Raw genomic sequence first — 67,431 nt, forward strand, 5'->3', positions numbered from 1 at the left:
AGCCTATGACTATCTGAATTGTGTATTTTATCAAAGATTCTTTAAATGTTTATAAATTAATAAGTAAAAAACAATTTGAAAAAGTGTCTGTTCTTTCCAAACATCCGTCAGGTTTGGAAAACAACACAGCACAATAACTGTTGCTATTAATGTAGGGAATGACAATGCTGAGACAATGGACTGTGTGTTTGAATCCGATAGTGTGTTTTTTAAATCAATAAAACTGTTTTTTTAATATATTGCTGCATTTTGTATAAGTTCATACTCAAGTTTAAATAAACAACAACACTAAAGCTATTCTGTTATACCTGTATGTAAAAAATACACTGCACCCAAAATATTTCATAGTTCAGCAACACTGATCAATCTAATAAACTTAAACCTGCTCAATCCTTCCTATTCTGGTATTTTAAAGAGTACTTAGGTTGCTTAATATTTCTGCTAACTAATAGGGTTGCAAACTCCCAGCAAAAAAAAAATAGGGAACCACCCCCCACCTCCTGATGCTTAATCGACATAATCAACTTTAATTTGATGCAGTGTGAAAAAAAATGCACAGAAATAAATTATTTTTCAGGAATAATTAAATAGATTCAACATCTTTCTTCAACAGAATTGCAGACTGCACTCTTTCTGGTGCGAAGTGGGCCAAAAACAAACAAGAGAGACGGACTCGCGTCAGAAAAGCCGATCAGCTGATCATTGATCAGTTTCATGATTGAAGTAGCAGCAAGAAGAGGCAGTTGCTCCATGTTAAGCTTAACGTGGGAATGCTTTACAAACATTCAGAGATGAACTTACACACTTGCTTTACTTCTCTCTGGGAAAACTTCATCGGAGATGAAATGCCAGATTGGTAGCGAGGCTACAAATACACACAGCCGCTCTATCACGTGAGCAAACTGCTCTGATGTGCTAAGGTTATGAGCTGAGTTACACCATGTCGCAAGTTTTGTGAGGTGCTTTTTTGATATTTAAAGGATCGGATTACATTTTTTATTTCTCTCCGATATCCGATCCAGTAATTTACGTCAGTATTGGACCGATACCGATACGTAATATCGGATCGGTCCATCTCTAATATATATATATGGATTTTTTAGTTGCTGTTTTTGTAACGGTATAAAAAGTGGTAGATTGGCCAGATGCTGGCACATGTGTACAAATAACTCTGGTGTTTGGTGGTGGCTATGGCAGAGCTTCCACAGAGGCCAGCACGTGGATGAGAGAAAGGGGAGGCAGGAGGAGGAGAGCCCCGTTTCCCATCTCTCTTGTTTGTTTATCGGTCACTTTGCGCCAGAAAGAGGAAATATTTATTTATATTAATTTCTAGTATCAGCTGATGTTTGCTGGAGCCACAGCTGTAAAAGCTGCTGGTCATGATGTCGGTTTGGATATGTGGTGAGAGGGAACCATGAAGATGAAACCAGGAGACGTCCTTACTGAATCATCAGAGCTGAACAGGTGATGGAGAAACAGGTTCAACTTTTAGGTGACATGAATGAGTTGAAGGGAAGTTATGAACTGTTTCTGAGAGACAAATAACACCAGGATCCTTTTTTTTATGTAGCTGACAGCTGGTAACTGTGGAGGGGCGGGTCTAGCAAAGTTTTGCCAGGGGGGCAGGTAGAGCATTAACAGGAAAAGGGGGGCACAAAGAAATACTTTTCTTTCTTATTCTCATTTAAAATGTCTGGCTTTTATTAAATAATTATCTGAATCTTACAACCAAAGTTTTCATCTGATGTAAAATGTATAGAAATCATACATATACCAACAAGACAGTGTACATCACTGTCACAAAAGCGTTTGTTTTCATTCAAAGGTTTTATGGCTTTTCCTATAAAACCTGGTGGGCCGGTCTCTAGTCAAAATGCCTGGGCCGAATTTTTGTCCCAGTCCAGCCCTGCTGTCCTATAAATAATCTTTGTGTGTTTTCCCCCCTTAAGCATGGCTTCTTGTCAGCTGCCATTCCACTAAGACCATTCCTGATGGTGCTTCAGTGAACAGTAGCTGGATCAGCTGAAGGCCCAGATGCATCTCTCACCTCCTGTGTCAGTTCTTTGCTGAATTTTTTCATTATTTCTTAAGGACAACTTTGTCTGTGCAAGATAGTTTTTTTTAAGGCCTGACACTTATTCGTTTGTCCTTATCTGTCCAGTTTCCTCAATCTCTTAAGGACACACTGCACCAGCACTCTCTGGTAATATATATGGCACGTTTTCAGCTAATAGCTCTTTGGGAATCACCAAGTTGGTGCAAAAAAATCTATCACATACCTGTCAAACTGTGGTATCATTGGCATTTTTTGTAGATTCAACGAAAGAATGTGTTTTTGGAGAATGTGTTTTTGCAACAGGCTCCTAAGCGCCTAAAGATTTAAAACTAGTTGCTTTGCTAAGTTGTTATGTGTAAACACAACACTAGTTCAGGCAGGTGTGTTCTTATGTTTGAGTGATTCATAAACCAGTATTAAGTTAAATTACAATATCATGGTTGATGTGTAAAATCTGTAGGTTTTTCACACATTAATGGCAGAAGTTAAACACTTGAACGCTTTAGTAAATTTTTAGCTCACAGGAAAGAATGATTGTGCCAAAAAAAAAGAATCAGAACTGAAAGCTGAATCTCACCATTTTATGCAAAGCGTGGAATTCGCTGTAGCGTTTCTCAACAGCATGCTGTCTGCCGTTCATCAACACGTCAATTTTAAAAACCTGAAAGAAAAAAGATAAGTCAGCTCAGTGACTCATTCGACTGAAAATTTCTCCGCTCTACCCATACACTCAGCAGTGACAGTAACGTCGATGTCAGCATTAATTCCACAACAAGAGGAAACATCTGGCTGTTGTGACAGAAAAAACAAATAGATCTGTCAGAGTTACTGTTAACATCCCTAAACAGGCTGCCTTACACTTCCCTTCCTTCAGTAAGAGATTCACAGCACGCACGCTGCCGTTCTGGACAGCATTTTGCAAAGGAGGAAATTCACAATAAATGACGGCAGCGCTGTGAACACACACACCGCATCATCCAAGACGGAAAAGCCAACAAGTAATCATTATTAACAAATGCTGGAAGAATCCAAACAGGTGTTGGATCTTATTTAAAAATATATTTTAAATAAAATATATAATCATCTCATAAACCTGAACACAGTGTCCATGCGTGAATACTGAGAAATGAATTCAGAAAACTTTGTTTTTATGGGTACTACACAATATCTTGGAGGTCAGGAAGTCAAACTCAAAAGCACTGCTCTAAGTTCCTCATGACTTCCAGCAATAAAACATCATGACATTAAAACAGGAAAAAAAAGCCTTCCTCAAAATGATGCCACAAAACTGGGAACTGTTGCCTAATTGAACAGTGGTTCCCAATAAAGGGGATAGGACTCCTTAGAGCAGGGGTGTCAAACACAAGGCCTGTGTTTGACATGGCCCACAAAGACCCGCACAGCTGTGGAAAATGTAAAGGAGGGCATAGATTTTCTACTTTTAACTGTATTTTCATCGATTTTACAGCGTTTCCTACTGATGAAGTCCACCACTGCCATTCATTCTACACCAAAGTAATAAATAAACAATAACAATTAAACCACAGAAAAGTTTTTTCTTGCCATCTACTATAAAAATTAATATATATTTATATTTTCTTTTACAATGGGTCCACGGCAGGGGAAAAAGTTAATTTTTTGGGCCACCAGAACACATTTATTTATCTGCGCTGACAGATTTCTTACATTGTTTTTACAGCAGCATTTCTTTATTGTCTAGAAAAACTGAGATATATTGTTGAAACTGGTCTTCTTTTAGTATTGATTGGTATTAAATCCGCAGTCCAACTTCTTTACACTGACAGTGGTTTGGCCCACTTATGGTCAAGGTGGGCTGTAACAGTGGCAAAATGAGTGATGTGCTTAGATAAAATTTTGTAGTCACAAGATGAGTAAAAGATAGATATATATCTTACTGATTCTGATGTTAGAAGACTGCAGTACAATTAGTTTGATCTCTAAATTAGTAAATGACTGATTTTAAAAAGCTGAAACCACCCTTATATGTTTGCAGTGACAGCAGCCTTTACTGGAAGTGATTTTAGACAATATTTTACAAAAGAAAACATTTAAGGGTGAAGCAGTGCTGCCTGGATTAAATCCTTCCCTTTGTTTATTCCCAGTCAAGGACTCCCTAAACTATATATCTTTAAACTGAGCATATCTCAGCTACTTATAACCTCATTAAAGTATTTATCTTTATCTTATTCATTCCTTACTCTAGATTATTATTGTTATTATTATTTATTTATTTATTTACAGATGTCAAGATGTCAGCTGGGTGTGGAGGGCTGGCTTAAAACTCTGGAGCCTCTTTGATTAGACACAGATTCTAAAGTCAGAGTAACTTTTGCCTCTTTTCGTGCCTCATTTGCGCCATAAAGTGCGAATTCGGTGCTGATTTGAAGCGAGCAGAGTGACGTTTATGATCTAACAGAGAGAGAGACAGCGGCACAGTTGACATTAAATCTGATGACAGCGGCAGGACAGGCGACACACAGACACACAGGGTTTATTAGGGAGCAGCTCACCGTGTATCCTTTCTCCACCGAGCTGTTTTCTGAGCGAAAAGACGGGATCGACACTCGCACCGGATGCATCTTCACTCGAACTGAGGCGTGATTTTCAGGTAGGTGATGTTTGATCTTGATCCTCTGGCGCACACAAACACATAGACACACACACACACGCACACACTCACTCACTCAGTGCTGGTGGATTACTCCAGTTTGGCTGATAAAAATCACAGAATTCAAATGTGACGAAAGAGATCTCAGTGGTGCCCCCTGCTGGACCGGAGGGCACACCGTTGTAAGGATTATCTTGAAGAAAGCGCCACAGAGGACAGTTTAACCTTCAGGTGGCCCAGTGGGGTCATTTTTAATCGTGAATCTCTTTCCTTTTAATTATAAAACAATTAATTAATTAATTAACTTCGACAGGCAGTGGCATTATGTCAAATTGTGTATTTTTTAATGTTATAGGCTTCGGTTTTATTGTTATTTCGATAATTTAGCATCTGTGGTGCTTGTGGAGACAGAGAAGGCTGTCTGCTAGTTGGATGGTGGTTTGAGCCCTGGCTTCTTTAATCTACATGAGAAAGGATCCTTGGGCAAGATACTGAATTCTGAGTTGCCTCCGATCCATATATGTAAGTGTGTGAATGTTGGGTTAAAATATTTTCTTGTTCTTCTTTCAACTGCTCAGTTTATGGGTTGCCACAGCCCGTCATCTGCATTCATTTCACCCTATCTCTACCATCCTCTGCTGACACCCCAGTAATCTGCATGTCCTCCTTCACTACATGTGCGAATCTTTTCTGTGGTCTTCCTCTTTTCCAGCTCCAACCTCATCCTTTTCGAGACTTTGAAATGCTTGGAAGAACAGCAAAAACACAACTCTACTTTACAAGCCTCAGTTAGCATGTTAAGTGTTAAAGCTCACAATATTACAATTAGAAAAAGATTGAACAAGTATGGCTTGTTTGAAGGGTTGGCATCATGGCTACACCTTGCAAAGCTGCACCTGAACCTTGGAACTTCGGGAACAATGTCCTTTGGACAGATGACACCAAAGTGTAGATGTTTGGCAATAATGCACAACGCCATGCAGGAGGAAATAAAACACAGCATATCAGCACAAAACACCTCATACAAACTGAAGCGTGGTAAAGGGGTAATGATTTTAGCTTGTTTTACAGCCGCAGGACTTGGGAACCTTGCAGACATTGAGTCGACCATGAACTACACTCTATACCAAAGGTTCAATGTGAAGCCATTTCTCTGACAGCTACAGCTTGGCTGAAATTGGATCATGCAGCAGGACAACGATCACAAGCACAGCAGAAAATCTACAACAGAATTGCTGAAAAAGAAAAGAATCAATGTGTCGTTTGAATGTGTGAATCAGTGCTGTGGTGGGACCTTAAGAGAGCTGAGTATAAAGGAATGGCTGCAAACCTCAATGAACTAGTAATAAACTGATTGATATTATCAGTGAAATACACAATACTTTTAACCAGTTCAAACATCTATGAAGACGTATTTCATTGTGTGTCATTGAATATGTACTTTTAAACCAGCCTTTAGTATGGTGTTGACAACAGAGTCACCCAGGAAACGTTACAGCAAGTGCATGAAACTCATGAAAACATATATGCTCGTAGAAATATATATACCATTGTGAAAAGAGTGACTTCACTGACATCAGGCACTGATACCAGTTATACGTGATGTGTAGCATGTGGAAAGTTTCCCTCTCACTGAAGGAAATTTGCCAACTCAGGAAACAACTTTGATGACATCATGGTGTTTTCAGTAGTGATATTGCAGATTGACATTACAAATTTATTATGCAAAGCCTGTGTTACAAACAGTCAAGAGTGTATTTGATGGGTGCTCATCACTCTAGGAAGGTAATAGAAATCTATATTTCCAGTAATTTTCAATAAGAGGGACTAAATGTGAGGAAATGAGAGTCTCTGTTTTGTTGCAGTGGTTCTGTGCTGCTTTTCTCTGCTTTATATTAGGGTCACACATTAAAACAATCAGCTTTTTCTTTGCTATTTTCAGAAATTTTATCCAGTTTTAAAAAAAGAATCAGTGGCTTAATCAAAGACAATAACATATACATACATGTTGGAAACAAAGTCACCACGATCACAATAATCAGCCTAAAACTTCGATACAATGTTACAGTTTTATTCAAGTAAGTTTCAACAAAAGCTCTTGCGTAAAGAGAGTTTCATCTGTTGCATATAAATATATTTTCCTTTAAACAACTGGGTTCAATATAACATTGTGATATACATGATTTATGCTGCGATTTTTCTCTTTAAGGCTCATGTTTTTATGGATTTTATTTCTTCTAACAAGTGGCAGTAAAAGGCAAGCATACAGTACAATCCAACAGAAGTGAGCTATGAAAAATACCCCCCCCCCTCCCCCCCCTCTAAAAACGAAAGCAAAAAAACAAAGCTGAGGTTATATGATTTTCATTAAGGAGAAAAAACAAAGATTCCTTTTCCCACACAAGCAAAGAAAAATTCAACTTTATCTGCTGCTATAATAATCAGATGATTCCTACTTGTTCTTTCCTAAACTGGGAGTGATTACATTTTAAAGTGAATGCATGTCTTAAGAAAACAAAAAAACCCCTGTTTTTGTTTTTTTTTAAAATCTATGTTGCTTTATATGCCTTCATGTGCAGTCCTCTTCTTTGTCATTTACACAGTGTGTCCGCTGAGCCGCTGTGGATAACTGTCGTTCTTTAATATCTAAAAAAGTGAACACGTAAATAGTTTCTGTGTGAAAATCTGAATAAAAACACAATAACTGATGGAGACAGTGAGAAATATTAGGACTAAAAGTGTCACCTCAGACATCGTACTTACGTTGACATGTGACAACCTGACACGTAGGCATAGTTGCCCGTGTAGCGAACATCACAGCGCACAATATTGTTGCTGTAGTCCGATTCTGGAACCTGGTAGTAAGGATTTACACTGATCTGTGGACAATATGGTTAAAGATCTGTTAGTAAAAGAAGAAATATTGATAAATGAAACTCCTTTAAAGGTGCTTTGGGAGGAAGTTGTGGTATTTCTAACAAACCTTCAGGACATAGTTGCCAGGTTTCACATCTGTGATGTCAATCCACTGGCAGTCGATGTCTGCGTTGTAGGTATCATAACATCCCGGGCTCAGGCCCTGCGCGTTGGACAGCATCCATATAAAACAAAGTATAAGCAAACTTTATATTAAATCATTTAATGTCCTTTTACATGCAAAAAAACAAAACAGTATTTGATTTCAACCTGTTTTTCCCGTCATTATATAAAAAGAACGTTTTTGGTTTAATCCTGGAGGTGATTTTGGATCCAATGTCAACAAGAAGAGAGACCAAAATACAAGTTAAAATTACGAAAAAAAAAACTGATGGAAAATTTGTCAACGTGCTGGAAAACTGACCACAGACGGTCATGAAGGTGAATCATCAGGAGAGACAGGAAATCATTAAATCACCATCAGAACTGGCTCATGCAGAAAGGAAATTCTAAAGCTGTTCTCTCAAACACAGGAGCCTCGGGAAAACAGCAGCGCTTATTTATGAAGCCCAACTTTCCTTTTTAGACACTTAAGAAACCAAATAATACGTCAGATTCTTCAGAATCTAAATGAATCAGAGGTACTGAAGTCTGGGAGCCCACAGATATGTCTCTTATAAATGCAATCTGCAATGGAATTACAAAAAACACTTTTCAAACTGAATTGTGCTGTACTGGGATACTTGAGCATAACAGATCTATTGTTAGTGTGATTTCCTATAAAAATGAAGTTCCCACCAAAAAAGTAATCCATGAAATTCCAGTCAAAAATAAAAACTATGGTTTCTACAGAGGTATATAGTAAGTGAGCTTGTAAAGTAGCAGCTAGTTGCAAAATTCAAAGTTTTTCCAACTTTGTTCTAACAGGAGCTAACTGGATAAATTTAGTACACTGTGGCACTGAGGCAGCCAAAACAAATTGTTTACACAGTGAACTTGTTAGGAAACAGCTGTACATCTGGCAGATAAAGCATGAATGTTTGAGCTGTGTTTCTACTAAATGCTAACCAACGCTTTCTGAGCAGCTTAACCTGGATTCATTTTTATAAGGCGGCAGCAGACGACTTCTCTGTCTACAGAACGATCTCTTTACAGAAGACAGCGTTGCTGCCTATGTGTATTTGTATCATGAGTGAACTCAGTGAGGAGTTTACGGACTCAGCCGCTAGTTTCAGATCTTATTAAATACAAAATGATGGTCACCTTGTAAAACACACAAGCTGCTACTTTGTGATCTCACAGTTGCACACTTCTTTAAAAGATGTTGCCACAGCAGATGGCAGCGCATCAGCGATCTGGCAAATTTTTACACCAGATGCACTTTCTCATGCAACCCCTAAGGGATTTGTGTCTATTAATGGACTCAAATTGGGGATTTTTTTACATGTTAGGCGAACATTTAAACCACTGCACATGAAAGTAGCTTCCCCTCACTCATCACACAGTTTTCAGAAAAGAAGGCAACACCCAATAGGCTCAAACTAAGGCTTCAGAATGAGACTTCTTAAATCGTAATGTTGGTTGTCATGGTAGCTAGTACATATTTTACATGTAGTTTATGATTTTTAAATACTTTCATGCGTTAAATTGCTGCAGCTGAGCCAAAAGAGTGAAGCTGAGCTTTAAATTGCATCACCACGTATAACACCTTTCACGTATGCGCAATCTTGTCATGTGACCCTTTTCAAAGTAAGGTACAACCTTTACAGTTACATTTACAGCACTTATCTCTGAGACCTGAGTATGTGAAGTGCAGGCATATCGCCTGTAGTATCCATAGTCACAGGAAGTGTCCTCCAAGCAGAAGCTGGCCTTGTGGCCCTCTGCCACTGACCGATGAGTGGTGGCATCCAGCAGATCGTAGTGGCTGAACTCATCCATGCTGTGGTAGTGCCTGTGGATCAGCAGCACAGTGACAGCAACTGAAGAAACAAGTCATTAAACTCAGTGAACTTCGCATCAGTGTGAAGTTTTCAAAGGTTTTCATTTGTGAGCCAATAAACGCAGACTAGTGTGTCAAATACATTTGGGTCAAAAGGCTTCAAGTCACAGTGACTAAAACTATATTTTATTCCTCATGTAGACGGTTATAGGAATAAGCATCTGGTTTACCTCCAGTATCAGGAAGAAAGAGTTCGTTCAATGAAACAAAAGCAATCTGGTTTTTAAATACCTATAGAGTCTACATAAATGGTTTCCTGGCTCTCTGTCAAAAGTGCTCCATCTTGGGGAGTCACTCAGAGGACCGCTTGCTTCACAGCATAACTATGGACTGAGGTAGGTTTTCTGGAAACACCAGTCACATTTCTGTAAGTTCAAACATGGGACAAAAATACTAGCAGGTTTTCTTTTGGGCATAATATCCTCGTCATACAGCTTTAATGACTTTGCAGATGTAAATGAATGAAATGTTTAATTAGGCTACTTTAGATTTAGATTGAAAAGACCGGCTCTTTGTGTCTTAATGTTGAGCTTGAAAAAACAGAAGATTTCCTCTTCAAATGCCTAAAGATACAGCTAAAACTTGTGTTGAGACGTTGTTCCAGATATCAAATCTCTGCAAAAATATAAAAACAGCCAAAAGTAACACAGCTGTGGTTCAACAGGGGGTGCCATACCACTACTGCAGACTGCAACAGACAACCAGTAATTCTGGTAGCATCTCCTGAAAAACACTTTTAATGTCCAAACACCGCCCCTGTTCTTTAAATCATAGTCTTGATAAACATCAGCCTGGAAGTAGAAGAAGAGGTGTCAATGGAATGATGGATGGACTGAGACGTGACTTTCCAAAGCTTCTCACTTCACACTCAGGGCAGAATTCCCAGACTGAGTTTAGAGCTGTTTTTTGTTCATTTAAATGTCTTTTTAAAAATCCCTCCTAAGTTCATGTATTTATATATTAATACACTCAGTATGTTTGATATTTCAGCTGTGTTTCTGATGTTCTTATTTAGCATGCAGAGTCAAGCTGAGATGTACTGTAAATGCATCCAAACACCCATTTTTTTCTGAGAATTTCATTAATATTTGAATATTTTCTGGATCAAACCACTTTTCATCTCCCCCCCCTGCAGTATCTGGAGAAACAATCATCTCAAGCTTTTCTATACATGTGTGTCTTTTTCTTTTTTTGGTTCTTTGGGTTTATGGAAACCTCATATACCTGGAAAAACTGCAGTGCAGACACCTTAACAATTGTCTCATGAAGACAAAAAGGAGTGCATAAAGTCAGTTTGGGGTGTCAGTTTAATGCAACGACATGCCACAGAGACTCTTTGTCTGAGTGACGATGAGGTGGACAGCACTGGCATGACATTATACTCACTGGTGACAGCTGTGCCACTCCCAGGAGTAACGTGGCCTGTTGGGGAGGAAGTCTGCGGTGCCCTGGTTCTTGACTTTCTGAGGAAACCTCAGCAGCATGCGGCTATCGTAGTCTCGTGCTCTATAGGAGGAACTGTAGACAGGATACAAAGATAAAAAGATTTTAACCCCCCAAAAACACTATTATAGGTGGACACAGTGATGTCACTAAGATTTGTTTTCCCTGCTACATACCCTCTTCTGAGTTGAGCCAGTTCATGTGTAAATGGTGGGTGGAAATTTTTTTTTTAAAAGGCAAAGTGGTTGTTTGGGTTAGTTTTCAATAATGTGTTTACCATTCAGGCTTTCTCTCCCAGAGGAGGCTATGATTAAACTTTTACAGAAATCCTCCACACCACCCCCTCTGCACCATCAGCGGCAGGATTTGGTTAATTTTACCTCATCTCATGCTCCCACTGGGCAGCTTTCACCCGCAAACACTTTAAAGTGGTTGTTATGGCTGAGAACTCTCTGAATCACACTCAAAAGCGGTGCGCTTTTTTCTTTCATTTTTTTTTTTCCTCGTGGACCAGTCCTGACAGCAGTCTACCTTGACAAACAATTTTCTTCAGCCGCACATCTCAGGTTGTACATCGGGACTCTCTGGACGTAGGCCGAGGCTTGGATGTAGTATGGGTCAGGAACCAGATCAGGGAGACCTACAATACACCATAATGATGACACATAATCTCCATTATAATGCAATAAAAACGGATCAACAAGTAGGAAAATTTTCACACATAAAAAGCAAAAAATGCTGAAATTTAGAGGCAAAAGAGGCACTAATTGACAAACTGGTTACTTGAGTGACTGTTTTTGATATGAAACATGCTTCCATCTTATATTTTAATGTTAATATTTTGATATAGTAGCTATTCATATAGTTCCCTGCTCCACTCTGTGTTTAACAACTATCTTTCTGCTAATTTAAATGTCTTAAGGGCACTTTTCCCATTCTTACCGTACTGATGATACCTTGTGCCATATCCGGGTCTCGCTCTCTCCCTCGGTCTCTCGTAAACGTCATAGTAATTATAATATGGATTATCGGTGTCAATGGACTTGTAGGGATCGTATGGATCGTCTCCCACCATCATGTCTTCTCTCCTGACATCGACCTGCTCTTGGGTATCATTTACTCTCCGGCTCCTCTGCGTCCCTGTGCGCTCACCGGGACGCGCTTGGTGATGCTGGCGGTGTTCCTGGCCTCTCACGAGCCTCTGGATCGGTAGCGGGAGGCTGCGCTGGCCCTGCGGGTTGGAGGCCGGACGGGGAGGCTGCTGCTGGGCCACCGGTTGTCTCTGGGTGTCCGCATCCCGGATGATTGTGACAGGTCGCACTTGCACTTGCTCCTGCGTTGCGCCCCTGCGTCTGGCCGGCTGATACTCAGACCCTTGGCTTAGAATGCTAAATATCTTGCCGTTGTGTGACCACTGTAGCGTCTGCCGGAGGGCTCCTCTTTGGTTATTCCCTTGCTGTGTTCCCGGATTCCTTTGAGACTGAGCAGCCTGCAGGATGAAAACAAGTAAATAGACCCAGGAGTATGCGTAAAGCAGTGTGCCAAACACGCGCAATCCCATTGTGCACACGGTTAAAGGAAACCGACGGTGACAAAGCGACTGTTATAACGAGGTTGTCTCTGACTCAGTTATCCTTCATTTATGTCTGAAGGATATTCCGTGAGCAGTGAGGAAAAGCTAAGTTTCAGTGTATCCGTGTAAACTCATAACGCTCTGCAGCAGATGCGCTCTGTGAGACGACGGCGATGATGATGACGAGGAGGAGGAGTTCAGCATTTGGAGTTGCTGGTTCTGTTGCACAAGTCTAGTGCTGCTGCTCATATAACAACTGGAAGTGTGATCGTGCCCAGCCAAGAGTGTTTGATAACTGCTCAGTCTGGCAAGTTTAACAGCAGTAAAACCTTTTTTTCTACAGCACAAAGAGCAAACACGTATGTCTGTGCATCACACAGACACAGCAGCAGACGAAAGCTTTTTTTGTGAATCCATTTCGTTTTAGTCATGATGAATAATATGTCCCATTTCTTTGAAATGTCTCTATACTGTCTCCATTCCTTTCTTTTTCCAGCCAGATTTATAAAAAGTCATGATAAACTTTTGTCCTGACTGTTGGATGAACTTCCAAACATACTGCAACACCCTGTGCCAAAACTTTATCCACTCATCCATTATTTTTCTTTCATAGGAGAATTTCAAACCTAAACATGACTCTTTGATGGCTATGCAACACTTTCTGGGAAACCATCTGCCACATATCCACCCTCCAACCTCAACCCTAGCTGCACTGGAGCTTTGCTGAAAACGTGAAACACACATCACATGCAAATTTTTTTTGCAAAAGTCACAATTAGTCTGTTCCGAGGAACCTCTAGTGATACTTGATATCTGCTTGACTGTGTCTGGCAGCTGACTGCTAAACTCTGTTCTTCTGCTGGTAAATCCAAGTCATTTGCTGCAGCCTAGTCAAATCACTGCCCTGGTGGTGACACCAGATGTATAATGCATATGTTGGGAAACTTAATGCACGGTTCTTTCTTTCTCTCTCTCGCAAACTAGGAAATTCTTTCTAGCATCTACACAATTGACCGCAGGAAGCCTGCTGCTAAACCACAGTAAACGGTCACAAGGATTTTACAGCTTCTCAAATCGCAAAGTTTTATGAGAACAACCGACTTAAAGGGAAAGAATCTGGATTGTATTAGATTATATATGCTTCCAACATGTACGCATGCAATATATCTTTAAAAACACAAAGTTCACAAGCAAGCAAAATAGCTGCACAACACATCTTGATTCATTTTAGGTGTGAGGGAAAAGGGAAAAAAAGAGCATTAAAAAAAGAATTAGACTTTATGTGACACACGGCTGTTTAATGAATATGGGAAAAAATAAAAACAAATTTTCTGTATCACAGGTCATTTGGTGTCTTATTGCTAGCAGATGACTCCAAACAATACTGCATTTTATTGCAGTTAGTTAGTTCTAGTTCTTGATGGGTTTTAAATCTGTGTCTGAAAATTAGGCAAAAAAAAAAAAAGTTGCTGAAACTGAAATCTGTGCCTGGGAGTTACCTTCAGCAGTGGAGTTAAGTGCCGGTCATTAGTGTCACAAAAATGGTAATAACACTATTTAGAACATTTAACCTTTATTTCAGTTCACACACACACACACACACACACACACACACATACACACACACACACACACACACACACACACACACTACCTTTTTATACCTGAATGCAATTTAGTTTGTCTGATCTGTTGAAAGTGAGCACCAACACTGGAGCAGCTTATGGTTGTTATTTTGGGGGTTCTGGGTTTTCCTCAAGGTTGTGTCATTGATGATGATGATCATGGGGGGTAATTTAAATTTCTTGTTTTCTCTTTCTTTTTTCATCCCCAAATGACTTGTGTTACTTGTTGGAGGAGTTAAGCACTATGAAAATCTTCAACCTTTACAGGGTGTTGTACATATGCACCATAAAAGTAACAAAAAAAGCCCTTATACACACTTTTCCTCTGCCCAATTTAAGGCTGTGAAATTTCCAATTTTCCAATCACTTTTTGGATGACAACACCAGGTTTTTTTTAAACTTCACAACCCATCTCATTAGGACCTTTTGAGCAGTGACACATTTTCTTCTTCTTCTTTCAGCTGCTCCCTTTAAGAGACCCGGAGAGGGTCATCAGCCTCCATCTCTCCATGTTACTACCATGCTCCTCTGTCACACCAACTCTCTGCATTGTCCTCCCTCACTACATCGATTAATCTTTGCTGTGGTCTCCCTCTTTTCCTTCTTCTTGGCACCTCCATATTCACCATTAAGGGGCGATCGTGGCTCAAGAGTTGGGAGGTCACCTTGTAATCGGACGGTTGCCGGTTCGAGCCTCGGCTTGGACAGTCTCGGTGGGCAAGACACTTCACCCGTTGCCGACTGGTGGTGGTCAGAGGGCCCGGTGGTGCCAGTGTCTGGCAGCCTCGCCTCTGTCAGTGTGCCCCAGGGTGGCTGTGGCTACAATGTAGCTTGCCATCACCAGTGTGTGAATGGGTGGATGACTGGATGTGTAAAGTCCTTAGGGACTAGAAAAGCGCTATACAGATACAGGCCATTTACCATTTCCTTTTTTCTTTTTCTTTTTTCCCCAAAAGAGAACCAGAGAAACTGTGTTTAATGAAACATTTACCACAAATGGGTGCAAAATGACACTTGAAAATTGTCTGTTTTAATGTAAAAATTGTTTTTCTATGTTTATTGTTGCACAAATTTTCAGAAGCTGAGGGGAAAAGCCCCCTAATGAAGGAGCTTTCCTTTCTTTTCTTTTTTTTTTTTAAAAATTCTTTATTTCTAAAATATTAATTCATGAAGGTGATTACAGGCATTAATCAACATAATTTACAAGGGAAAAACAAAGCAAAACGAAAGAGAAAGACAAAAGAGAAAAGAGAAAAGAAAAAAAAAGAAAGAAAGAAAGAAAGAAAAAAAGAAAAAACAGTTGGGAGTGACCAGTTAGCTAGGTTGGTGGTTTCAAGCTTTGAAAAGAAGATTCGGCTTATGGGTATTGACATATAGGACCCACTTATCCCAACACAAGTGGAACCAACCCACCCTGTCATTGACATGAGCTGTTACCTCCTCCATCCTATAAATCTCTAGCGAAATTTCCCACCATAATGACAAGGTCGGTATATCTTGCAAGGACCATTTCTTAGTTATACTTTTCTTACTTGCAACAAGTAAAGCTCTTAACAGACATGTATCATTTTTAGACCAGTTCTGCGGTATACAACCAAAAAAGATTGTCTTCATGTCCAAAGGGAATGTACAGTCAAAAATGCCTTATAATGTACCATGAATGTCCTTCCAGTAAGTCCGTAGCACAGGACAGTCCCACATAATATGGGTGTGATGTGCTCGTTGGTGTCCACAGTTTCTCCAACACACAGGAGGATTCCCATCATAATGAGCCTTTTGACACGGAGTAATAAAAAACCTTATCATAGACTTCCATCCAAATTCTCTCCAGCTGTTGGAGGAAGTACTCCTCCATTGCCGTTCCCACATCTGAGTCCATTCATCCCTTGAAATACACATCCCTCCCTCCTTTTCCCATAACATCTTCACATAATCAGTTGAGTGGGGAAGCTTATTTATAAGAAAATTATACAAAAAAGAAATGAGTCTTGTATCGACATCCCCACTGTACGCCTGTCTAAACAAAGTTACCAGTTCCACATTAGTGTTTGACATCACACCGATTGTTGTCTTTATGTAATGTCTTATTTGCAGGTATCGATAAAAATCCTGTTTTTCTAGATTGTATTTCTGTTTCAGTGTGTCAAAACTAATAAAGTTCCCATCCTTAATCAAACTATCGAATGTAGATAACCCTTTAGCAGACCAACTTTTAAAACGTGAGTCCAACTTATTCGGGACAAAGTCAGAGTCATATGAATACGATTTAAATAAAGCCAAATCCTGTTCCAGTTTAAATTCTTTCACGACTTTTCTCCATATATTAAGTGTACACGACACCCAGGGGTTGCAAACCTTGTCAATACCTTCTCGAATGTTCGAATCCATCAAGACAGCTTGTATTGGAGAGGAAAACATGCTCTCCTCAATAGTCTTCCAGTGTGCTTGGTAGCTTGTATCACACCAATTGACCACAGTCTTCAGCTGAGCAGCCCGGAAATAATTTTTTAGTGACGGCAACCCCCATCCTCCTGCCTTCTTATGTAGTTGTAAAGTTTTAAAACAAACCCTAAATATTTTAATGATTGTGCTTGCCAACTCATTGGATATTGAACAACCAAGTGAGCCGGAGGGCTATAGTTATAACTGAGAATTTGAGTTTTAGACATATTAATTTTATAGCCAGAGAGTTTCCCAAATCTTTGGCATAGATTCATCAACGAAGGCAGGGAGTTAGTGGGCTGATCTAGGTATATCAATATGTCATCCGCATAGCAAGCAAGCTTGTGTTCCTGTCCCGCAATGGTAATCCCCTTAATATCTTTATTTTGTCTAATTGATTGTGCCAAAGGTTCTAAATACAAAGCAAACAGAAGCGGGGACCAACCATTTACCATTTCCAATATCTCCACTATCCTCTGCACTTTGTCTGCTCGAACCGAGCTGGGCGTCTGATCTTGTCCATTCTCAATGGAAATGTTCACACCTTCAGCTCGGCCTCCTGTTTTTATGTCACTGCCACCATCTCCAAACCATACATCACAGCAGGTCTCACTGCCACTTTGTAAACCTTCCCTTTCACTCACCCTTTTCAACACTTGTCTCCACCCTGCCTGCACTCTCTTATTTACCTCTCTTGTGCTTTGTCTGTTGCTTTGGAGTATTCTGTCTTGTTGTACTGACTTTTATTCCTCTTCTCTCCTGAGAACACCCCAACTTCTCCAGGCTCGTTACCACCTGGTCCCTATTTTCACTACAGATCGTCTGTGAACATCATAGTCCACGGAGCCTCCTGCCTGACCTCAGCTGTTACCCTGTCCATCACACTAACTTAAAAGGAAACTCTAGCAGTTTTCTGTACCAAGGTTTGTATTTTTATTGCACAAAAGACAAGAGGACGTTAATAAACTGAAAACTGCGTCCAGGAGAGAAACTACTGCAATAAACTGCTAACACAGCGTCAACTCTTTGCAACCATCTGCGCAGACAGCATGTTAGCTAACGCTAAGCTAGCAGAGAACCCAGAGTGATGATGAAGCAGAGTGTGGACCCCAGCCCTGCAGCCAGGCCCTGAACTTTAACAGGTAACAAAGGCAGTGATGAACACATTGACTGTAGAAAACAACAACTTTTCTACAGTCAATGGATGAACAGTCAAGCTTACAGCCGCCGTTTCTACCTTTTCAGGTGTCTAAAGTAGAAACACTGTAGTAATAACGGTAAAGCTTATTTGTGCTGGTTTCCATCTTTGCGTTGTTTACATACCTAAATACTAAAAAAAAGATTGCATATGTGTCCTCATTAGAATTAGAGGGTTGTGTTGGTTTGTGGGACTGTAGACTACTGTTTGCATTTTTAGTAATATTAACGAGTATTTACAGGACGTAACTTATCTGGTCGTTATAATGTATTGCACTGCATCAAGGTGTCACTATATGACAAAGCTGCTTTTTAAATCAAATTAACACATTTAAAAAGATGAAAAAAATGCCATGTAGGTACTCTTTTAAGCATAGCACTCTAATTAATACAAATAAATGCGTATGTGATTTACCACAATAATATTGCTGTTTTGGTGCATCCATGCTGCACTCTGTTTGGATTTATTAAAAACACTCATGTCAAGCCACACACTTTTTTTTACATTTTTATGCTGGTTATAAATCATCTAGCTCACATAAAAACATTTTAGTAGGACTCGTTCTTCTGGAGAAGTGGCAGCTTTCTAGTTTCTTGATAGCAGTTTGCACATGTGCCTCCGATGGCTTGGTGAATTTAGTCAGCCATAGTTAGCAACGTAATAACCAGAATCATAGTACAGTGGTAATGATTCAAAGACTCTTTGATTCAGAGTCTTTATGAAAATGAAGACAAGTAGAAAAGATTCGAACCGTGGTCACATTCTTTTCGCAGGAAAAAGCGCTGTGTCAACTCCTCGTTGACACATATAGAATTGCAATGCGGCTGCTAGCATAATGGCTAATCCTCGTTAGTATAGTGGTTAGTATCCCCGCCTGTCACGCGGGAGACCGGGGTTCGATTCCCCGACGGGGAGGCTCTTTTTCTTTTTTAGAAGTGATAATGAGAAGTTAACTTAGCACCATCAGTTTTATTTTAAAAACCAAATCAAAACAGGCTTTAGAGAAGATTAAATAAACACAAGTAAATAAAAAACACACTAAATGAAGATTAGACGTGTGACTAAATACGAAATAAACCAAATTATAACCAAACTATATAACGGTCCATGGCTGATCTAAACTACCATTAACCAGTCCCGTTGCTGGCCATCTTCTTCTTCCCTATATTAAGTTATGAATATTTGACCTAACATTTCAAGAGTGTTAAAAACAAATTTGACAAAAATGTCTGAATTAAATGTCAAATAAAATAAGTAAAGAGAAAAATGGATGCTAAAAATACTTTATAGGCTAAAAATGGGCTCAATTTAATGGTAGAGTAAACTGATTGAATCATACTGGAAATTACAGTTAAGCCAGCCGTATTGTTCTTGGATAATGACAGACACACATCATCTCGCTGTTGGAGGGAGGTTTAAGCTTGTGCAAACTCTGAGTCAGAGCCAGTTACAAGAGCTTGAAAAAGTATATTGACCTTGTAGTGAATCTGATGATCTAAAGGTACATGTGGATACAGAAGAAGGTCCCAAAGTCTAATTTATCCAGTTGATACATGGAACCTGGCTTCACAATAATCAGGATAAAAAACGATGGCTTTAAATGATAGAAAAGCGAACTCTTATGAAAAAGCTGCAACAGCAATATAATCCACTGCTGTTGCGCAAATGTTTTCTGTCTTCAGTTTGTCTTCTAGATGCCGTCTAACCATTTGAATTTGAACTATTTGGGATCTTTTCCAGAATAAATCTGCTATTAAAGCCCGCCTTTTAGCCAAGACATGATTGTGCTGTTGCTTTTAGGATGACTAACATACATTCTGCATAACAACAGTTATTCCAAAGAGTGAAAACTTTGTACACGTGTTCCCGGGTTGCCTCCTCCTCCCTTCCTTGGAACACCGGAGAGACAGCCAGAACCAGCTGTACTAGGTCACTGATGTATTTCGTTCATATTTCATTGAAATTTCTTCTCTCTCCCTCCTTCGAGGGCAGCGCAGCATTCGCTCACACAGCTTGGAGACACATCTGCAAGGAATTAACCCAGTTCTTTTGTCCACGTCGCTGGAATTCACCCTGGTTCCTGACTTTCTGGGCACTCATTTGAGCTAAAAGAATTTGACAAAAAATCCACGTCTGGGATGCAGAATATGGAGGAGGGGACAGACTCCTGCATAATAACACCACTGTGTAAAACACAAAAAAGACACTTTCATAATGCTAAATTTATCAAAAATCAGCACCAGTTTTTAGTGCCATCATTGACTTAACATCTGTACTTATGTCTGATTCTTTTTTATAAGAAGCTACTAGTATGATGTAATCCCCACAGAGGTACTTTGGGACTTAAATAACTCCTTAAAACATGTTTAAAATCCAGGTTCAGCTTTATAATGAATATAACTTTCTTAAATGTCTCCTGCATTCAGTTTCATGACATCCTGATGATCTCATCGCAGTGAAAGAGGACCACACACACACACAGACACACACAAACAAACACACACATTAAATTAAAGCCTACTTCCTCTCTTCTGCTTCCAGGATTCCAACCTTCAGTCCCACAACAGTTTGCTTCTCCTGATCACAGATTTGTACACTCTCAGATTTACACTCAGGCTTTCCCTCCTCCCTCATCGAATAAAGCTCAGCTCAGACCTCTATGACAGAAACAGATAATTCAAATATTTTCTCCTCTCTCATAAATGGTGGGTTTCCATTACTGTTGGAGCACCCAAGCTGGGGCTTGCACTACACACACACAAACACACACAGTCTGGTGGACTACGTGGCAATCTGCACATACACTGCCGTTTTTGTAACCAGGAGGAGGAGGAGGAGTGCTTTATCAAGACAGAACCAAACAAACTTTACATTATGCAGTGACTCGTGCTGATTTATATTTCTCACTCCCAGTATCTGCTTTTATTTTATTTCTGAAGGGATCTGTTTGTTCAATCACACAACAAGAAACAGCTGTTTCTAATAATCCTGCAAGTTATTGTTTGGCGAATACACAGAAACTGCACTTTTATCAACATCCCTGATCTGACTTTAACCGGGACTCGGGCAAAGGTGGAGACTTTGCTATTGAAATAATGTGATTTAGCTTTTTTTTTTTTTTTTTTTTTGTAAATTTTGCTTTCCCTTGTTTTTGTCAACTAACACCCAAAGAAAACAGCTCTCTTATTAGCTGCTAATAGTTCACTATTTCCGCAAGGTAATTGCTAACCACGCTGTTTGGTACTGAGCAGATGGGATATGGTTGGTTTTTAGAGCCTTTTAACTGAAAACTATGGGAGCAGTGAAAGTGAACCAGAACAGTAAAGTTGGGTTGTGAGGAGGATGCCAAGGCATCAGATGAAAAGCAGTAAAGTAAAGCTGGGTGCAGCCACAGTGGGGGTGAGATAACTGTCTGTGGAGAAAGCTTCCACTTTGTAATCATAGTCTAGTAAACCACTATTCATTCACCTTCGTACTGTTTACATGTCATTTATCAAGAAAGAGAAGGCTAAGTTCATTTAATGGACGTCTTTGCTTAATTTGGCTGAAGTTTGAGGGTTTCCTGAGCAATGAAGCATCAGAAAATTGGGAATAAATGCACTGCTGAACTTTGAACATGGTGCCACAAGTCAGAAAGTTGTGAGTGTAAATCTCGGTCCCTCGTCCCTGTACAGGTTTGCATGTTTCTTCCCACGTTCACCCCTCTTTCCTCTGTATACTCCATTTTCCTCCCGCAGTGAGAACACATGCCGCCCAGGTGGGCTGGAAAACATGCAGTAAGCTAAACACAGGTGTAAGTCTTACCAAGTAAGTGTTAGCCCGTCTGTCATTTCCATCACATCCAGCTCATGATGGCAGGTTAGACTTCTGTTTACAATGACAAAACCAAATCAATAAATCAGCAAATAAACAAACACGTTATTTTTCACCTTGCAACATAAACAACCAGCAGGAGATCATTACTGCTATGCCACGGATTTGCTTTGACTTTCATAAAGAGGTTCGGTTTGCACAAACTAGTGCAATCCACCTAAAAGAGTGGTTTTTGAGAATTAAATTAAAAACCAAAACAGAATCTGTACAATCCTAGTGAGTTTGAAGGTCAATATTTGGTGTGACCACCTCTATTCTTTAGCACAGTCTGAACTCTCTTAGGCAGCTTTCTTAAAATTTCTTAAAGTAGTCTTTCAGGAATAGTTCTCCAGGCTTCTTAAAGGAAAATCAAAGTTCTTCTTTGGATGTTGGCTGCCTTTCGTTCTGTTCTCTGTCAAATATGATCCCACTCTGCTACAATATTGTTGAGGTCTGGACTCTGGGGAGGCCAGTCCATGACTCATAGCATAGTTCCACTGTGTGTGTTTCTATCCAGGCATCCTTTTATTGCATCGATAGTGTGTTTGGGATTCTTGTCAGGCTGAAAATGAAGCTGTTAACAATCAGATGCCCAAACACCCCTCGCTGAAATGGATTCATCCCTCTATAAGACTGTTTCCACTGACTTTCAGTCCAGTTCTTGTGTAATGTGGGATACCTCAGCCTTTTCTCCTCTCCTTAACCATGGCTTCTTGACAGACATCTTTCCACCGAGACCTTTTGTGATGAAGCATAAGTGAACAGTAGATGGATCAATTGACGAGCCAGATACATTTCTCAGGTCCTGTGTCAGATTTTTCTGTGGATTTCTTATGGACATTAGTTTTAGATACTATTCACCTGTTGTAGACAGTGTTTTTAGGACTGCTACTTCTTTTTTTGTCCTCCACTTGTCTACTTTCCTTAAATTTTTAAGGACACACTCTACACCATATAGAGATATGTCAAGTTTTCAGCTTATTGCTCTTTGGGAATCAAAACTGTGTTATTAGATTCAGCTATAGAAATGGGAACAAATGATCTGTGTCTAAAGAAAATTTTCTAAAGATACAAATTAAAATGAGTTCTTTGCTATGTGTAGACAAAATATTGATTTGTCCCTCGAGTTAGTGGCCTTTTTATGTTTAAACGATTCATAGGTCAGTATTAATTGACAAACACAAAGCATATTCCTCTGAAAAAGACCAAGTATGTGGACTGGACTGAAAATGAGTAAAAAAGCAGTAAAAAAGAAGCAAAACAATAAAAAAAAACTTTGGAAGAACTTCAAAAAGTCTGAACAACTATTGCTCAAGACCACTTAAAAAATTTCCAATACAATCTGGCTCCTATGAAACAAAAATAAATGAGAGGTGTCTTATCAATTTGGCCATTTCTATAAATCGGCAGGTACAGATACATATAGATGCGCTTTGAAGGTCTGAATGTCACTTAAGGTGATAATTTTGTTTAGAAAGAAGGATGGCTCCACCTGCAGGTCACAAACAGTAAAAGCACAATCACATCAATTAGATTGCTGAAATTAAACTTGACTACACTTTTTTTATTACAATCTGCAGAGGTGAGAAGTAACGAAGTACAAATATTTTGTGACTGTACTTAAGTAGAAAACCTGGGTATTTATTTTTCTGACAACTTTTTACTTTTACTCTCTGCATTTTTAAACAACTCTGTACTTTCTGCTCCTTACATTTTCAAAACAGACTCATTACTTTAACACATTTGAGGGGAGGGGAGTTGTTATTCCTCGCCATTGCTGGCCTTCAAGCATCATAACGATTTGAGCCTAAACAGTAACACAGGAAAGGCAGTCCTGTTTGTTTATTCCTCACCAGGGGATGTTGCATAAAAATAATAAAAGAGGCAAAACTGTCTGCCATAGTCAGACGTTAAAGTGGGCTGTTTTTTTTGTTTTTTTTTAGCACACTTTTAGCACAGTGTGTTGCTAGCTAAAGCTGTGTTTCCCAACCACTGTGCCACGGCACATAGGTGTGCTGTGAGAAATGATCAGGTATGCCGTGAAAGACTGCTTTCACCTCGGTGGCTGTAGCTCAGGAGGTAGAGCTGATCAGCTATTGATTGGAAGATTGGAGGTTCGATCCCTGGAGGAGCCAAGTATCCTTGGGCAAGATACTAACCCAGGGGTGGGCAATCTCAGTCCACGAGGGCCGGTGTCCCTGCAGGTTTTAGATCTCACCTTGGGTCAACACACCTGAATCACATGATTAGTTCGTTACCAGGCCTCTGGAGAACTTCAGGACATGTTGAGGTGCTAATTTAGCCGAGGACACACCTAAAACCTGCAAGGACACCGGCCCTCGTGGACTGAGATTGCCCACCCCTGTACCAACCGCAAGTTGTTCTCTGATGCGTCCATCGAAGTGTAAATGTGGTTGGACAGCACTCAGTTTAGAGTCAGTGCTTGTGAGGATTGGGTGAATGTGGCATGTTGTATAGAACACTTTGAGTACGCCGGAGAGTAGAAAAGCACTATATAAGGATCAGTCCATTTACCTGATTAGTACTCTAAATCAGGAGTCTCAAATCCCAGTCCATGAGGGCCGTGTCCCTGCAGGTTTTAGATCTCACCCTGGGTCAACACACCTGAATCACATGATTAGTTCATTACCAGGCCTCTGGAGAACTTCAAGACGGTTATTTATCCATTTAAATCAGCTGTTCAGACACATCTAAAACCTGCAGGGACACCGGGTCTCGTGGACTGGGATTGGGCACCCCTGCTCTAAATGATCGGCCTGAGTAACGGACAGAACAATTGCATCTCTTCCACTTGAGGGCAGTACAACTACCTGCTCTAATTAAATGGGTTGCCAACCGCCAGTAAAACAAGAAAACGAAGAAGAAATTACATAATATTCATGCTGTGAGACAACGCAGCAATAAATATTTGAAAAAAAAGTAGTCAATCTGACATAGGTCCTGAGCATGAGTAATGGTCAGTAGTGGTCAGAAAACAATAAAGGTATACTGGGGACAAACCGAGCCAACTCTGCTATGCCTGGTGGAGGGAAAACATTATCAATATGCTTTTTGTGATATTTTTGTTTGGTGGTGTGATTTTTCTAATGTGAAATATATGCCGAATTGCTGAATTAAGTTGCGTATATCCACAAAGAACAGCAGTTCAGCTGATCCCATTTAACCCCTGACTGTCTACATTTTCTGTTCAAAACAGATATTTTTTGTTTTCTCTGCTCATGTTCTACTTAACTGATTAAAAATTAGAATATTTATTATATTTCAAATTTGGACTAAAAAAAAGTTTGTATTTCCATCTACTAATATTGTTTTATTATATCATTATTATGGCTCAAGGTTCAGCTAGTTTTACATAAAAATAGCTGGTAGAAGTTGTGGAGTATTTTTTTTAACACTAGTATCTATACTTCTACTTAATCCGTAGTTAAATGTCACAGCTTGGGATAAAACTAGCTCCAGTAGACAGGTATCCTGGCTTGACTTTATTTATTTGGCTCCGATTTAATAGTTTGTGTTAAGATTTTGTGTTACTGTAATACTTCATCTTTACTTGTGAGCAGTAAACATGCTGAGATGATTTAAAACACTGAGGAAACAACATCGTGTGAAACCTGGAGGAATAATAATTAAGTAAACTGTCTTGAGAATTTATACTTCACACAATAAATAATTAGGCTGTGTCTGGAGCCAGCAGCTGGAGAAACAAAGAGCACACTGTTTATTGCAGCTCAATTTTTTTTTTATTGAATGCAAAATGCAACATAAGATAGACAAGTCCATGAAAGGCAGATAAAGCAAAATATATAACATTTTCAAGGTATGCTTACATCTCATCTGTGCATAAAATCTTCGTAATAGCACTAGTAAATCTCATCATCAAATCTGATAAAATGCTAATTTTGGTACGATAAACTGCATACTGTAACAGAGTTGAACATATCTGCTGAAATCACATTTCACACTCTTACAGCTGCTTGCTAAAATTCAAATAATATGTTAATCTCTCACAATAATATAAAATGTAGTTGTACAATGTGCCCTAACCTAGCCATACAGAAAAAAAGCAGTATGTCCTCCCCAATAATGCTAAATATTTATGACCTGATTAACGTAAAGCAAAGTGCAGAGTAATGATAACAGATCCAAAGACAGACAGACAGTGTGAAGTTCAGTGTGTCAGACAGTGAAGAGCAGACTTTTTAGTTAAGTGCCATGTCTCTCAATGACCAACGCTGAACTCCCTGATAGACCTTCAAAATGTACAGCAGCAGCTTGGCCTACACTTTCTGCACTGATGAAGCTAAACCCATAGACACCAGGGATAATGCATGTAGAAAGGGCTGTCTTTGCACTCCAGTGGGTTTGTTTGTTGTACATGAGCTAATGGGAACAAGTGATTCTCTCTGGATATGGATGTACTCATTCAGGCAAAAATGATGGAGGTCAAGGTGGGTGGCCATTGTAGCCTTACTGGAACTAAAGAGAAACAAAAATGTAAATCACTTCAGAATATTGTAAACACATTAAATATTGCAGACTTTTAATTTTTCACAATTCCACTTCTCACATTATTTGGGAGACATTTTCACCCTCAACGTCAAAACTAAGCACTTAGGTTAGAAATGGGAACAAATTTCTAACTTCATGCCTGCTACAGTAAACAGCTGTTTTGTCTTGGGTCTGTAGGATATTAGATTTTATATTATTTCAATATTTTGAGCTATTTAGAAAACATTCAGTATTGTTAATTGGATGGAAAATGATGATCTGACAGCAGCACAGTAAGATAAAGGGAGATATATACCTTATTGCCCTGCACGTCGTCTGTGACCTCATTGGCCTCCAGGTCTTCAACAACCCCATCGTCCTGGAGGTCTTCAATGACCTCATTGCCCTGCAGGTCCTGGCTTTGCACCTTGTTCAGAACCTATATAAAAAGAAATTTCCAAATTTTAATTAAAAAATGCACAAATTAGTAAACAATAAATGGTTTTTAAGTTTTTGTGTACCAGCTTTAGCAAGATGTGAAGCAAATAGATACTTTCATTACACTTTCTACTCAATTTGAGCACTAAAAATGCTTTCTCAAGCCTCATTCATTCAATCATACAAGGGCTTTTTTCTTTACCTAAGGACCTTTAACCTCACTGACACAGTATGGACACTGCATGGACGGATCGGGGTGTGAGTGTGTGGAGATAAAGCCAAAAGTGTGCTTAGGTGCACACTCAGATGGATACATCAGTGTGAATGTGGACTTCAGTATCTTGCCTAAGCACACTTTGGCATGCAGTTCAGTGGAAGAAGGGATTTAATGACCTTCCCATCTGAGCCACAAGATATGTAAATAGGTGCTGTGCTTTTATATTGTGACTAGCAATTAGTTAGTGATTAATACTCACGGCTGCTTCATTGATTGGAAAACAGTTGCCTGAAAGATCAAACACCACATTTGTTATTTAAAATTTGACAGAAGATGTAAAATAGTTGCATTAAACTACTGTGGGTGAAAAATCAGTGTGATTTTGGTGCTGAGTGTTTGTTCTAGTGCTGTCTCACCTGAGTCGCAGCGTCTCTCCCGCCAAGCAGCCAGATTCAGACGAGGCGCCGCTGTGCATGGCGTGAGCCGGTTGCTTGCTGACGTGACACTGAAGACATCACGGGTGACAGATTGAATCCCAGTGTTTTCACAGATAATAGTGGACAGTTTCACACGGGACAGAGCTGCTCTTTGCTGTGTGGTGAAGACACCTGGATTCTCGTACCACAGCCTGAAAATTTTTCACCAAGTGGACGAAGGAAGAGATTAGTGTCAACAGAATCTATATCTTAAATGATATACTGATGTCAATAAAATAATATAAATAAACATGCATTAGCAAAGTTTCAGATTTTCAGTTTTCAGACTTCTTATCTTAGTTTTCGAGGGAAAAAAAAGGCACATTCGTGATGTATAAATTATAAATGCCATAACTCTAAACTCCACATCCGACACAGCTTTGCAAGCATCCATACCCATACAGACCTGTCACCCTGGCGAATCCTTTGGAACTGGGTAGCGATGAGGCAAGCAAACAGAGGCCCGACACGACCACCCTCGGCAAATGGCTCTGCAACGCCTCCGAGCCAAACATCAATGTTGTCGGGGGTTCCATAGAGCTCCAGCAGCTTGCGGGCCAGGTCGCTGTTGTTCAGCACCCTACCCAGCTCTTCTTGATTCTTGGGCTGAGACAGACCACAGAACCTCCGCCAGGCGTTGTAGCCTTAAGGAGAAAAATACATAAAGTTAGCACAGATGAGAACAATTCTGAGATGATGAAATGCTAGAAAGAAAAACCTAAAAGTGAATAAGGGATGTACCAGGGATGCCGTGGTCACGTGCCCGCTGCATGTTGAGAGAACCGAGGTCCAAGGATATATGCTGTACAAACTGGAACAGCTTGTCTCTCAGAGCAGTCACCATCATGTGATCCTGGGTGTTTAGTTTAGCGGGACTGCCAAACAAACCACGCAGCAGAGGGTCAATTCCACCTGGAAATAAAAGAGAAAAAGATTAGGCTGACAGTTTAAGACAGAGGATAAAAAGAAAATTCAACACAAGTTATATTTGTGCAACTCACCCTCGAAAGCGATTCTCCAGGGCGTGAAGAAGGCTTTAAACAAGGGTACACTAGGGAACTGAGGGTGATCCCGGAAGTTTGTATCCAGGCGGAACATAATTGGCTGAACAGCTAAGTGGGCGAAGCGGTAAGCTGCGGTTGCAAAGACGTTGGAGATGCTGGGGTCAACGGCGGGATTATAGCCGGGGTAGCGGCCAAGCTGTCTGCGCATTGCATCGGTGCCAACGATGTGCGGCAGATAGTCTCTGAACACAAACAACTGAGAGAGACGGAGAGCCTTAATTTGAGCAAATGTTGGAGAATATAAAAGCTGATTCTGAAGTTTAGCTACCTGTGTGTAAGCACCCATGATCTTGCGGGCCTCTTGGTAGAGCGTCTCGCTGTCCCAGTGGGGGTTTATCCTCTTCAGTGCACGAGCAAGGCGGTTATGCTCACGCAAAAACAACGTGTGAAGGGAGGTCAGACCGATGTTTTCATCCACACGGGCATCACCTTATGAACAGAAAGAAAACAAACATCAATACTGGTCATCTCCTGCTTAGACTGTACATTTAGAGCAGTTTAATGGATTAGTAATAACTGAGCAGCCACTTCTGGCATTACAAAATAAAACCAAAGTGCCACTAAGTGCAGTTCCTTTAGTGATTGCCTGAGAAATTACTAACCTGCAATGAAACAAGGAATCTCCCTGGCGTTTGTATCGTTGGTGACTCTTTTGCGAGTAGCGCACATTTGCACCTGGAGACTGTGGAAGGGCAGCAGCTCACGCCCGTTGTCTCTGAACTCTGTGTTTACTCGCAACAGGCCGCCATCGTCAGTGAGATTGCGAAGAGTTAGAGCGAGCTTATCTTCAGAGCCATACACCTGGCTGAGATCGAGGAAGGCTGTCAGCGCGTTGACCTGCTCTCTCCTGTTCGTCTCACCACCAAAATTTAAGGCACTGTATCCTGTGCCGCAAGCCGGGGCGGATCTGAACGCAGGGATGCACTGAGAGAAGGATAGGCGAGAGTCGCCGGGAGGAAGCTGTTCATAGACAAGAAAACATGGGTGAAAAAACTGCTGGTCATGGATACCAAAAACAACATGCCACTGTTTGGTTTCGTGCGTCAGACACTAACCGGGATGGGAATGCATGGCTCGGTGTGCTCACAGCTCTCGTCACAGTTCACCCCGTTGCTAAAGGAACGGATGCTGGGTGAGAAGGGTGTGAAGGTGAGGTCATGGTCGTTCCACTGGCCAAACAAGGTCACCATGTGAGAATACACGGAGTCATTGCTTATGCCTGCGTCTCCTGTGCTCAGGATGTTGTTGGACACCTGTCGCACCTGAGAGTAAAGAAAGTAAGAATGCACAATTCTGGTATAAAAACTAGTAAATACATCCATTAAATTTAAAATTAAAGTCCGATATGTCTGCGTCCTACCAGTGGGAGCAAGAAGTTGTTGAATTTCCGGGTCCTGTTCCATCCTTTGGGTTCGGAGATGCCGTCGTCATACTCAGCAGGCAGCCAACGGGTGAAGGGGGTGTTGGAAGCACCGAGGCGTGGGTTCTTTCTAAAAGTAAACAAGAAACACCCATGTTTGGAAACACCACTTGAGAAACTCCAAGGGAAGTGTACACATCTTTTGCTATAGAAGGTCTCAAATGTTCAGGTGTATTGCGTAAGGATTTCCTTTGAATTTAGACTCTAGTTGGTCTCAAAATCAACTAATTCCACACAAGATCTTTTAATTTTTTCTAGGAATTATGACATAAATTACCCACCCACCCCCCATCCCCAGCAACACATTATTATCCATGAAATCAAAAAATTAAAATAGGCTACATGATGAATAATGAAATATTTTTCTCATCGAAAATGAGAATGGTTTTATATTTTATGTTTGAAATGCACAATGGTGTGCGTTCTTGCATATGCATAAAAGAAGTGCTACAGAGGTTAAAGTAGAAAGTTTCTCTTACAGGTTGTTGCACACGCTGGTGATTGTGCGGTACGTGATGAGGTTCGGTGTGGTGACGCACTGCGGAGCTTTGACTCGAGCGGCACATCCAGTTATTTGAGCAAGTTTTTGCAGATCTTCGGGAGTGAGCAAATCTGGAAAATGTGACAGAAACAGTTAAGTGAGTGCAACTTTGTCACCTTCACAAGTCTAATAGTTAATTATATTAAGAGAGAATTGAGTCTTGCATCATGAAACACTAAAGATTCTCAACTCCAGCCAGTAAAAGTTGCCGCAAAGATTGTGTGTGTTGCCTTTGTGTGGGCGCTGTATGTCTAACCTGTTGCATTGAGTGAGCGCTTGTGCACATGATGGACTTTCTCCTGCACAAGACGGATGGTTTGCGCCATGTAGTCTGCAGATCTCACCGCAGAGCGTGTGTCACCTCGGGGTTGCTTCAGGAGACGAAGAGCATCGTGAGGACTCACCACATCCCTGCGGACTCGTCTCAGACTCCTGGAGGGAAAAAAGTCACACAGTTCTTCTTCTTCTTTTTTCCGAACTGATAAATTATGGCATTACTACTGGCTTAAAAACCAGTTGAAAAGCATTTTACTGCATAGGTATGTGGGGTAAGAAAGCCTATGAGATTAACTCACTCTTCTCTGGAGTACTTGTATGCATCATCCACAATTTTCCTTGCTTCTTCAAAAGATCGCTGAAGAAAAGGACTGCCAAGATATTCATCTGCAGACAAAAAAAATTAACAATCTTATGACATGACTGGGGGAAAAAATATCAGGTGAGGATGAGTATTAGTGACAAAACAGCAGCGTGAAGACTTACTTGCTTGTTTAAGCTCAGCGGGCACCAGGCAGATGCCCAGCATAAGCAGGACAGAAAAAAGCATTTCTGAAACAAACATTTAATCAGAATCCAGTTAAAAACACAACAACAAACAAACAAAGTAACAAAAAACATTTTTTTTTTTTTTATTATTTTTTAGATTTGGTGTCACATAAAAATATCTAAGAAAGAAAAAACATTTTGTTACCTGTGAAGGTTTCAGATGTTCTCTCAGGGCTTCAGATGCTCTTTGAAAGCTGGTGGTAGTGATGCTGCCTCTCACATTTTCACCCTTTTTATACTCTGTGGGAGGCCAGAGGCCTCGCCCCCATAGATAAAGCAGGTACAGATACCGTCAGTAAAGAGCTCTTCCTTGTTCCTTCTATATGTGTTGAAGGAAATGCTTTGTTTTTATCTAATCAGTTACTGCTTCTGGTCAACTGATAGGACTGACAATACTTTTTGGGAAACAATATAAATATTTTGCCATGCGTACCACTTCGGGATGTTGTCATCATGGCAACAGCAGAGAAAAAAAAAATTGTAATTTAATTTAGGGATTTAAATAAAATGATTTATCTTCTTTTTCAGTTTTATTTAAATGCTTTCTGTCATCAAACATAATGATGTTTTTTATTCATATTAATCTCCTGAGCTGACTTTGCAGTCTCATCTGAGCACGTTGCATTTGGCTTTTGTGCACTTTATATTTCATTCTGCTCAACACAGACCTGCTGCATCCCAAACAATGGAAATAATTTAAATACATTAAAGGAGATAGGAGAGGGAATGCTATGCAAAAAATGGCCTTTATGTAGATATGAACCTTGCACGTTTTGGTTTTCATTTATCACTTTCAGGTTTAGCCATCAGAGACAAGCACACTAACTTTTTTTTTCTTCTTATTTCTTTTCATAAATAAAAGTCAGACTGTGCTGGGTTGGGAGCAATTTCAGTGTTGCCTCATTCAGGCAGTTCATATATAAAAGGCTTTAAAGCATTTACGGGATCTGTCTTTTTGTTTCATTTATTGATGCGCCGCATTTATTCATTTATTGACGCGCAGCATTACAATACAAACTTCCTGCGAAACTTGGGGCAGATTTATTTTTTTATTGATAAAAAATGAAAATCTTCATTGAAAACTAAGCATAAAAATCAGTAATTGTGTTTTTTACCATTCTTTCCTTCTGGGCAGTTCGCATCAATGCTGTATTAACTGAAGGCGTTAGCCACAGACGAACAAGTAAATAAGTAATAGATTGTATTTGTTAGACATGCTTGAGCAATGAGGAAATGCAGTGAACCATAATTTTACCTTGTACCAGTTTATCTGTGTTTGGGTGGAGATTCCTGTAGCTTTTGTATATACACTGGCTTTGTGTTATTTGTCAAGGCAACCTGTGACCCAGGGGATAATAACACAAGGAACAAGTCTGAGAGAAGACCATCAACCTGGATAACAATAACTATGTGCACGTAGTCACAAGAAAACCATACTTGTTCTCGTTAAGCTCAAAGATTAGCTAAAAACACAAGTCGTGACAGTCTATGATGAAAAACACCTTTCATTTATTAATAGACTTCATATTTCTGCTGATAGACTGCAGGGTTACATTAGAAGCTGGCCTAGCTGGAACTAATCGCACATGTTTTTATACTTTATGTCTTCACAACATAGGCCGTCCTAAAAATGTCTGATTGAACAAGGAAATAAATCATTTTGTTTTTATTTTAGGTCAGCTAAAATATTCACTTGTTGAGACTGGATTCATTATGCATGTGAAGAAAACCATCTTTTTTCCTTTCATTGTGTTTCAGGTCATCCTTTGCATGTTTACTGTGTTTATCCTGGAAGTGATTTGTAAACTGCGAGCAGACTGATCATCCATGCAACAAAATAATTTGACCTTTGTTTTTGAAATATTTTTTAAAAATTGAGGTGCAAAAATTAAACATCAGGTAAATTTTCAAGCTGCAAAACAACTTCACTTCTGCACCATTTTTGCCATCGTTGTCTTCAAGAAGGAAGTTTCACAGGGTGGGTATCTTTGCCACGCTGGGGTTTTATTTTTTTTATTTCATTTTTTATCTAAAAAAGATGGTGGGACTTCACTTGAAAAGTTGGGACATTGGGCTTACAGTCATGTCAAAGAAGAAGTACATCCTCTTTTGAGTCTAAGGTTTTACATTTCAGGGCATAATATTAATGAAAAAAAAAAAAAAAAAAACATCCTTACGAGATACTAGGTAAGGTACACACAACTTCAGATGAACAGCAACACATGACTTATTATATTGTGCCATTATTTTATTTATTTAACAGACATAAGTCAAAATGCAGAAGCAGAGGGTGGAAAAACGAATAACAACCTTACTGTTTCCATAGCAACTAAGAAGGTAAGTATTAGTCAGGTGATGCTAATTAAATGCAGTCATTTAACTAATCATCAACAACGATGTGCATGTCTATAAAGTTTTAGCAGTTTGTTGATCTGGAGCATTCAGGTGTGTGTTAATAAAATACCAAGGAGGAAAGATATCAGCAATGATCAAGGACTACGCTTCAGACTCTCAGTTAACTTTTAAAGTTCATGGCAGGACAATTAGACTGAACACGTGTGATTTCTTTGGAAGGCTTTCAGGGAGAAAGCCTCTTCTCTCTACAAAGAACATGTCAGCACAGCTTAGGTTTGCAAAGTTGCATCTGAACCAACAAAAAGACTTGTGAAACAATGTCGTTTAGACGGGCGAGACCAACGAGGAGACGTTTGGCCATAGTGCATGGTGCAATGTGAAGCACGGCGGTGGAGTGACCTGGACATCTTGCAGTTACTGAGTCAAGCATGAACTCTTTTTCCCCCCCCCCCTCTTTTTTTTTTCCTGGATCACCTGTTGAGAAAAAAAGAAAACAAGCAGAAGAAGACTAGAGCAATAGAATAAACAACATCATGATGATCTATGGGACTATAACAGTAAATACTAAATGTTAAACATTGTTGTGTAGCACGTAAGACCGACAGCGCACAATGTGCTTTAAGATAGGAGCCAAAAAGGGTGTAGTTTGTGTGTGAGCACCCGTGTGTACACCTGTGAGCATGAACATGCATGAACGCGCTTGTTTTTAAAAGGTTCCTACATGTAATGATCTGTTAGAGGGTGTGGGGAGCCACAGCCCCGTCTACCAGGGCATGAACTCTTGACTCTCTGTACTCTAGAGTCAAATGTGAGGCCATCTGTCTGACAGCTAAAGCAGCTAAAACACTCCTCAGAGATTTGGGTCCATACTGATGTGAAAGATTTGTCGGCCACACGTCTATGATGAGAATCTCCTGTTGCTTCAACTTGAAGCAGCCACATTCCAACTCACTTAAATCACCATTCTTACCCATTTCAACGGTCAGCAGGTGATCTTGACCATTTCTGCATACCTAAATGAGTTGCATCGATGAGCAGTTGATCAGGTGTTCCTCACAAAGAGCCCGGTGACTCTATATTTTTGTCATGAGACAGTTTAATGCTTGCTTTGATGTGGTAATGCAAAGCTTGACTCGAAATAAGAACATTTCCTGCACATCAAAACACATTACTGTTAATGAACTGAGATTAGTGACTGACAGTGCATGCAAATCTTTGGATGTGTCTAAGACCTTAAACATTAAGAAATATGATTCATGTTTTCGTTCAGACTGCCTGCCGGTGATAAAAAAAAAAAAGTTTAGTTTTCCTTCTTTCTGTGAGGAAACCTCTGTTTTTCGCAACATTAGCTGAAGGATTTCACTTGCAGCCGTGTCCAAATCAGACTTTGAAGGAAGTAAAAAAGCAGAAATAAAAAGCAACGACTGAGATGTTGTTAACTAACTTCAAGGTTTAGCAAGAAATCGGATTTCACCACAGGGTTGGGTAGTAAGTTTCGAGGTGTTTTGTATTAGACCTGATTCTGCTTTTAGATTTGAGCAACAAAGCTGCACAATCAGTACAGCATTAACGGTGGATACAAACTGAATGCAGCACTTTCATTTTTAATGATCCCTTTTGTCTAAAATTATTTTGTGAGATTGAACAATGCCTCTTAGTTCAGTTAGTAATTCCGCTGGTGCTTTATACTCACCTTCATTATAAACATGATAAGGAAACTGGGAACTAGAGACAATAAATCGTCACACTTGCTTTGGTAGTAGGAGTTCAGCATGCATGAAATCTTATCTTAACTCACCACCTTTATCAGATCGTCCTAATGGTTAAACCACATTAACCCTTTTTATGTTTGTTTTTCTGAATCTTGTTCCACCCCCCCACCCCCCCACCCCCCCCCACCCCTTGTTTTTCTTTCCACCAAAGCAGTTTAGGGTCATCAGGGCTATAATAAAACATCTTTGTAACCTTTTTTTAAAGCAAGGTTAAAGCAACGCTGTGTCATAAAATACATTTTTTTAATGGCTAAAAAAGGGCCCATTTTACCTGGAAGAACCCAGACTTTTCTTCTTGGAATTGAAAACTTTGCTGCTTGACCTGATTTCAGCCTGAACAAAATCCTAATATTCAGGGAACATTTCAGAAACTCCGTTATTGAAGTTTCGACGCATCTTGTGAAACTAAAAGACAAACGGGCATGTCTGTTGTCTCATGTGTGTTTCCTGTTTTTAAACAAAGACAAACGTTGTAGTGTAACGAGCCTGCATACAAAGAGTGTGTGTTCATTATTATTTACCATTTCAAATGCTTGATTCAAAAATAAAAAATCTATAAATTACAGCAGAAAAGGATTCCCGTCAGCCCCGGCATCACTTCACCTCTTTGAACTGTAGTTCTGTGTTGCTCCAGTTAATAACTGACCCAAACACAAATGCAGGTACTTTACAGTCGTTATTTGGTAAATGATAAATGGCCTGTATTTGTATAGCGCTTTACTACTCCCTAAGGACCCCAAAGCGCTTTACACATCCAGTCATCCACCCATTCACACACACATTCACACACTGGTGATGGCAAGCTACATTGTAGCCACAGCCACCCTGGGTTGCACTGACAGAGGCGAGGCTGCTGGACACTGGTGTTGTGTTTATATCAATGAGTAATTCTAAAACTTTCTATCTCATATAGATAAGAGTTATGAAGTAGGTCATAATAAACACACTGGCCACTTCATTACGCACGCCTGCTGACGTTCATACAGAGCGTCACGACGAGGAAAGAAGCTAATTTAATAGACTTCATCTCAAGAGTCTCGATTTCTGCTGAAACATTTGAATGGCAGGGTCAGAATTGGATATAAACAAGATGAAAGCACAGGCTGCTGGCAGTGGTGTAATCATGTAGGGGGTATTTTAATAGCACACTCTGAACCCCTTAGTACCAATTTAGCAATGCCAGAGCCTATATATTGTTGCTAGCCATGTCCATCCCCATATGACCACAGTGTAGCTTTTAATGGCTTCTTCCAGCAGAAAAAAAACAAACCTCAAATCATCTCAAATTGATTTTCTGAGCATGACAATGAGTTCACTTTACTCAAACTGACTCCACCGTCATTAGATCTCAATCCAGTGAAGCACCTTTGATGTAGTAGAACATGAGATTTAGTTCATGGACACAACCATCAAATCTACAGTAACTGTGTGATGCTATCATGTCCATATGGACCAAAATCTCTGAGCACCTTTTTGAGTCTGTGTCATGAAGTATTCAGGCATCTCTGAAGACAAAAGGATTCTAGCAAGTGTGCACAGAAACACACAGAGTAATAGAGACAGACACAAAAGTAATATGTGTATTAAATCTATGTTTGTTTGTCAACTTCAATCCATATTCCTCAGAGAAGCAGCTTCCACGTATCCCACCCCTGAAATTAAACTATATTTGCTACTGGCTTTATCTTCTGAGATTCAAATTTCAAATATCCATTCAAATTTCACGAGACTGTATTACAAGACTGTACTGCATGTAGCAACTATTTTCCAGCTTTTGTTTGGTGATTGGTGTCCTTGCTTACAAAACTGCAAATACAAATATCTATTGTTTCTGGTTATACATGAACAACAAACGGGGGGAAAAAACCCCATACTGAGATCTACAATGAACTGATGAGCTTGATCGCGTCACAAATTGTGAGGTTGAAGGAAGAAGAAATAGAATACCGAACTGATTTCACAAGCTGTGAAAGAAAAAGTACCTTGGAGAAAGAAAAGAACAATGGGTTTAAATTAAACAATGAGTGGAATTCCAGCCTTTTTATTTACTGTATCTATTGTGACACCAGGAACACAATACTTTGGCTTTCTATTAATGTCTGTCATCTCCTCTGATTCAGATTACATGATACACATGATCACCAGGAAGTTTTTTATTTTTTTCATCATAAAAGTATGTTATTACTCACAGGGCAGTGCATTTCTTATTGTGCAAAGAGAAGTTATTAAGTGATGATGTGATAAATTAAATGACTGTGGGGTTTTGCAGAATAGCAAAGATGAGGATCTTCCTGCAATGTTGATGAACCAGGTAATGAGGTGACGTTGGTATGGAACAATGTTAAACCATGTGGTTGATACAATTCACAATGAGGATAGTGATGCCAAACTGCATTTCTTTGCAGCTTTTCAAGGCAGTTCTTGGAAAAATATTTAACAAGCAAATAAGTTGTCAAAAAAAAAAAAAGCTGCTCTGTTTCTTAATCTCTGGCTGGCAGTGGCCAGTTTAAAACATCTCAAACCAGCTTTGCTCTGTATTTTTAGATATTGTGCAACATTTACTGGGCTTTTCCAGCATGCACGCAAAAACAAAATGAAAAATAAATTGGCAACCCCTCCAAGAAAGCTTTGGGCTCACTGTTTATTTAATCAAAATAATATATATATATTTGTTCTTAACTTCTTTTAAGTAGCACAATACAGAATCACTATGCAGACCAGTAATGCTTACATAAAGAGTCAGCCCACAAAGGCCCATTTTGATCCAGGAACAAACTCTCCTTTTCCCGCTGTATGTCGACTTGTATCCTCAAACATAAAGCCTGAGGGCGGCATAAATGTTGGACTTTTAACTGTATTTTCATAAATTTTACAGCCTGTCCTACTGATAAAGACCTTCCCCACAACCATTCATACCACTAAACTGAAGTAATAGGTGAACAATTAAATAAAAGAGAAGCTCCTGTTTTTTCACTCTGCACTCTGGAAAGATCTTTTCCAGCAGTTTGCTGAGAGCAAAAATAAATCAAATCAAATAAAATAGGACATTTTCTATGACTTAACAAAAAACTTCTGTAATTTTACACATTTATTTCTTACAATTTAAGCTCAAGCCCTGACAGACATCTTTCATTTACTTCAGCAGTATTTCTTTATCATGTAAAAAAAAAAACTGAGAGGTACTGTTGAAATGGCACTTCCTTCTCTTATACTGAGATCTCTCAGGAATTCAATTTGCAGTTAAACTACTTTGCACTGACAGAAAGACCGCTTAAGATCAAAGTACGTTGTATGCGGCTCATGAACGTACATGATTTACATGAACGTGATGTATGCTTGACACTGAATATTAATATTCTAATTACTTTCCGTGGAGGCCGGCAGTTAAAACAATAAATCAATCAGCGTCCGTCAAGTGTCCGGCAGCCTCGCCTCTGTCAGTGCAACCCAGGGTGGCTGTGGCTACAATGTAGCTTGCCATCACCAGTGTGTGAATGTGTGTGTATGGGTGGGTGACTGGATGTGTAAAGCGCTTTGGGGTCCTTAGAGACTAGTAAAGTGTTATACAAATACAGGCCATTTACCATTTACTATTACTTGAAAAGTAAGCTGGAACATGAAAGGGAACAAAGGCAACAGAGCTGACCACAAAAGAGGAACATGTGAGGGAAAACAACACATTAAAGAAGCTCAGACAATGGTGGCAGCAGACCATTTTTTTTGTAACAGTTTTACTTTGTTACAAAGAAGGGCTTTACCCACACTGAATTAAAGTCATCTGTGCAGAACTGAGGCTAAAGGATAAACACAAACAGAAACATGAAGAAGAAGAGCCTATTTCCAGTTCTTCCACAGATTTAGACACCTGACAGCTACATGTGTCTGCAAAGGTCAACGTAGCACCAACCAAGAGCCATGTTCAAGGCCTGGAGTTTCATCAGTAATAAGTTAGTAATAAACGAAACTCCAGAATCATTGTGTGGTTCTGACTTTGACTTTTGAATCATAGTTTGGTTCTAGGGAAATGGATAAAAAATGTTTTTTGCAACAGGTATGACAATAATGATTGGGACAAAACCCCTCGGAGTAAAGAAACGCCACTTCCTTCCTGATTATGAATTCAAAACACGGCAGTGGCCTTTTATCGGTTTTATCAGATGTGATCACATCAGCCAATTCCTGGCGTCGCTCTCGCTGTATCCTTTAGATTAAAAAAGAAATATTCCTTAAAAAAAAAAGGTTTAGTACTATTAAAATTTTTCCACCTTTAATAGTACTAAAGAGTTTTCACCCAGAGTTTTTCCTTTCACCCACCAGAGGTCACTACTGGTTTCTTAGTGGGTTTTTTTTTTTTGCATATTTGTCATAATTACATGTTTCAGGAAAACATATAAATGTTAATATTAGACAAACATAACCTGAGTAAATGTACAATTTAGTTTAGTCCAGTTTCATTATTTCATTTATTAAGGGGAAAAGGCTGTCCAAAGCTACTTACATAATTGCTCCCTAATCCTAATAACTGGTTGTCCCACATATGGCAGCAAGAACTGTAATCATGCATTTGTGATGACTGCCGAGGAGTCTTTCACATCACTGTGGAGGAAATTTGCCCCACTCTTCTTTGCAGAACTGTTTTAATTTAGTCACATTGGAGGGTTTTCAAGCATGGACAGCCAGAAGGATCTCATGTCCAGACTTTCACTAGGCCACTCCAAAACGTTCATTTTGTTGTTTTTGAGCAATTCAGACGTAGATTTTCAGGTGTGTTTGGATCATTGTCCTGCTGCATAGAGAGCAGAATTCACAGTTCCAACAAATTACGCCAATTCATCCAGGTCCTGAAGCAGCAAAGCAGCCCTAGGCCATAACACCATGTTTGACTGTTGGTGTGATGTTCTTTTTATTAAATGCTGTATTAGTTTTATGCAGACGTAACGGGACTCCAACCTCCAAGAAAGTTCAACTCTTGTCTCCTGAGTCCACAAAAGTCTTGGGGATCATCAAGATGTTTGTTGACAAATGTGAGACTTTTTTGGTCAGGAGTGGTTATTTCCCTTTCCATGCATGCTGCTGTTTCAGTTTGTTACAAAGAAGTGCTTTACCCACACTGAATTAAGGTCATCTGTGCAGCACTGAGGCTAAAGGATAAACACAAACAGAAACATGAAGAAAAGGAGCCTACATTTCCAGTTTTTCTACAGATTTAGACACCTGACAGCTACATGTGTCTGCAAAGGTCAATGTAGCACCAACAAAAAACTGTGCTCAAGCCCTGGAGTTTTTTCAGCAATAATTTGGGATTAAATGATACTCCAGAATCACTGTTTGGTTCTGACTTTGACTTTTGAACTACGGTTTGGGCTCAGAGACAGAATTACACCCAGGCTGCTGCACCAAGCCTTGTGGCACGTGATCACATGCTCAACCAGGTTGTAAAGCTGAAGCTTTGGCCATCACACACCTTTGCCATTGTAACACACATTCCAGAGAATTGATTTATTGGCAGGAACACTAACTGGCAGTGTGTCAATAATGATCTCACCTGAGATAGTTATCTGTTCCAGTGATAGTGAAGACTGTAATATTTAAACCTTCCAGTCATTCACTGAGTCTGGATGGTCCCTGTTTCATTTTCCCCCCACCAGAGGTCACCACTGTCCATCCTTGTGGTGAGTACTCTGCCTGACGTGAACAGCTCACCTGTTGTCAGCTCTGGTTTTCCTGGATTTGCTCACGAGACTTGGATGGGAAGTTCGTCCCCAGGCTTAAGTGTTTCAGTAAAAGCCATTCTTACCAAGGTCAGCACCTGGAGACAGAACTGATAAAGGATCTGTGTCAAGTCTGTGGGTGTCACAACACACCCTACTGGTAAATGAGTGATTGAACCAAATGGTGGCTGAGAACAGAAACAGAATTATTTCCTATTACCTGAGTGGGTTAGGGAATAATCAATAACTAGGCTATATCTATACCAATACAAGAGATAAAGAAGAACAACAGGGAGCTAGGATTTCCCTGTTCTTCCAGGTGAATATGCCCCAGCTGTATATCTGAGGGCACAGAAGAAAGGCAAAGTTTGGTGACAGACATAAGGGACGTGAAGTAGAAAGTCCCCCCTATGATGAGAACTCTGAGTTAAAGCTAAGAGTCACAGCATAGAAGAGGCAGCAAACTCTCCGACCACTATAAATTTACAATCATAAGTAAAAAAAAAAGCAGAAGTTTACTGTAAAAAGTTGCAGTTACAGGTGCACCGTGTAAATCAAGCATGGGTCACAAACAGAGTCTTTTCACTTCTCTGTAGCTCGCTGCTTTATTTATAACTGAAACTCTACCAGCTATATAACAAATTCTTGATCATTATGTATAATATTCTAAAAAATATTCACCGAAAACAAAAGCATGAATTACAAAGATTTAATTGCATTTTTATTGTTAAGGAGGACAAATTTCCTGGATGTTACCTCAGACATAAAAAGCAGGCAGATTTTCTGCAAGAATACAGAAAAACACTCCAGTAATGATAAGCAGCTGTGCACCAAGACTGTAATGGGGTTGAAAGGGGAAAACGTTCATGTAAAACTGTCTTACTGTTGGCATCTAGACTGAAACTGTAAGGCATATTGAAATAACTGAAGTGACGTGTTCTCCTCTGACCGGTGCTGCTACTGTATTTTTGTGGTTTCTCACAGGAAAACTCAGGTTATATCAAGAAAGGGGAAGACTGTCGGGGAACAGCTTTCAGCTCTGGAAAACATTTACAGCAGGCACTGACTTAGGAAAGTCAACACCATTTGCAAGGACCAAGCACACCCATGCACAGCCAATTTGAACTAGTGCAACCTTTCACACATAGACCTTGAAGCTCTGAATTACGATCCAAGAGCCATAAACAGGTTTAACTAGTCCATCAAATGTCCGCATAACGACTGTTTGGACACAGTTTTAACTACCAAACCTGCACTGCAACCATATTATTGCATTACCTGAGTCATTTTGAAACCATTTGCAATTTGCACTGTATTCTTATTTTTTATCATTTTATTATATTACTATTTTTTTAAATAGGAAAATTATTTTATTATATGGAAAACTTGCACATATCTGTGCTGTGTGTAAAGTCATTGACTGCGCTGTGAAAATACGGTTTTGGACATTTGTGAACAACAAGAATGAGAGAAACAGAAACATTAAAAATACTCACGGTGACTTAATGACCTCAGATTTTCCCCTCAAAGACTATATAAAAACAGCATGAGCTGCACCAAGTTTAGTGGTTTACACATTTGCCTGGTGATCCCAGATTGCAACAGGAAGGACATCTGGTGTAAAAAATCTGCTAATCAAACATGCAGAGCTACCTGCTGGACTGTTTGATTTGGGGGGGAGGGGGGGGGATTGGCCTTTTTAAGACTGCATGTTTCCCAGCATATCTTCACAAATGCCCATTGATTGTTAAAGGAAAAAGAAAACAAACAATCAAAATTCTCAAGAACATATCAGGAATGCATCCAAATCCGAATATCTTTCTGTTTCAAGTGTTCTTAATTTGTGCCTGTTGTGGAGGGAATTTCAGGCCCTGGAAGAGGTTTGCAGTCTCAGACCACTGCTGTTCAAAACGGTGATGCTTCTTATTATCTGTGTCCACAGCTGTGAACGGGGCAATTTTCAGAACTTCGCTTGGTTTGGTGTGAGATTTAGTAAAAAAAAAAAAAAAATCGGATTGGTATCAAAAGAGTGAGAGACATTTTTCTGAACAAAGCAGAAATGGATAATAGTTAAATAGTAATAAAATAATTGTAATCTAGATAAATATGACTCAAAGGTTTATAGAATTTGGTTAAATCAGCCAAATCCATTAAAAATGTATATAAAGTCCTTATTAAGTTGTTATAATTGAAGAGCCTTACAGTTTTCTAAATTCTAATTTTCTACATTGTCTTGTATAGAAATAAACGACTTCAACAATTTGCATTATAATTTAACTATATGAAAAAAAAGATTTCTGTAAAGTCTAGAGAGCTGCGTCTTTCCAACAAAATCACTCCACGAACTCCCTGTATTTTGATATTTGGTACAATTTCCAGTTGAATAGCTTTTGAATTATTTCTTGTCTAAACATGTGGGAGCAGGTACATCTGAGATGTCACTGAGCAGTCCTTTGTTGTAAAGCAAACATAAAAGTTGAAGAAGCAAGAAAGGGAACTATAGCCATGATTTCCTATAACTGAAGCCTCGTGCTGCTTTTGACTTTATTTGAACCTGAACATGTGATTGTGCAGGTGTTACAAAATGTAGTGCAAACAATGTGGCCTCGGTTATCTTCTACAGCAGTCAGTGAAATAATAATGCACATCTTCACCAAAAAAAACCCACACTACTCTGCACAAATTAGTGACCAGGAACCGGCTGAAACTTAATGATGATTTTTTTTTTTGCATATTTGTCATAATTACATGTTTTTAATTTTAGAAAAAGATGGTCATGCCAAAAGCATCTCATGTCCAGACTTTTCCTAGGCCACTCCAAAACTTTCATTTTGTTGCTTTTGAGCAATTCAGGCGTGGATTTTCAGGTTTATTTGGATTATTGTCCTGCTGGATAGAGAGCAGAATTCACAGTTCCAACAAATTATGGCAATTCATCCAGGTCCTGAAGCAGCAAAGCAGCCCCAGACCACCACCACCGTGTTTGACTGTCAGCGTGATGTTCTTTTTATGAAATGCTCTTTTTTGGTCAGTCTCTGTTTATTATTGTTGACCTTAACGGAGGAAAGCGAGGCCTGCAGATCTGTATATGTTGTTCTGGGTTCTTTTGTGAGTTGTGAATGTGCTCTTGGATTTATTTTGCAGTGGGAGATTCACAAATTCTGGGAAGGGTCAGCACTCTTCCAAGGTTTACCTGTTTGTAGATAAAGGCTGTCACCACGGTTTATTGGAGTCCCAAAGCATTAGAAATGGCTTTGTAAACCTTTACAGAAAGTTTCTTTAAATTGTGATGTGATATCTCGTTTTTTGAGATCTTTAACTTCACTTTGTCCGACTGGTTCTAGTTAAGTATTTTCTTGATTCAACAGGCCTGGGTGTGGTTAGTGAAACTAACCTCAGGTTTCTACAAATGTGATTAGTCACAGCAACTTTCTTTTTTTTTTTCACAAACAGTAGGTCCAGTAGGCAGGTGTGTTTAGTTTTTTCTCTTAATAAATGAAACCATCATTTAGAAAATGTGTTCTATATTTACCCCGGTTTTTAGTGTCTAACAATACTTTTTGTTTGATTTTAAGCATCTACTCTGTCTGACAGTATTGAGCTAGTTATTCTCATTTGTTCCAGTTCACAGGAAGTAGTAGTACGAATGGCATGTCACGGAAGTTTTAAATGTAAAAATAAACTTAACAACGACCTACAGTCATAGATATGTGGTTATCAAAGCTTGTTGTTAGCATTAGGTCAAGGCTGTAAGGCAAATTCCTACATGTTTTATATTATTTGCTGATATTGCACAGACTCTGGGAAGCTAAAAGGAACGAGTTGAAGCAGGAGAAACATTTCCCCCATTTATGTTTGTCAAATGCAAACTGAGATTACAATCTGAAACAGTTACGTTGTGAATGGTATAGTTTTAAAGAAAGAGCGATAAAGTATGCAGAGTTGGATATGACAGTGTAGTGCATTAGGAAATACAGCACATACTTACAAAAAAAGCACACACATGTCTTGAAAGATAAAATAATAACTTGTTTTTGCACCTTTGTGTGAGGAAGTGAATATGAAACTTGACTAACATTACCATATTGAGAATGGGAGGGGAAAAAAAAAACCTTCTGCTAACTGAATGAGATCTTATCAAATTAGTTCAAGCGTGCCCCCCCCCCCCCCCCCCCCTTCCCCCCCAAAAAAAATCTAACTGGTTGAGACCACAGCTGTGGATCAGATATAAGCAGCTCTTGCAGTTCACCCACAGATGTCAGGAAGGAAAACTTCCAGAGACTAACAGAAGATGGCCCTGCTTACATTTGCCCTGCTTCTCTCCATCGCTCTCCAAGGCTGTGGTAAGAAAATAAAATAAAGCATAGTGATGAGATTAATTAAAGTGAAGGTTATTAATGAAAATTTCTTCCTGCAGCCTTGACCTACAGCAGCGGTGGTTTGGAAAGCGTTCCTGAAGAGTTAAAAGTAAGTGATTTCTCATAGTTAAGCCATGTTTTACATTTAAATCAGGGGTGTCAAACATAAGTGACGGGGCCAGAATCAGCTCTGCAAGGATTCGGTCCACTCGACGGCTTTGGAAAATCTTTTCATGAGTCTTACAGCATTGCCTACTAATAAAAGACTCCTGCATGGCCACTCATAGTAGACCAAAATAAATAAGTAAAAGACAGAATTGTTGCTGGGGGGTTTTTTCACTACTGACTATAGAAATTGCTAATTTTTTCAATGCGTGAGGTCTTTTATTTACTACAGCAGCATTTCTTTGTCGTGTAGAAAACCTGAGATGAACTGTGGAAATGACATTTCTTTTTCTTATCTTAAAATATCTCAGGCAGTCAATGTGTAGTCTTTAAACTCACAGGAGGGGAAACTTCACTTGTCCGGCCCACTTATGATCAAAGAGGGCTGTATGTGGCCCTCGATGTGAAAAGAGTTGGACATCTGTGATTTAAAATTTAGTAGTAGTTAGTAAAAAGGAAAAAACTCACATAATTTCCCTGAGTACCATGAACATGTTTTGCAGACCTTTTCACTAAAACTCTTTTTTTTGTGGGGAATTGTAATGACAGTATAGGAGTGTGTGATACTTTAGCACTGCTCACAGTGAGGGCAAAAGCAAATGTAAGGGCGCAGTGTTGAGAAGTGACATTTTCATTTCTTCAAAATGAAGAAGTCTGCTGTTACGCGTCAAGTTATAAAAAGTTGTAAAAGTTTTACCACCTACTTTCGAATCTAGATTGAATAAACTTTAAACCAAACTAAACTGTGCCCACAGCACAGAGATCCCAACACTGCAAAAAAAGAGAAAGATTTAGGGTATTAATTTACGTTCATCATGTGATTTTGTTTTTCAGACAGGAGATGTTTGCCAGGACTGCACCAAAATATTTGAACTCCTTGTTGACATGCTTTCCAATGCAGACCTGCAGGTGAGTACACCTGGTGCCAGAGGAGCAAACACATTCCTAAATGTTCAAATTTGCTCACTGATAATATTATCCACATCTTCCATTCCCATATTAAATATATTATATAAGATTAAAATATGAGACCTGTGGCATGAATAAAGAAAAACTAAATATTTTACATTCCAGGAATTTTTAGTGTAATCTTATCATCTAAAGCACATTTTTCACCTTCAGAGATGTAAATAATCAGTTGTGCATGTCTTAAAAACACACACACCAAACTAAAGGTCACTTCATAGTTTTGGTGGTGAGCCACTTCCTATTTTTTCTAAGAAAAGTTGAAATGAAATTTACCATTCAAATTTTGACACACACACACACACACACACACACACACACACACTTGACTTCCAAGATCCTCTTTTGATCTAGCCTGATCTGGTTTACAGGCTCCAAAGACAGAAATAAGTTGTTTTTTTATCACTTATGTTGATGAACATTGATATAAAAGAGGATGTACACATGGAAAGATGCAGAAAAAGATGTCTGGGATTTATTACATAGTATGTGTCTGGAGCTTATGTAGCACAGCAGCATGCTGGTGTGAAGTCAAGCAATGCCTTTATTTAATGAACACAGCAGTATTGTGAACACCCCCTTGTTTTCCTTTTTCACACTAACATGGAGCGATGTATATATATAAAAAAGAAACAACACATTAGTGTCTGAATATTTGAGTTTCACCAAACACAGCATTGCTCAGTGTCCACGCTTCACCTTTAAATCTGCTCGGTTCTGCCGGTACGAAGTAACACCTAAAAAATACCAGTGTTTGAGTATGAGTGCACACTGTTAATCTCAAAAAACAAAAGTCAACCAAATATCTGTTTAAAAAAAAAACCTGTTACACAATACTGTGCAAAAGTCTTGAACCACCCCTCATTTGGTTGTGTTTTGCTGGGGAAAAGGTGCAGTGGTTTATTGCAATGTGCAAACATACATGGAAATATAGCATAAGAGACAAAAACAGAGTCTGATTCTAATGAGGTTGAAAGTCAGTATTTGGTATGACCGCCTTTATTCTTCAACACACCCTGAACTGTTTTCTTGTTATTTCTTAATATTCTTATTAGTCTTCAGAAATAGTTCTCCGGGCTTCTTGAAGGACATTCAAAGCTCTTCTTTGGATGTCGGCTGCCTTTTGTTCTGCCCTCTGTCAAGATGATCCCACACTGCTTCAATAATGCTGAGCTCTGGGCTCTGAGAGGCCCATCCATTACCATTAGTGGCAGGCACACTACTGGATGAAATGCATCCCCACACAACAGGAGATGCCAGATGGCTGTAAACACTCACTGTTGGATCGCTTTACTGAGCTCCTCTGAAAATGACTTAAACCCAAAATGTTTCAAATGATGATTCATCACTCCATAAGTCCTGTTGCCACTGATTTTCAGTGTAATTTGGTCAACCTTCTCTCGTTATTTACCTTCCTTAAGAATGGCTTCCTGACAACCACCCTGTCCACTCAGACCATCTCTTGTTAGGCTATGGTGAACACTTTTATCCTCTATTTGTCCAGTTTCCTGAAACTTTTTACGGACACGCTGCACCCGTCTGCCAACCTTTGATTAGGTTGGTGCAAAAATACTACTAATACCAGGGTTTTGATGCTTGAATACCAAAGGGTTCCTCAAGAGTTTTAAATAGTATTATGGTAAATGGCCTGTATTTATATAGCGCTTTTACTAGTCCCTAAGGACCCCAAAGCGCCTTACATATCCAGTCATCCACCCACTGGTGATGGCAAGCTACATTGTAGCCACAGCCACCCTGGGGCGCACTGACAGAGGCGAGGCTGCCGGACACTGGCGCCACCGGGCCCTCTGACCACCACCAGTAGGCAACGGGTGAAGTGTCTTGCCCAAGGACACAACGACCGAGACTGTCCAAGCCGGGGCTCGAACCGGCAACCTTCCGATTACAAGGCGAACTCCCAACTCTTGAGCCACGATCGCCCCGTATTATATAGAGGAAAACTAAAATAATGTGAGCAAATATGGAAACATATAAATAAAAAGTAACATATTTGTGTAATACCTTGTTCTCAACCACTACCACATCACACCATAGTAAACAAGTCTGAAAAAAAAAAAACCCTGCTACTGTTAGGCACAAATAGAAAACTGAATAGTATTCATTCAGTTCACTTGTTAACTCTGTGACTGTTAAGATTTTGTACTGAAGCTTTATATCCACAACACTGATTCTGTTTTAGGGCCTCACATAGTATTAGTAGGTGGTTAATGAACAAGTTGTGATTGGATGAAAGCTAAAGGGGCAGAAGACAGACTTAAATGCATTTTAATAAATCAACAAGTTTATTTATGTAATGTGAAAACAAACAAAAAAAAAATGCCACACCTGCTTCTCTGCTTATTTAGCTGAAGACAAATTGGGCTACCAGTCTTTAAGTCAATATTCTGACTCACCGCTTTATTCTGCACAGAAAAAGATCATGAATGGCATTGAAGGCGTGTGTGCACTCATGCACGGTCCAGCTGCCAATCTCTGCAAACAAGAGGTGGAGAAGATGTTCCCACTGGCCATCAATTTTGTTACTTCCATCTTGGTAAGTCTGAGAAGTCCAAGACCAGATGCATCCTTGAGTATGGCATTTCTGACACTACTGAGAGGTCAGTAAACACGTTTTTCTCTCTTCCACAGAAACCAGCGGAGGTGTGCAAAATCCTTGGGCTCTGCAGCTCTTGTGATAAAGAGCAGATGCTCAGCTATTTTGCCCAGGAGGCCCTTCAGGCTGCTGTGACAAGTGATAATGTGAGTATCTGAAGTTTAGAAAGACACACTGTGGGGAAAAAAGAAAAAGAAAAAACATTGTGCTGAACTCTTGCCATTTATGTGCCTCAATCAGGTGAAGCCCTCAACCGAATGCTCGTTCTGCACCTTCCTCATCAAGACTTTGGAGGGTTTGCTTCCCAAAGAAAGAACAGAGGTGAAACACGGTTATGTAGCGCACATGAAAACAGTATTTCCTTGTGCTGCACACAGACACTTAAAAGCAATCAGACCACACAGCTGAGAGTAATCACTGCCTGTTTTGTTTTTTTTTTTGTTTTTTTTTTAAACCCTGCTCCTCTTCTACAGGAAGCAGTGGTCAAGCTGCTGGAAGAGATCTGCCATATTCTGCCGGCCTCCTACCGCAACCAGTGTGAGACTGTGATCGACAAGGTCAGCAGGACAGTGCTGGACGCAATCCTGGCTTATGCGACCCCGCAGGCCATCTGTCACCTCATGCACTTCTGTAAAGGGGAAGAATCTCCGTTTGTGGGTCAGTTTATTCTCCCTTGCTTTTATTGCAGTGATTGTGATCGTTTACTTAATCTGTCATATGTTGGACACAAGATCTCCAGAGACCGGGATGACCAATAATTTGTCTTGTACATGCTTTATATTTAAAAAGTTTAAGTGCAGACCTAATATGGCATAATTACACATTAGTTACAACTGCGTCATTCATGCATTACAGTACTTTTTAGGCCCAGGAAATGAGATTTAAATTGGATGCATCCCTCTAATCTGAAAGCACAAATCAAAATATACAAAACGTCCCTTTAAAGAATTCTCAGTTACCAAGTGAACTTTCTTCTATCTCCTGCTTTAAACCTGCAGATCCATGCACTCTGACAACATACAGATGCAGAGACGTCAAGACTGCTCTCAAGTGTGGAGTAAGTAAACCTCTATTACAATGAATCCACCCATTCAGCTTTCAGACACTGCAGTATTACATGCGATGCATGTCTCACTCTGTGCAGACTCTGTTCTACTGCCACAAATTTGCCTGGAAGCCTCTGAACTACAACACAATCTGAAGGATTAAGGTGGGTGTACATTGATTTCACACAAACTGTAATCAAAGTAAAAAACATTCAGTATCAATAACAAAACTTCTTTTCAAAGCAGATCCAATAAGAGTCAGCGTGGTGGACGCAGCAGATATTTCATCGAGCACCAAATCTTCATCAGCTTGACATCTGCAGCATTTTAACAGTATTTCACATCCCAATTTGATTTCTTACTGCATATTGTAATTTTTGCATTACATATTCAGCCTGCACAGAGTTATGAAATCCAGAAAACATTGTGTTTAAGTGTCATCTTTACTCTGCTACTTCTTGTAGCAGAGTAAATATTACTGGCTCAGAGTTAGATTTCACGTATTGCCTGTGCTTTTTTTTTTTTATACCAACCATTTATCAAGTTTCCTGTCTCTTCTTTAATAAAGTGTTTTTGTAGTGTTTCCCAGCGGACTTGATAACTCATCCTTTGCTGTTAAATAGATTTATGTTTGAGAGTTAGAAGTCAGATGAGGTAAATAAAGTGAGTCGACTGCTGAATGTAGGGTGGGCACAGACTTTAGTCTTTAGTCATCTTCCTACTTTCAAGTCAGCAGTTTGGCAGAAGTAATAAAGCACAAATAGAGACCGTTTCTGTCTAAGGAAGTGTTCGTCTTTACCACCTCGCAGACATAGGATCACTTCTGCTTTATTTAAAAACATATGAAAGTGTCATCTACAGCAGCACAGTTTAAAGATGAAGTTAGCCCTTCACATAAAACAAGCACAGCCTGTAAGCACAAAGCAAGGGTGCATTTTATTTCAACAGTTTAAGAGAAAGTCAACAACAAATCACACTCTGAAATACCAAAGACGGAAACTAGCCTTGGGGTTGTCGGGGTCAAAATGGTAAGTTGTGTACTTGGAGGTAGGGGAAGAGGAAATTTGCAAGAGGAGAAAAGGCACTTTTTTTACCCCCCATGTTTAGCAACTGCTGACAGACTTAAATGATTTAAAACACAAAAACAGTGAACAAGGGAGGGAGTGCTCCTCAAACACATCGTCCACAGGAGGAGACATGTAAACAGGCTGGTTTCTCTGTACAACACCAACTACCATTTTCTCCATCTGTGGATGAGCGAGAAGAGACAAAGTTTAAAAAGTAGGTTCCTTAATTTAAATAACCAGCGTGACATTAGCCTCTTTTAGACACAGCATCCTGTTATTGTGATTGCATCCTGATGCGTTTGCTGCATGCCTGAAAGAGCACGATGAAAAAAATAAATTCTTACCAAACACTGCAACATTAATATATCACTTTAAGCATGCGCCAAGTCTGAATGAATGCAGTCACATAAATGCGACACCTGCATCTCCGTGGGTTGCTCAACTCACAAGACAGCAACCTAGAAATAAATTCACTGGACATGGCAAGTTATCTCACCAACTCTTCCACCTGGCGGCAAGATTAAAACAGTCATCTACAACTGATCTCTCCATCCCTCTATCAGAGGCTGTGTGTGAGGGTGCAGATCTGAGAAGCACAGTGCAGCAGACGGCAAAAGGGGAACAGTAAAGTGTGGTTACACTTCCCAGGAGAAAATTTCACTAGCACAGCAATAAGTGCAAGTAGTCTTTTGCACAAATGCCAGATAAAAAGCCTGCGGGATGACCGTCACTATTGTGGGAGTGTCTGAACAAAGGTGAGGGGAACATTAACCCTCTTTCAGACATGTTTGCCAGATTTGTAGGAGCAATTTAAATCTGTAGTACATGCAACGAGCCACAAGGTGGTGCTACAGGAGTCAGACTAAAGAGCTATAATTTTGGGGAACACAGCACCATCTAGCTGCATGATGCAGGCATATTTTAAACCTGCCAATAACCAACACAGGAACATCTGCGTGCTGTAAGCCTGAGTTCAATCAGCAAATCAGCATTTAGGTGAGAAGTGCAACAGGAAAAGCATTTAAAGGCAAATACTCTATAAAAGCCTCAGGTTTGAATCTGGCCAGGGTCTGACAATCACGCATACATGAACAATCTAGAGTTTTAGCAAAAAAAGTGTATCAGTCTCTTTAAAAGAACAGCAGTTATCTCAGAACAGTTTCTCATGGAAACATTTGATTTGTCACAATCATAGCCCACAATGTATGGCATTAAATATGAATACATCTCTTTAAAAACAAATATTTTAAAAGAAAAGCTTCTTTTACAACTTCTGCATTCAATGTACAGAATCTGTACATGCAATATGTAATTTAGGTAACCTTAAAAACTACTAACTGCAGCTGTGCAGCGCTCACATCTTTGTGATGTAGCTTTACTCTTCATGTTCCACTTTCCCATTAAAAAAAATAAATAAAATTGACTTGACAAACATTAAGTTCTCCCTCCTTGCTGGTCAAACTTAGGTCCCACATTCAAACACCATAAAATATTTCAAGTACGGTGTTTCCATGAGCCCTTGCTTAGAGGTGACGGAGCCCAGGTTTCTCTGTAATACACCCAGACTCTGTCTCAGTAATGCGCCTTCATCTTGGTCAGCAGAACGTTGACCCATTTAACATCATTTGTAACATTCACATGGTTTTAAAACCTACAAAATAAATCGAGGTACAGCCCAACATAACCACGAGATCATAGCAGCTTCTGACTTCTCTGTAAAACGTCAGAAAACACTGGCCTGAAGGGACAGCACAAACAAAAATAGAAATAAATAGAAAAAAAAACAAAACTGTAGCGTTTGACCCATCTTTGCCATCAAGAGGTTTATATTAAAAAAAACAAACAAAAAAAAACAAAACTTTTTTTTAAAAGGAGTGCAAGCAGAATAGAAGATGTTTCTGTACTGTGAAGTTACCGTCAAGTTAGACAAAACATTTCCACTGATCACTTCTAAAACTACACTGCAGTGAGATTCTGAATTTTGTGGTTGTGGATACTCGAAGTGTTTTCATTACTGTATGCAAGTATGGTTTTAATATAGAAGTGTCAATAATACCAGATTTGCTGACATACAAATCGGTGCACTCTTTCCATAGGTGTGCCAGGAAACATGATCGCCATTAATTATGCAAAAGAAAAAGAAATTCACCAGAAATTATTTGAATATGGCCGTAGCACTTAAACTCTGGTCTTGGCAACTGAACTGAAATAGCCATTTTTTCTCTGCAGGGATGTGTAACAACATGTGGATAAAGGGCATTTTGTATGTAGCAAAAGGCTGTCAAAGTGTAGCTGTTTGTGAGAGGAAGAATTTTAAAGGGAGAAGACTGGAAGGAGGACAGATACAAGGCCCATTAAGCAGGAGGGGGGTGTTCAGTACATGAGCTTCTTTGGCACCTCCCATGAAAAGACGTCACGACCAAAGTGACCGTAAGCTGCTGTGTGCTGGTAGATGGGCTTCTTCAGGTCAAGATCCCTGAAACAAGAATTAAATAGAGTAACTCGCCAGCTAAACATTTAAACATTTCTGCTCTTGGTATTCGGTGTCACAAATGCGGTTTGGTTAGAGGAACTGTTTTAACAACATACAATAGCTGAAACTTGTTGTTTAGAGGTGTTAAAAAACACAAGATGATTGTAGAGGAATGTTATATCATATAACTCAAATACACACGCAATAGTTGCACAGCCAATGTTTTATCTCATCTAACAGACTAGGCTCCACTTTGAGAGTTTTCTGACATTTAGGCCCCAGACCCTCACCCAAGAGAGAGAGAGGGAATAACATCTGATTGGGTGAATGACACTTTCACTGCTGAAATATCATAGAGAAGTAAAACCTACTTTGTGCACAATTTCACCTACCAACTACTTGCCAGCTGGTCAAGGAATCCACATTTTTCTCCATAGTAACCGTAGGCTGCCAGATGGTCACCGACCAGTTTCTAGGCCTGTACAGCTAAGGACTTAGACTACATGACTAGCCTTTTTATGGCGCTTGTTTAAAACCAAATTACAACAATCCTAATAAAACAGAACTGAAGTGCAGGTTTGGTAGCAAAGACCTGATACTGTCACAGAATACCTGACAATAACTCCTGGACGGAGGTCAAAGTTCTTGTTCACAATGTCCAGCAGCTCCCTTTCACTCTTCTGGGAGGTCCCGTAGTGGAAGATTGAGACAGAGAGGGGATGGGAAACACCAATGGCATAGGATACCTAAAACAATTGTTAATCATAAACACATCATTCAAAAATAATGACAGGGGAGATATTTTAACACCAAAGCACTTCATGTGTGCTTTAGTACACTGATTAAAGTCAAACATATTCTCCAATTCAATTATGAGTGTGATAATACAGAGCTGATAATTGCTGCAGTTAAGCCCAGGAATAGTGAGCTTACGGACAAGCTGCAGAGACCAGTTAGAACTGCTCACCACTTGATTTGCTTTCCCAATAGAGCAGCATTGAGAACTGTAGAGTACATTTTACAACACATACTGTACACACTGATCAACAACTCAAGTCTAGGCAGTCACATAGAAAATATTTTCTACGCTCTTAGAAAGCACAGGAATCCAATACCAGCAAATACAAATCCAGAGCAAGATGCAATGATGCATGTACAATGGTAACAGGTTTTTGCAGACAAATTAAATATGAAAACATTAGAAGGTGATTAAACCAACAAGCAGAATTCGATAGATGACAAGCTGGTGCACGACTGTCTACGGGGAGCTGTAATCACTGCTTTTTGTGAGATGTAAAACCATGAATTTGAGTACCTTCAGTTCTAGAGGCAGCCGAGTTTTAAATCCCATTATATGCAGGTTTTAGATTGAGTAAAACTGATATACTGTGTACTCACCTGGACCAAGACACGCTTGCAGAGCCCAGCTTTTACTAGAGATTTGGCCACCCAACGGGCAGCGTAGGCTGCAGAGCGGTCTACCTTTGTGTAGTCCTTCCCAGAAAAAGCGCCACCGCCATGGGCTCCCCAACCCCCGTAAGTATCAACAATAATCTTACGCCCGGTCAGTCCAGCATCACCCTGCCAGAAGTAAAGGTGGAGGTATTAGTCCATAAAATCTCACTAGAAAGTTTAATGACCTTAGTGTGACAGCATGGCTGCCTTCAAAAGGTTTACAGCTTTTGTTTCACCTGTGGTCCTCCAATGACAAAGCGACCACTGGGCTGCAGGTGGTAGATTGTGTCATCGTCAAGAAACCCGCTGGGAACCACGGCTTTCACCACCCGCTCCTTCAGAGAGCAACGCATCTCATCCAAACCTACGGCCTCATCGTGTTGCACAGAGATCACAATTGTGTGGACGCGCAGAGGGACCATGGCTCCTCTATCCTGCCTGTACAGAACAGTCACCTGAGGGAGAAAACAAAGACAGGCGATGGCTCCAGCTAGTATGATCACAGGTTTGAACAAACGTAAGCAAAACAGTTTGCAGGAACATCCTGCAATAATAATGACATGCATCTGTATTTACCGCAAATATTTTCACTGCCTGTGGCTAAAGCATTCATAGTTAATGTGAGGATGTCTTTTAGCTAACAGTATCTTTCCAAAAAAAAAAAAAAAAAAAGCATAAAAAACCCACAACACAAATCTTCCATTTCTTGCAGAGCTCCCAAAATGTAGGACAGACAGTATTGTCCAATTCTATCTGAACTATAAATATAAATGGTATAAAGATGATGTAGCTTCTGTGTTTGAAAAGTGAAACCTGTGCACAAAAGCTTTAAATGTGCAATGTTTTTAAGGTCCACCAGGTGGAGATACCTGCAGTTGGCCTATGGGAGGACTTTCTCTTTTCACATTGCTTTTCTGGTCTTTCTCCTTCAGATAACAGTAGTGGGGAAATGAGGGATTAGGGGGAAAGACATGCAGCAGTGAACCTTTGATTGGAGTTGAACTCTGGCTGTTGCATTTAGCTTTTCAACACACAGTCACCTGCTTACTATGCAAGATAAACTGGTGCACAGGAAAGACTAAGAGTAAACATGTTCAAGTCAGAACGTACTCTTTACAAGTCAGTTTTATAAACTGTCTTAACACATCCCATCAGAAAGGAGGATAATCTATGGTATGACTTTTGTTTACCAAGTTGTTAGCCAATGAGTGTGCAGTTTCACAGTCAAACCCGCTCCTCTCTCCTCACATCAGATTTAAAAAAAAATAAATAAATAAAAAAAATCATTTTGAGGCTTCAAAGCTGGACTTCCAGAACTAATGAGTGGCATCATGGTAGCTACATCCACCCATCCAACTTTTACACCGTCTGTGTGAGTGAAACTTTATAAACTGCATCAAAAATGTACAAGAGTCAACAGCAAATGCACCAAAACAGGAACAGAGGGCACCAAGCACTTTAAACACACAATATAAAATATTACCATTCATTATTTATACACAGTATTAAGATTTCCCTTTAACAGCGTGTCAAAGCAGGAACTCAACATTCAAACCACACTTAAATCTGCAAATACTGTCTAAATTATTCAGTACAGTCAGAAATAGGGTTACAGCCAATTACCAACTAACCATAAGTGTACAAACTGAAGAGGGGGAAGAAAAAACAAAACTGAACATAGGAAGGAAATAAACAAACTTAGCTTCCACCTACACTTACAAGAACTTAAAAAACTGGCTCCAAACTGTAAATATACTTTGACCACATACCTGAGTTTTGGAATCGGGGCGGAGCCAGGGCAGCTCTCCATTTCTGCGCAATTCAGCCATCTTGGCATTGAGCTTGTGAGCCAGGACAATGGTAAGCGGCATGCACTCCTCTGTCTCATCAGTGGCATACCCAAACATCAGACCCTGCCACAGTTGCAGTCATGTGTCAAATCATTAAAGTACATTACTGCTACATTTCTGGCTTCAGTTACTTGGCTCTAGACAAAATGTATGAATCAGCTGACCTGATCACCGGCTCCGACATCCTCCTCTTTGCGATCCAGGTGAACGCCCTGGGCAATGTCAGGGGACTGCTGCTCCAAAGCCACCAGCACATTGCAAGTCTTGTAATCAAAGCCTATAAATCCCCCAAAATAATCCTCAGTAAAATGTTTCAGCTTATTATACGTCAAAATAAAGTAGTATTAGGACAAATTTTGCGTCAACTGAATTTGTCACTATGTGCAAACAAGATCTGTAGACCAACTATAGTTGATAATAATTTTTTTTTAAAAAAAAGTTCAAGAATCTTTCAGCCTACGTCCATGATATCAGTGGCATTAAGCCAGAGTGATGGCACAAGTCTTTTTATAAAAAGGGTAATAATCAGACTTCAAGATTTACTGTAATTTTCTCCAATAGAGAAGAGAGTTACCATTACTTTTCTTTCTTTGGCCTTTTGGATATAACTGCACACATGAACCGGAGCTAAACTCACAGCTAGGTGATCTTACCTTTCGAAGAGTCGTTATAGCCAATATGTTTAATTGTGTCCCTGACAACCTTCTGGTAGTCCACATTAGCCCTGGAGGTGATTTCCCCAGCCAGCAGGATCATCCCAGTCTTGGCAACAGTTTCTGAGGACAAAAAACAAAAACAATATGCAGTGAAAGCAATGAAACTAAAAGCAATGCAAATGGCCTGAAGCAAATGCATGTCTACCATGTCTGCACCTAAACACCACCCTAGGGCAGAACTTTGAAAGCACATGATAAATTATTTGAATACAAGCCCCTAAAAACAACATTTTAAAAAAGTACATTTTCCAACTGGTATTGTTTCAGAGATTTGTAACATGCCCAATTTTGCAGAAATATGGTTCAACAGTGGATCATGTGCCATAGTTTTTAAAAAAAAAAAAAAAAAAAAGCCTTTATGGTTGCCCTGCCTCTTTGACTTACCACATGCTACTTTGGCATCAGGATCTTGTCTGAGGTGTGCATCTAACACGGCATCGCTGATTTGGTCACAGATTTTATCTGTGGAGCAAAATAAGCACAACAGTTTAATGAGATTCCTTAGTTTGGTTGGTAAAATGACGATAACAGCTGATATTTTACTTCATAATTAAAATGAATGAAACATTAAATTATGCATATTATAAAAAGCCAAGTCTCAAATTAAAAATTACAATCATTAAGAGAAGGTTTTACACTTCTTGTCACCTAAGACTGGATAATGACTAGTTTTCAATTAACTGTAACAAAAGCAAAAATAATTTTAATGCAAAACAGATGCAAAGATATTTGTGTTTGCCCCTTCATGATATAGTTTCCACATTTGATTGCTTGAATGCAAAGAAATTGAAACCTGTAGCCTAAACTCCATATCCACATATTTAGAGGCCTTTAACTATAGTATAAGACCAACCATAGTGTGTTGGTCTTCAACATTTCCAAAAAACTAATTTTAGAACCGGTGTGACAGGATTTACAAACAGACTATTCAGCTTCCAGGTTGTTGAAGCAGTTTTTCTTCCCCTTCTAAATGCAAAGGCTGTGAACGGGACTACTTTGCCCCCAGAGTTGAGCACTAGCCCCTGCAGTGCCTATATTTAGGAGTACTGGTAAGCCTATTATCTGTTGCAACAGAGCTGCCCCAGTATGAGACTGAGAACTGCAGCACACTGTGTCCCAAGCTGCTCAATAATTCTTCAATTAAAGCATGCAAGACCTCAGTTTTGGCTTCTTGTAAGTCTTTTCACTGAAAAGATTTAACTAGTCTTGTCACAGCGTTTTTAATGATGGCTTAAGTGCTCTAGTAAGCCCTTACAGTGAATTAGCCAACACAAAAGCAGTCCTACCACAGGCCCGAGCCTCATTAAGCTTATCAAGTTAGGTTTTTGTTTGAGCTGTTTAGGAGAGGTGTCAGTCTGCGACGTGAAAAGTGGCGATAAAGCGGGACAAAACTACTCCTAAACATCTCCAACAAATTAAGCATCATTATCTGCCTGAACTTATGATATGATGCAGTGCTAAAAGGTAGCCAAGGGTCCTAAATAACCACAAATTTGCGTTTACTGCCAACACCCCCAACGGGATAAAACATCTGACTGCTGACGGATGGGGTGGATGTGATTGACAAGCACCAACAGTCCGGGATAACGTGGTGTTAGCATGCCAGCTAACCGCCATGCAGCTAGCATGCAACTGTGCCTTTGAGCTTTCAAATAAACTATTCCCTTAACTTCTAAGGAGTATAAATGATTACAGGTAGTCTGTAAAGTGTGTGGGAAACTTTACATTTTGTATAAACTGTTTAACAGTCCACAAAACTACACAGAAGCCGAGCAGGCCATTCTTTCATTCATGTTTTCTGAGTTAAAACGTTCTAAATATCAGTTTTATTTAGCTTTAGAGTTTAGCCGAAATTAGACTGCTCCAGCCAGTGTAACTTTTAGCCCTTTCCCTTTTAAAACAACCTTTACATTTATAGTTTTCGCCGCATTTTTACTTAAATCACGTTGTGTCCTCTTCCTTGTGTTACTTTTACTTAACATTCCCTGACTTTACTGTTCAAAAATAAATTAAACAAGCCACTGAAATTATTATTTCTAGCTTTTCAATAAGCTCCACTCAGACATGCCAAGCTAGCAGCAGTACCCAACCTTGTTTGACAGGCTAACAGGATGCTAAGCTAATTATTATGGTCAAGGAGGAGGAGGGAGGAAACTACCTCACAGACAGGGAATGGCACGTTAAAACTTACCGGGGTGTCCTTCTCCAACTGACTCAGAAGAGAAGAGGAAGCAGTCTTCATCGTAAACCGAGCTGCTGTTGTTAATGAAACCGTTCATCTGGTAGTTCATTTTAGCCACTCTTAGCTTACAAGCTAGCCGACTATATACCTACTCACACAGCTTTGATAGAAAACCAGGAGACACGTTTTACACCTTCACTAGGGTCACCTGCTCGCTCCTCTCTCACACATACACACGCTTACACAAAGCGACAACCACAGTTAAAGTTCAGGGAAAACTGGACGGACCAGACAGCTGAATTTATGGTCTGCACGAATTTCCTCAGACCCCTCAAATCATTGCTCTGCAGCCAATGTTATTGTTGAGCACATACCATGTGGTGCTCATGGGCGTGCTCATACCGAGAGCTAAACGCCAAATGGCGCTGAAGACAAATTGTTCAAGTGACTCAAGTGAACCCTGAGATCTGCTGCACGCTGTATTTCGTTGTGTTTAGTATTTGGAAAGCAGTTTCCAACTTTTGTGACAAGATGTTATGGTCTAGATATGTGGAAACACAAAAATAAGAACCCTAATAAACCATGATTGCACTATTAAAATATGTGCCATGTGAGGGATTAATTTATAGCGAGATTGTAAACACGTAAAGTATAAATTTCCACTGTACTGTGTGCAAAGTGTTTTCATATTTTTTTTTATTTGTACTGAAAACATTATGAGATGTGCAAAGAGAATAGGAAGAGGTCAAACAGTTTTTTGGAAAAATTAAAATTTTTGTAATACCCTCTGCACACCAGCACAATTAAATCAAACAATTAACATGTGATTCAAGTAGAGACTTTCAGATTTAATTTAAGGGGTTTAGCAAATGTATTGCATTAACTGTTTAGAAAGTACAGCCACTTTCAGAGGCTCAAATGCAATTGAGCAATTGACTGACAAGCAGTTTCATGGCCATGTGATGTCTTTCCCCCGATAATTCACAAAAAATTAAGCAGATAAGTTGATTCTAAGCATCCAACCTTTGTAGCTTTCCACTGGAACACTCAATAAGAGGTCCAAAGGGAAGATGGTGCAAGTGAAGACTGAAAAACCAGAGAAACAGCAACAACTTTAGGAAGAAATTCAGTGACCAGCTCAGCACCACCAAAAGGCCTAAAACATGACAGAAAACAGCTTAAGTGGATGATGACAGAATTGTTTCCATGGTCAAGAAAAACAGCTAACAAAACATCTAGCATAGTCAAGAAGGAGGAATGTAAATACAAATGGGTTTTAGAACAAGATGCAAACCACTGGTTACACCCAAAAATAGGAAAGTCAGATTAGACTTTGTCAGAAAACATCCAAAAGAGAGCACAGTTCATCTGTAAAAAAAATTATACAGATGAAACCAAAACAAACTTGCACCATAATGATCGCGGAGAAGGAGAGAAACAGCTCATGATATCACATTATCTGTCAAACATGTTGGAGTCAATGTTATTGCATGGGCATGTATGGGTACCAGTGAAACTGGGTCACTAGCATTTATTGATAATGTGACCGCTGATAGAAGTAACAGCATGAACTGTGAAGGGTACAAGGCTATACTCGCTGCGCATGTTCAGCCATATGCTGCAAAACTGATGACTCAAAGCAACCCAAGAGTTTCAAAAGGTAAAGAAATGTCTTCAGTGGTGAAGCAGTCGCCTGATTTCTGTAATTCCTAATCATATTATGTAATACTATTGTTAAACCCACAAACTAGAACTGAAATTCTGCACTCCACTCACAACTTGATCCACTTTTAAATCCACCGTGTTGGTTTACATAGGCAAAACTACAAAAGATATGTCATTGACCAAAGATCTACTGTACTTTTGGAAGTCAAAGCTTTGCATCTATTTTTTCAATAAGGTGCCACATTTATTATTTGATGCTGAAGAAATTCAAAAGTAATGTTAATGTAATGAGATCACACTCCATGTTTTTGTAATCCCAACTTTAAAAAAATGTTATTTGTGTTCTGGGATAGATAGAATAACTAGAATTAGTGTCATAATCCATTAAATTAATTAATGAATTATTAAGGGACACCAAATAGCTCCAAAATGGTACAGCCACATGAGGGCATCTCACCTTCATTTAGGCAGAAGCACATAAGTATCTAATGGAAATATATCTTCTCCAATGGTAAAGTGAATTGGAATTAGAGTCCTGTTTTCTAACAATACAGCCATGAATATTAACATTTAACATGCTAACTGATTCAGTCTTATTTATTTATCCATTTATTTCAGTTTCACTGGCTGTTGTATGGTTAGTCCATCAAGTGCATTTGATCAGCAACATCTGGTTTATACTTACGCTCTTATTTACTATGGAAGCAGTAAGTGTGTACTTATTTTTTCACATGACCACAGAGAGTCCCGTGGTAAAGTTTCTTTTTCATGTGACTTGCTCAGATAAGGATTCCTTTTGTCTTATGCTTTTTCATCATCTTTGGTTTTGGATCTTGGATCTTGTTGGTTAGAGTTCTTAACATTGACTCAACATTGACTTCTTGTTGGACATTCAAAAGAAAGACTTTTTACCTTTTTGAAAACACCTTTTTAGTCCAGCATGCACTCTACACATACATGCAAAAATATAAGTCGAGTCCACGTCTCTTATGTTTTCTGTTCATGATTGATGGATGGCCAACTATGTAAAAAAAAATAGGTACTCTGCTTGTGTCAAAATTTGATTGATGGCCCCAGGCTTGACCTTTTGACCCTACCGGAAGTACTCCGGAAGTGTCTAATCGATTCCAGATGTGTGTAATATGATTCCATATGTGTGACTAATCCCATCCGGTGGAGGAAAAAAGGAGGGGTGGTTCCTGGGGGGATCAGAGAGCGAGGGTTCCTGGAGCATGGAGAGTTCAGAGGGGTGACGCAGCAGATTTCTGTTGAGTCAGTGCTGTATAGAGAGACAGAGTGCCAGTTAGTTTTCCACAGACAAACTCGTAGTTTGAATTCTGTTTAAATATTATGACAATGTGACTTGATATCCTTATTCTCGGAAAAGAGCTATTTCTTTTTTTCAATAGCGGATGTATTTTACTTCCTTATATTACAGGCACAATAAAATAAAAACCTTTAAGATTATCTGACTAGTAACGGATTGCATTTTATTTATATATATATATATATATATCAATAGTGCCTGGGTGGAGGTAAGCGCTTGTAATGAAAAAAGAAGGACTTTCTATCTGCTTGTAACCTACAGGCTGCCCACCTCGTATGTGTAAAAAAAACATAAATAACCCTCAGTGAAAAAAGCGCTGAATAATTTTATTAAAACACCCCCTCAAATGAGGTATTATGCGGGAAAGACTTTTCTTGTTTTTTAGAGTCACTTTTCCGACAGGTTTTCTCATTAGCAGAAAACTCTCGACAGACAGAAACTCTAAAAGAAAACGGTCTTGTTTTACGCACATCAAGGAGGAGTCAACAACCCCTCTAATCGTTATTAGTATTTCTTAATGCCTCCAGCCAAGCAAAGAATTTCATAAAGGCCCCAACTCCTTGTACGTGCAAAATAACCCGGATGACTAGGCCGGATTGAAGCATAACCGGAAGCGTGGCAGGGACTTTCCCTTTGACCTTCATCCTGCTCCATGATCAGCTGTTAAATCTTTCTTCAATATTGCTGTAATGTAACAACAAAGTTAGTTTTTTAAGATCAGACCGGTCCCAAAACATTCCTTACACACCCCCGCAGTCACTGAATAAGCATCTGTAGCACAAATAAGCTTCAGGGACTAAATTGTTTTTTAGAACCGACCTTTGACACTTAGATGTTGGCTTAATTTTTACCCAAAGAGAAATTTGACCCTAATAAAAAACAAACAAACATGATACTGTGGTGAATACTTACCTCAACTTTGATGTTTTTTTTTCACAGCTATTTATTTTGAAAAAAGTAAACATGTCACAAGGACACAATGCACATTGCAGAGTACATGAATGGGAAGTAGGAATTCCTCCTCTCTATACTTACACTCCTCCCTAACAAATGTCAAGTCATCATCTCCATATCGTGTGTCCCACTTTTCGAGTTTCATTGAAGTGTATCCAAGTGCACAAGATGTAAAACAATGTATTCGTTTTTTAAGCCATTCACCGAGTCCCTGTCAAGATGCCGTTCATTTAAGAGACTAATAATTTTTTGAATTTAAATTGTGCTAACTTCAACGCAAAAACATTAAAAATAAAACATATTAGAACTAATTTTTGTCAGACACAAGAACAACTCGAGCATCTTTCTTTCGGGAGCCGAACTAGGGCTTACAAGTTTGCCGTGCCCCTGGGGACCAGTGCGAGGTTGTGCGGCAGATCCTGGCGTGGAGGGTCCAGACACTCCCACAGCGCAGACTTTGCTATCCGCACAGAGCGTTTCTGGTGTGGCTTATGCAAAAGAGACAATACAGCTCCCGGTTAGCATGTCTGTTGTAGCCTGCCCTTTATAAATATCTCTTTGATTATTCAAACAGTGTTTTAAATGTGACTCGTTTGTTATTCAAAAACATTTCATCTATGTTACTGATTTAAAATATACAGATATATATATTTCAAGTTTTTTAGCTCAGACTCTTGAGCATATTCATATAGCGAATCCACATAACCAGTGTACACTCTAATGTACATCTTTGAACTGTATGTTAATCAGTACAAGAAGCTTCTGAAAAGAGTCCATCATTTGTGAATTTACTGATTTGTTTTTTTAACTGCAGTTTTCACAAACTGCGGATGATGAAATCCTCTGTATTGTACAAAAAACTGAGTTCCCGAGCTACTTCTTTACTATGTGAATAAACTATTTGAACAAGAAAGGATTTAAAGACACATTGAAGCAAAGGCAAAAAATTTGTAATGAAATTTATGTGACCGTTCTTCTGAAATCCGACACAGTGAAAATCCAAGAGCAGCTGCAATCCTCTGCATTAATGATCTTTCTGATCCTTCTGTGTGTGTGTGTGTGTGTGTATGTGTGTGTGTGTGTGTGTGTGTGTGTGTGTGTGTGTGTGTGTGTGTGTGTGTGTGTGTGTGTGTGTGTGTGTGTGCTCACAGAGAGGAGGTCACGGCAGGAGTTCTCTGAGTTGACACATATGAACCATAAAGTCAGTTTGGACTGAGGAGCAGTTGGTAAACTACATTCAGTCTTGACAAAATTACTTTTTTATCCAAAGCATGCACAAGAAATCAAATCTCTGTATCACAATGATTTCAATAAAGCCTTATTATTTTATGGGGGCAAAATCACAAATTACCGTAGATCATTAATAGGGAACAAAAAAGGAGGATCACATCAGCAATGGGAGACAGAAGTCTTGACACATGCTTATAACTTAAAACACAAAAAAACCCAGTTATAGCTGGTAAGATTTATGGTATAAACCAGACTTTCACAGTCTGCATCTTTACAGGGTTTTTTTCTGCTTTTGTTCACTCCTAGTGTGATTAACAAACAACAACCACAAACACAGAGCCCACTAACTATTAGCTGCTTTCCCCCCTAAACAGTCAGTTGACTGAGAGAAATGCAATCCATTATTGTGAATGCTGAAGGAGATGCGCTCCATAGTCAGACTTTCCTTAACTTACACCCTATGTTCTGTTTAATTCCGGCATCCCTTTGATGGAAAATTGGTTAAACCATTGCTCAACTTATGTCTGAATGACGGCAGATAATTCTGATGAAAAGGAAACTGACCCCGTAGCACTTTGCAGCTGAGTCAAGGGCTCCTGGAAATAAGGTCAGGTGTCCGGCGTGAGTGCGCGTGCGGCCTGACATTCCATTTGAGACATCTAACAGACACATTAGTGCAACTCAGAGTGTGAGCAGCAACTCCTGTATACTAAACATAAGAAAAGTAACGTATAGTGCTTCTTTTTTTTTTTTTTTTTTTTTTTTTACAACCGAGATTCCAGGGCTCATGCTTATATGGTTTTCTTTTATTCAAAAACAGGTTAGTTTAGCGATTGTGTAACTGTGTAATTGACCTTTTTACCGGTTTGAGGAGTTGGTTCCCTGGTCCAGATATTTGGGATGGTTCAAATGCAAACAAAAAGATATTTTCCACTTTATATCTTGAATGTGTATAAATGAAATCGGATGATGTCCGATAAAAGTAATAAACAATAAATGTAATTACATTTAAAAAAAAAAAAAAAAAAAAAGATTTAAATCTTTTTTTTAAAAAACTTTGCAGACTCATTTACCCACTCCAGTGAAAGCGGTAAAAAAAAAAAACGATCATGACTTTAAAGACATTATGAACAAAATGCAATACATTTTGTTTTTGCTACATTAACAACTTTTCCAACTCTGATTCTCCACAGGACCCCCACGGACATCAGTTCAGACTGAAATCCAGTTCAGACGGCACACGCAACATGTTCAAGCTTGCACGGAGGCCTTTCAGTAAATATAAGAAGATGGTTAAGGCGAGAGATTGTTATTCTGTCTTTTACATCGGTACAAAGGGAGGACTAAATGCCAAAAAAGAGAAAAGTTTTTTTTTTTAAAGTGACACTTTAAAACAGTTCCAGTATCTTTGTGTTTACGGGGAGAAGGGAATAGCATGCGGCCGAGGCTCTGAAAAGAGACGGCCGCTTCACCGATGACCTGGGCTACTTTGAGCTGGTTAACGAACGTAAGACTGAGTGCACAGACATAATCGATTGTCTGGACAATAAGAAATTCCAGATATGTTTTCCACAGGGAGCAGATACGGAAATAAAAGATGTAGCCATCCCAGGGCAGCAGAAAACTCCACACACATCAAATAATGCAAAGCGCAGCGGTGGAATGACATCAGTCTTAGATGTAGCACAGCAGAACGGATCGAGTCTAAAAACAGCAATCAAAGAAACGGGCAGAAGCATTGACCGTAAGGAGGTTTACGATCTACTTTGTCAGCAGTATCCGCGTCTGAAACGATGGATGGAGAGTAGATTCCCTAAAAATTCTTTTCTGGAAGCACTGAAATACGGGAAGGAGACCTTTGGAAAGAGCCGACAGTCTTTTACTGAAATTCGCAGTGTTACGTTGTTGTCTCATAACTTGCCTGCAAGGCACAGGCTTTGTGCTATTTAACAACTTTGTCTTGACCGACGCCCACTTATTCGACTACTGGGTTGGTTAAATCAAACACACCTAACTGGCGTGAATTTGTAAACGTTACCGTGGTCTTTAACTTTGAAGACCAAGAATCAGACAGGAACAACCTTAGCGCTAAGGTGTTTGTCGACAACGATAAGTTAGATTATGGCATACTTAAGCTGGAAACAGAGAAAGTGCCGCCAGGGCTCCTTAAGAGATTTGGACCTGTGCCTTCAGGCGGCGAGGCCTGTGTCGTCGGACACCCAGGAGGAGGAGTGAAAAAAATGAGTCCTACGTGCGTCATCGAGAAAGAGAGACGAGAGAACCCTGAGAATAATGAAAA

At 39.6% G+C, this 67,431-nt stretch overlaps 5 protein-coding genes and 1 non-coding gene across 7 annotated transcripts in view; 2 read left to right on the top strand and 4 right to left on the bottom strand.

Annotated features, from left to right (window-relative positions):
- Positions 1-4,793, bottom strand: part of snx24 (sorting nexin 24) — an 8,210-nt gene extending 3,417 nt beyond the window's left edge. The window contains exons 1-2 of the mRNA XM_006788805.3: positions 4,588-4,793; positions 2,634-2,717 (exon numbers count right to left, since the gene is read on the bottom strand). Coding sequence (XP_006788868.1) covers positions 2,634-2,717; positions 4,588-4,656 — 153 coding nt within the window. The 5' untranslated portion in view covers positions 4,657-4,793. The remainder of the gene's footprint in view (positions 1-2,633; positions 2,718-4,587) is intronic.
- A 1,830-nt stretch (positions 4,794-6,623) lies between these two features.
- loxa (lysyl oxidase a) lies at positions 6,624-12,823 on the bottom strand. Its single transcript, XM_006788806.3, has 7 exons — positions 11,989-12,823; positions 11,578-11,686; positions 10,990-11,121; positions 9,399-9,555; positions 7,669-7,764; positions 7,449-7,564; positions 6,624-7,331 (listed from the first exon to the last, which is right to left on the bottom strand). The coding sequence occupies exons 1-7, from the start codon at positions 12,605-12,607 to the stop codon at positions 7,325-7,327; spliced, it is 1,236 nt and encodes a 411-aa protein (XP_006788869.2). The 5' UTR covers positions 12,608-12,823; the 3' UTR covers positions 6,624-7,324.
- A 5,904-nt stretch (positions 12,824-18,727) lies between these two features.
- Positions 18,728-18,799, top strand: trnad-guc (transfer RNA aspartic acid (anticodon GUC)). Its single transcript has one exon. It is a non-coding gene; the product is annotated as a tRNA-Asp (tRNA).
- Positions 18,800-25,480: 6,681 nt separating this feature from the next.
- On the bottom strand, positions 25,481-31,424 carry mpx (myeloid-specific peroxidase). The gene is made up of 16 exons (XM_087843655.1): positions 31,372-31,424; positions 31,164-31,229; positions 30,977-31,064; positions 30,658-30,833; positions 30,340-30,472; positions 29,801-29,930; positions 29,496-29,702; positions 29,043-29,400; positions 28,709-28,869; positions 28,378-28,636; positions 28,118-28,288; positions 27,783-28,020; positions 27,317-27,528; positions 27,160-27,188; positions 26,562-26,684; positions 25,481-26,233 (listed from the first exon to the last, which is right to left on the bottom strand). The coding sequence occupies exons 2-16, from the start codon at positions 31,225-31,227 to the stop codon at positions 26,225-26,227; spliced, it is 2,358 nt and encodes a 785-aa protein (XP_087699781.1). The 5' UTR covers positions 31,228-31,229; positions 31,372-31,424; the 3' UTR covers positions 25,481-26,224.
- Positions 31,425-45,275: 13,851 nt separating this feature from the next.
- Positions 45,276-50,804, top strand: sftpba (surfactant protein Ba). Of its 2 annotated transcripts, none has more exons than XM_087843657.1 (10): positions 45,276-45,407; positions 45,482-45,531; positions 46,422-46,496; positions 48,985-49,107; positions 49,203-49,313; positions 49,408-49,488; positions 49,641-49,824; positions 50,166-50,224; positions 50,312-50,377; positions 50,457-50,804. In XM_087843657.1, exons 1-9 carry the CDS (start codon positions 45,356-45,358, stop codon positions 50,366-50,368), a joined length of 792 nt encoding a protein of 263 aa, XP_087699783.1. In that variant the 5' UTR covers positions 45,276-45,355; the 3' UTR covers positions 50,369-50,377; positions 50,457-50,804. The 2 variants fall into 2 exon arrangements, with proteins under 2 accessions (XP_087699783.1, XP_087699782.1); XM_087843656.1 differs by having other exon boundaries at positions 45,277-45,407; positions 50,460-50,804.
- Positions 50,805-52,155: 1,351 nt separating this feature from the next.
- On the bottom strand, positions 52,156-60,318 carry mat2aa (methionine adenosyltransferase 2Aa). Its single transcript, XM_006788809.3, has 9 exons — positions 59,966-60,318; positions 58,159-58,236; positions 57,712-57,834; positions 57,223-57,335; positions 56,978-57,121; positions 55,445-55,663; positions 55,152-55,334; positions 54,366-54,499; positions 52,156-53,756 (listed from the first exon to the last, which is right to left on the bottom strand). Exons 1-9 carry the CDS (start codon positions 60,063-60,065, stop codon positions 53,654-53,656), a joined length of 1,197 nt encoding a protein of 398 aa, XP_006788872.1. The 5' UTR covers positions 60,066-60,318; the 3' UTR covers positions 52,156-53,653.
- Positions 60,319-67,431: the final 7,113 nt, after the last annotated feature.

This window comes from Neolamprologus brichardi, chromosome 7 (assembly GCF_056152115.1).
Source record: "Neolamprologus brichardi isolate AB-2024 chromosome 7, ASM5615211v1, whole genome shotgun sequence".
NCBI classification, from domain to species: domain Eukaryota; kingdom Metazoa; phylum Chordata; class Actinopteri; order Cichliformes; family Cichlidae; genus Neolamprologus; species Neolamprologus brichardi.

Excerpts from the sequence above, each read along its gene's own strand:
- loxa (XM_006788806.3), bottom strand. The coding sequence starts at position 12,607 with ATGGGATTGCGCGTGTTTGGCACACTGCTTTACGCATACTCCTGGGTC. Across the intron at positions 11,687-11,988 it reads CACAAGGTATCATCAGTACG|GTCTCCCTGATCTGGTTCCT; the intron begins GTAAGAATGGGA and ends GGTGTATTGTAG. Across the intron at positions 9,556-10,989 it reads GAGTGGCACAGCTGTCACCA|GCACTACCACAGCATGGATG; the intron begins GTGAGTATAATG and ends GCTGATCCACAG.
- mpx (XM_087843655.1), bottom strand. The coding sequence starts at position 31,227 with ATGCTTTTTTCTGTCCTGCTTATGCTGGGCATCTGCCTGGTGCCCGCT. Across the intron at positions 30,834-30,976 it reads TACAAGTACTCCAGAGAAGA|GAGTCTGAGACGAGTCCGCA; the intron begins GTGAGTTAATCT and ends TTTTCCCTCCAG. Across the intron at positions 28,289-28,377 it reads CTGGAGAATCGCTTTCGAGG|GTGGAATTGACCCTCTGCTG; the intron begins GTGAGTTGCACA and ends TTTTATTTCCAG.
- sftpba (XM_087843657.1), top strand. The coding sequence starts at position 45,356 with ATGGCCCTGCTTACATTTGCCCTGCTTCTCTCCATCGCTCTCCAAGGC. Across the intron at positions 45,532-46,421 it reads GCGTTCCTGAAGAGTTAAAA|ACAGGAGATGTTTGCCAGGA; the intron begins GTAAGTGATTTC and ends TTTGTTTTTCAG. Across the intron at positions 49,489-49,640 it reads TTCCCAAAGAAAGAACAGAG|GAAGCAGTGGTCAAGCTGCT; the intron begins GTGAAACACGGT and ends CCTCTTCTACAG.
- mat2aa (XM_006788809.3), bottom strand. The coding sequence starts at position 60,065 with ATGAACTACCAGATGAACGGTTTCATTAACAACAGCAGCTCGGTTTAC. Across the intron at positions 57,835-58,158 it reads TGATGCCAAAGTAGCATGTG|AAACTGTTGCCAAGACTGGG; the intron begins GTAAGTCAAAGA and ends TTTTGTCCTCAG. Across the intron at positions 55,335-55,444 it reads TTGTCATTGGAGGACCACAG|GGTGATGCTGGACTGACCGG; the intron begins GTGAAACAAAAG and ends TACTTCTGGCAG.